We start from the raw sequence: 59,030 nt of genomic DNA, 5'->3' as shown, positions 1-59,030 counted from the left end.
AGGGGATTATTTATGATATAGAACAAACCTTTATAATGCGCTTTTGAATATACTGAAACAATTGCTTTCAGTTTTTTTACAGGGCTTTTTCTATCAATGTTGTTGATTTTATTTACAGATGTAAACATAATGTAAAAAAAAAATGTATCGTTACCAGCCTGATGGATCACGGGGCAGGTGAAGTAGAGTTAACCTCTTTCTGTGACCTTGGCATATAAAGGGTTAGTGTGGCCAGCACAGTGTCCAGCTGATTTTGCTCTTCCTGCCAATAGTCAGGTACCCATCAGAGCTAGGTGGACTCAGGACGCTATGCGGATTCGATAAACACGGTGTGCGAAAGACAAAGCTGTTACTAAAGTGTTAATTAGTCTATTTAGAGAAATAATCCGAATCAACATAACAATGAAAACGAAATTCAATCTACAACTTATACTTGTTTACTATACGTATTATTTAATTGAGTTGTTTACTTTTTAAATCATTGCTAGATTATTAATAAATCCTAATTTAATTTTTAAAATACACGGGCAACTATAGAAGGATTCATGTACGATAATACATGAGCAATCATACTCCAAAATCAAGTAATTTCGTTTTTTTCGATTGTTAATGTTACCTGTTATCGGTTTGCTTTTACGTAGTTGTTTCCCTTTAATATACATAGCTCTTCATGTTTCTTATATTGCATAGCATAACAATCTTATTAAATACGTTACAGATGTACAAAGAACAGATATATAGAGTTGACTACGATAAGGAAATGTAAAGACATTTAATGAAAAGTAGACTGACTGCAGTTGAACCACGTTTTACCTATGTTGATCACAGGTCCTCGGGCACTAGGATATCAGACAAGAAAGGATGGTGGAGGGTCAGTCACGCATAAAGTCTGCAACTCACTGTAATATAGGCTTTTTATGCAAGATGTCATATCATCACAGTTCTTCATCAAATTATTGTTAAAATAGTTTATGAGTTAATTTTCTATAAAAGATAAGAAGAAATAATGATATTTATTGAGACTTAAAATAAAACAAAAAATGTGCGTATAAGAGAATTTGGGTCATTCCCGAAATTTTTGCTTTCTAAAAACTGATTAAATCCAGTCGGACTTTTAACACAAAAAAATAATGATCACTGCTTAGGTTTAGCAGACTTAAGAAACTTTGAAAATTAAATAAAATCAAGAGTAGCTTTGTGATTATAGGTCCTTGTACTTTGAACTTGTGACTTCGAAATATGAACTCCTTGATACTTTGAACTATGATCTCCATGATACTCTGAACTATAATTTCCGTGATACATTAAACTATGACCTCTTTGAGCCTTTGAACTATGACCTCCGTCAAGACAGAAGGCGAGAAGAAGCTGTCCCCCTACCAGCAGGACCCCTACAAGACCAACTTCCGGCAGGATGTGATCATGAAACGGCGCGAGTTGACGCGCATTGCGCTCTTGAACAGGGAGAAAACTCAGGACAAGCGGCAACTCGGCCAGTCGAGATCCGCCACGAAAAATTTGGTTACTATAGACACGCACAAGGCGCGGAGTAATACGGATGTGGTCAGGTTGGCTCTACAGGACCTGGGTTGGAGGGAGGTCAGTAATGGTAGATGTGTGGCAACACACACATACACACGCACACACATATACACATACAAAGAAGCTAGCACATATAGGCCTACATATTGACACATATATACACACACTAACACACGCACGCATACACACTCAACCACATAAATTTATACACACATATACACTCACAATCACGCACACACATATACATATTCACTTATATACAGTCAGACACACACGCACATAAACACACTTCAAACACACACATATATACACATAAACTCTCAAACAAGCACACGCATACACATAAACAGAGTTTCTTCCAGGCATCTCTAAAAAATTTTACCACCCCCCGAACGAAATGAAATTTATATAATTTATATAGAAAATATATACTTTTAACAGTGTCCGCCCACCCGAAGAAAGTCTACCGCCCCCCCCCCCCGAAAATTTCAAGTGCCCCCCCCACCCCCCGGAGAAAAAAGTCTGGAAGAAACACTGCACATAAATATTCACAAATATACAGAAACACACACACATACACACACGCTAACAAACACACACACTTAGGCTGTATATCGTCTCACTTTACACACATTTACACACAAACACACTCACACAAAATATACACACATATACCCTCACACGCACATACATATTTACACCCACACACACACACACTCACGCCTACACACACAGTTTCGACTATTTATCTTACAATACTTATCTTAACCATTGACCATAACCTGCTACTACTAAACTTGTTTACACTTCTTCCAGTTTCCCTTTCAACGTCGTGACCGCAACTGTGACGTCACGTGGCACGCCATCTCCTTCCATGACCAAGGGGACATCTACTCCGGGCAGGTCAATAAATTCCCAGGTAAACATCCAGGTGTACCAATACACTTTGATCATTTTATTTTTGAGTAATACACACACAGAAGTTCTTCTATAACGTAGTAGAACATATACAAAAACACTACCCATGACTTACATACTTTTTTTTTGAAGTCATCGTTGAGATTATTGAATTCGGAGACTGCGTTCAAGTGCACGCTGAAAGCCAAGTAAAGATACCTTTTCAGAGCTGAGTGTCGGGTGAAATAAAGTTCATGTTTCCATAGAGCTGGTTGGACTGAGGTCTAACGTACTCGGGCCCATGATCCTAACTCGAGACATAAGTCTTTGTTGCCTTTGTAGCGTTCTGCCTAGCCTTGAGTATTACATTCGTTACATTTTTCTTAGAAGCCTTTCTCGAGATTACCGTCGTAGGAGACCTAGCATTAAGCGCAACTTGCTCACCTTAAAATCTCGAGTTCGATAACGAGATCAAAAGGGGATGGTATAAAAATATTAGTGGTTGTCATATAATTTGGTCAGTGCGGCTGTCAACACAGGCTCGGCGGGCTAACCCCAGTGGCGTAGGCAGGGGGGAGTGGTTAGGGGGTTATACCCCCCCCCCCATAGACCCCTCGGTATATATATATATATATATATATATATATATATATATATATATATATATATATATATATATATATATATATATATATATATATATATATAAGTATGAGGGGGTGCAAATCGAAAGTTTGAGAGGGTGGTGCAAATCGAAAGTTTGAGGGGGGTGTGCAAATCGAAAGTTTGAGGGGGGGTGCAAATCGAAAGTTTGAGGGTGGGGGGGGGGTGCAAATCGAAAGTTTGTCCCCGGGTAAAAATTGGACCCCCCCCCCCCCCCCTTGAGACGATCCTGGCTACGCCACTGCTAACCCCACACAAGTCCATGCAAGGATTTTGCTTGCTCATAAGTAACTTTGTTTTATCAACATATATTTCTTAAGAGGCTGGGTTTTTACCCTGTACATGAACATTGTGGGCGCGGGGGGGGGTGTATAGTATGGTTAGCATATATACCCATGCTGCCTTTACCTTCTCTATCATGAATTATGTCTCGAGACTTTTGGGTACGCAGTCGAATACTCTACCATTCGACATTGCCGTCCCTGCTACTTCCACGGTACCCACTAGTTTTTGGAGGGATTTGAAGCGATGCTGGCTAAAGAATATGTATTAAACCGGTTTTATAATGAGAAAGGGAGATGTACTCAATACTTGAGTTACTAACTCCTAATATTCAAAGCCACCACAACCATTCACTATCACCATCTACCAATATCACATTAGCTATCACCACCCACAACCACATCCACCACATCCACCACGATCCACTACCACCAGCCACTCCTACCATTCTCCCACATTCCTCGACCATCTCTTACCACCACCACCCTGTACACTACCCTCACTTGCAGGCTCCCTAGAGATCTTCCACAAAGTGAACCTCTTCCGTTGGCTCTTCCATCTACCACCACCATCTACCACCACCACCTACCACCAACATCTACCACCACCATATACCACCACTATCTGTCACCACCACCTACCACCACCATCAACCACCACCCTCAACCACCACCCTCAACCACCACCATCTACCACCACCATTTACCACCACCATACACCACCACCATCTACCACCAACATCTACCACCACCATCTACCACCACCATTTACCACCACCATACACCACCACCATCTACCACCAACATCTACCACCACCATCTACCACCACCATTTACCACCACCATACACCACCACCATCTACCACCAACATCTACCACCACCATCTACCACCACCATCTACCACCACCATCTACCACCACCATCTACCACCACCATCTACCACCACCATCTACCACCTTCTACCACCATCATCTATCACCATCTACAACCACCATCTACCACCACCATCTACCACCATCTACCACCATCATCTACCACCATCTACCACCACCATCTACCACCACCATCTACCACCACCACCTACCACCACCATCTACCACCACCACCTACCACCACCATCTACCACCACCACCTACCACCACCATCTACCACCACCACCTACCACCACCATCTACCACCACCACCTACCACCACCATCTACCACCACCACCTACCACCACCATCTACCACCACCATCTACCACAAACATCTACCACAACCATCTACCACCACCATCTACCACCATCTACCACCACCACCTACCACCACCATCTACCACCACCACCTACCACCACCATCTACCACCACCATCTACCACCACCATCTACCACCCCCATCTACCACCACCACCTACCACCACCATCTACCACCACCACCTACCACCACCATCTACCACCACCATCTACCACCACCATCTACCACCACCATCTACCACCACCATCTACCACCACCATCTACCACCACCATCTACCACCACCATCTACCACCACCATCTACCACCACCATCTACCACCACCATCTACCACCACCATCTACCACCACCATCTACCACCACCATCTACCACCACCATCTACCACCTTCTACCACCATCATCTATCACCATCTACAACCACCATCTACCACCACCATCTACCACCATCTACCACCATCATCTACCACCATCTACCACCACCACCTACCACCACCATCTACCACCACCACCTACCACCACCATCTACCACCACCACCTACCACCACCATCTACCACCACCACCTACCACCACCATCTACCACCACCACCTACCACCACCATCTACCACCCCCATCTACCACCACCACCATCTACCATCTACCACCACCATCTACCACCACCATCTACCACCACCACCTACCACCACCATCTACCACCACCATCTACCACCACCATCTACCACCACCATCTACCACCACCACCTACCACCACCACCTACCACCACCATCTACCACCACCATCTACAACCACCATCTACCACCACCATCTACCACCACCATCTACAACCACCATCTACCACCACCATCTACCACCACCACCTACCACCACCATCTACCACCACACTACCCTCACTTTCAGGCTCCCTAGAGATCTTCCACAAAGTGAACCTCTTCCGTTGGCTCTTCCATCTACCACCACCACCACCACCTACCACCAACCCCTACCACAAACCCCTACCACAAACCCCTACCACCAACCCCTACCACCACCATCTACCACCACCACCATCTACCACCACACCACCCTCACTTTCAGGCTCTCTAGAGATCTTCCACAAAGTGAACCTCTTCCGTTGGCTGGAGTTCATGAAGACTTTGTTCCCTGACGAGTACGATTTCTTCCCCCGTACATGGTTTCTGCCGCACCAGTTCAATGACTTTGTCAGCGATGTAAGTATGACTTTGTCAGTAATACAAACATGACTGTTGTGTTTGATTGCTAATGATGTTTGTATTGCTGTTGTATGACTTTATTAGCAAAAAAAAGGATGACTGTTCTATATGACTTTGTCAGTTATGGTTACTTTTGTTATGCGTTTATCAGAAGGCCTACTTCTACCATGACTTATGTCTATGGCTTTATAAGCGATGTAATTCTGACTTTAGTGTATGCCTTTGTTAGTGCTTTTACCATGACATGTTTATATTTGAATTTGCCTGTACTGTACACATGGGTCTGACTTTAACAACACTATATTGTTCATGTACGATTTGTTAAATATCATAACTGTGATTCTTTTTAAAAGATGAAAGCCTTATCTAATGTACTGTCTTAGTCACTAGTGGAATGACTTTTATTTAAGACCTAGCAAACAAATGTCACTTTTGAGTATGACTTGAAGGTCATATGTTTCTGTGACCTTGGTATATGCCCAGCCTCATTTACTTTCCTTTAAGTACCCATCAAAGCTGGGTGGACTTGTAGACATTCTACTCATAGTAAATGGATTCGAACTCGAGACATTTGGGTTAGCAGTCTTGTGCCCTACCGCTTTTGTCTATGTCTCTTCAACAATCATAACACGTCTATGTAAAATGTATCTATTTTCGAAATTTATTAAAAATAATAATTAAAAGAAAAAAAAAAATCACACCAATCACAGGTCCGCGCCATGAACGAAAAGAAGCCAAAGAACAAGCCCATGTTTATCGTCAAACCCAGCGAGGGGTCTCAGGGGGACGGCATCTACCTGCTCCGTGACCCCCAGCACTACAACCACAACAACGGCAGGTTCCATGTGGTGCAGGAGTACCTGAATAACGTCTTTCTTGTTGACAGGTGAGTAAACTCATGGTGGTGGTGCCAGATGTGTTTGGGGGGGGGGAGCTAATCACAGTTTTTGGTGTATTTATATCATGAAAAATTATATATAAACATATATATGATATTAATATACTAACAAGTAAATAAACAAACAAACAAACAAACAAATAAATAAATAAATAAATAAATAAATAAATAAAAAATGTATATATATATATATATATATTATTGTATATGTATAATTACATATAAATGCATATATATTAGTTTATGTGTATCTTATATATATATATATATAGTGATATATATATATAGTGATATATATATATATATATATATATATATATATATATATATATATATATATATATATATATATATATATATATATATATAGTGATATATATATATATATATATATATATATATATATATATATATATATATATATATATATATATATATATATATAAGATACACATAGACTAATATATACATATATATGTATACATACATATCAATGCATATATATTAGACTATGTGTATCTTATATATATATATATATATATATATATATATATATATATATATATATACATATATATATATATACGTATATATATATATATACATATATATATATATATATATATATATATATATATATATATATATATATATATATATATATATATATATAAAATGGTAATTTAACATCTAATAATAATATCAAGAAGAACTGATCACACATATATCTCAAGAGTACTCAAGACAAAATGTATGCTTACATTTATATAAACTTTCTTTCCCAGATTCAAGTTTGATCTCAGAGTGTATGTCGTGTTACGGTCTTTAGACCCACTCGAATTTCACATTTGTAATGAAGGACTGGCCAGATTTTCAACCATTCCTTACGAGCAGCCAACCAACAAAAATATGAACGAAACTTATATGCATTTGACGAATTATTCCCTGAACAAGAAAAGTTCAGAGTTTAAAATTTCAGACAAAGTAAGATCCTTTGTTGTTTACTACAATTTAATTTCTTCCAAACTTTCTTTGTTTTCAATTTTTAGTTATGGCTGTATACGTTGTTTTTTTTCATAAAACTCAAACATATTTCTGTCAGAGAAAACAAATGCTTCAGAAATAGGCTATATAAATATAAAAAAATTAGCAAAAAAAAACCTTTATAAAATATTATTTTCAATCGTCACAAATCTTCAATCGAAAGGAGTGAAAATGTTTTATCAATTCCATAAATTAAACAGCGCAAGTGATTTCTTACATTGAATTTATGTTTTATTGAATTTATTTTTATAATTTGTGTCTGTTATTTAAACTTTTACAATCAGTGGGACGAGGGAAGCTTTCTTAATTAATTAAGTTAAGTTTTATTTTCTAAACTTTTACAATTAGGATGACGAGGGCAGCAAGAGAAAAATGTCGGCTGTGTTCAAACAGATGGAGAAAATGGGTCATGACGTCACGGCCGTTTGGGAGAAAATTGAACGGCTGATCGCCAAAACGTTGATCGCTGTGAACGGGGAGCTGAAGGTGGAGTACCAGGCAGCCATCCCACCTGGGAAACCTGGACCCACCTGCTTCCAGGTAAGTCTACCTGCGTTAGTTGAACTGTTGCATTCGTTTATTCGGCGTGGCCTAGCGGTAGAGCGCTAGATTGCTAACCCGAAAGACTCGAGTTCAAATCCGGGTTTAAAGCAATAGAACGGTCCTTAATCTACCAAACTCTGATGGGTATCAAACTCACGCTAAGAAAAGTAAAGGTGGCTGGGAATAGAGCTGACCACATTATCTCTTAATATACCGAGGTCAAGAAATATATGAACTCTACTTTTTCTGCCCATCTTATTCACATCCCATCTTATTCACATCTCTACGTTAGAGGACTCTATGCACATTATAAAGATTATTCTTTCGACATAGTGGAGGGCGGGGGCACTTGAAACTTTAGTAGGGGGGGTACAAATTGTATATTTTCTAAATAAATTATGTATTCTTCTATTACGCTCGGAGGTGGGCATTGCCGAAGAAATGCCTGAAAGAAACTCTGATAGTATATAATAGAAAAACGTGATTGGCCGGTAGAGGACATACTACTAAACCTACATATATTCGAATCTCACACTCTAATAAATAGATAGTTGTATCTCGTTAAGGAAAGTGAAGGCAGATGGTTATAGAGTTAAATAAACTATCATCCATTCATATAATATACACAAGTGAAGTCTACATTGTCAGCCTAATAGACTCTCTGGTTCGAAAAAATAACTTAATGGCGTTTAATATTACTTTCGCATGAATTCCACGCCTAATATTATAATCATGTACGATTATTTAAATATTTATAGTAGAACGCCCCCTCCACAACTGGCTTTAAACTTAGCTTAAAATACCTGCGATACCATCACAGTTTAAAGTTCTAGAAAAATCAATATCCTTTGAATCAATCGAATTTAAACACACCAGAGCATCCAATTAGCGTTCTAAATTTGTTTTTATTTATCATGCTCTGCATTTTGGATTATAATGCTTTTCCAATTCTAGTATTATAGCTTTGTTCTGATTGCATCGCATTAATCCTACTTTGTTTTACTTCTTTGCCACGATATAAGAAATTGGCTTAATATTTCAGTCAATATATTTGATATTTTATCTTTTCAATACAAAGCCAAGTATCATCAATGAACCCATTTGCCATTTTATCTTTTGAATTGTATGTCATGCGCCAAATACCATTTTATTCGCCGTTGAAAAAATGTGTCTAATCCCCACCCCACAACATTTTTTTGTTTAACAGATCCTGGGCTTCGATATTCTTCTCCTTGACAACCTTGACCCCTACCTCCTAGAGGTCAACTCCAACCCCAGCCTCAGCATCACGGAGGAGCACGAGTCACCCTCGGGCAAGGTCGAGTACCGCATCTCGGCCAAGGACGAGAAAATCAAAAGGAAGCTCATCCGGGACACGTTGATCCTAATCGCCCCGAAGAACAAATACACCAGGAAAAGGTACGAGAGGTTCTCACACTGTACAGATTTGAGCTTGTGTATTAGTTTTACTACTAGATAGTTAAAGTATCAGATACACAAGATTTTAGAGGTTCAGTCCGAACTCCTTAAATAACTTAACAAGAATATCTACATACTTTGTTAGGATTTATTTTGTTCTGACTCCCCAAACCCCTACCTTCTAGACTTCCCAAGGTCGGCTGAATATATATATATATATATATATATATATATATATATATATATATATATATATATATATATATATATATATATAGGCCTATATATCTTTTAAAAAAATACAAACATATATATTTATATATAGATACACATATTATATCTATAAATTTATATATATATATATATATATATATATATATATATATATATATATATATATATATATATATATATTATATGCAGACGGCGTCGTCGTAAAGTAAGACGCAGAGATGAAGATGAGGAAGGTGAAGAAGAAAACATGGAAGTCGATGGTGAGGATGCCAAACCCAGACGGCGCCTCGATCGCCGGAAAGAGAAAGCAATATCCATACAGTATGCGGATGGTGAAGACGGCTCGGAGACAAACACGTCTATTTTTGACGACAGGAGACATAACTCTAAAAAATTTACACGAAACGAAACGTGTCGGGTGTTTATCGAAGGAGAAGGCGAGGTGGTGTTTACAGAAGAGGGTCCGTCTAATCCGAAATACTTCTCAGAACAGTCTCAAAAAGAGACGCCGCCTCAAAGTGGATCAACGAAAAATAAACGATCGAACTCTCGTGATAGGTTACCGTCCTTGTTTCCTAAAATAGAAGATCGGGAAAAGGAAGTGAATATGGATGAAGATGAAAACGAAAGTAGCCAGCAAAATGGGCGTCGGTCACCGGAAGCGAGTCTAACAGAAACCACAGACGATGAAGAGGAAGAGGCGTCGTGTCTAAAGGAGATTTTCCCGGCCGTCTACGGAGGCAGCTACAATAAGCAGAGGATTCTGGAGAAAATGGCGGACATTTTTATCAGCTGCCTGGGTGTCAAGGGTACCATGCGGTTAGGTCCAACAATGTTCAGGCTGTTTGCGAGGTAAACTTTGCTAATAATTACAGTACAGATAGTTTAGTATCCCCCTCAAGAACCGATGGTCCATAGTTTAGATGAAGTAGAGTGCTCGATTTTGTTGCATCTCAGCATATGAAGGTGTCTTGTGGTTAAAAACTAGGCAATTTATTTAATCCACTAATTTCAGATACTATAACACAGGAGCCAAACTCGAGACTTTCGGTTTAACGAGTGTGTGCACTACAACCCTACATACACAATTCCATCTGCCTTTTGTCTGTTTAATACGAAGTGAATAGACCATTATAATAATACGTTTTTAAATTAACTAAAAATACTAAAATTGTGAGATTTTGAAAAATAGAATTTCTATAATCTAAAGTTAAAATTTCTTTGGGGTCAGTATATATGTATATATATATGTATGTATATATATATATATATATATATATATATATATATATATATATATATATATATATATATATATATATATATATATATATATATAAATTAGTTAAAGTAAAAGTTAAAAGTGATTACTTTGGCAAATTATCACAATATCACCACCGATTTTTACCTAGGAAATGTCGGCTTAACCAGAAAGGCATCACAAACGCGGCTGTGGACATTTTGTACATCGACATGCAGCGGAAATGGGAGTATTTGAACCCTGACACGTCCGCTGGTGAGTTGACTCTAGACCACATTACAACAATTTCAATGTCGCTAAAGTGCCTTGTTTGTTTCCACCTAACATTGTTCTTTCCCTAACAACAGATATGCGAAATTTATTTTATATATATATATATATATATATATATATATATATATATATATATATATATATATATATATATATATATATATATATATATATATATATATATATATATATATATATATATATATATATATATATATATATATGTTGCTTCTATCTTAACCATACCCGCTTAGCTTAACTCAATTTCGCTTCTATATTTATAACCACTATTTCGTGTTATCATACCTGTTGCACACTTCAAAGGATACGCTGTTTAACGAGATAAAGTTAAATGACTTTATATATCTAGAAAAGCAAATGCGTCTAAAATTTATTGCTTAGGAGGTTAGCTAATATTTCTACGTAAACGTTTCAGTAGTTAAGATTTAAAAAAAAACATTATAAAACGAGGCTTTGGGCGTAAAAGCAGTTTGGAAAACACGGCCCGTCAAAATGGCCCTAACAAAAAGGCCCGTGACAAAACGGCCCCTAACAAAACTTCCCCGAAAAAAAATAGCCCCGTCGAATCATATAGGGTCCTGACAAATAGGTTCCCATTATTTAGGCTCCCGACAAATGGGCTCATAAAAAATAGGTTCACGACATATTAGCCTATATGTCGTGAGCCAATATGTCGTAAACCCATTTGACTGAAACCAATATATGGGGGCCATTTTGTCGGGGCTATTTTGTCTTGGTCGTTAGTAAAAATGCTAGCATGGTTATTATCCCTACGCTAACTCTATCCTTAGCCAATCCATAACCCATATTGCGCCCGTAGTCCATCATTTACCTATCAGAGGCACGGATATTAAAAAATAAAAAAAAACTTAGATTCGCAGTTTTTTAATTTTAATTTTTTTACAAGAGCCTTTGTTAAATATATACAAAATTTGAATGAATACTTCTGGAAACCATGGAAACAATCGTTTATTTCACTACACCAGGCCTGAGCTTCTACGCCTTCGTCGGAGGCTGCTGCCGCATCGCCAGGACAACCTTCAGCGGGAACTCGGAGACTGCCCAGCTGAAGAACTTCATCGCCCACTGCCAAACCTTCCTCAAGATCCCCACGGACCTGGAACTCGAGGCGGCGGCGAGGGCCAGAAACAGGTTCAACCCCAGGAGACAGAGGGAGGAGGAGGAGGCGCCCGGCTCGGGCAATGAGAACAGGGTGCAGGTCACGGATGAGTGGCCGTACCTGCTGGAAGCCAAATATCAGGATCGGACTTTCCCGAACCCACAGAAGAAATATACGAGTATTTTTAGCATGTTGCAGAGTATAAAAAAATATTAAAAAGACCTCATTGAACGATAAATAATATGACTTGATATATATATATAGTTCTTGATATTTAAAACTAAAGTCAAGATAAAAAATTCGCCTGAATATTTAAAGTCAGACGCTTATTTAGTTGAATAATATCCAACCTTAACCGCACAACTTATTGCCCTTGTAAAAAATGTTTGCAAAATATATTAAACACATGAAATCCTTTTGCAATTTCATTTCTCTCGATATAAGATATCATATTTTTCTTTCATCATTGAACATTTTACCAATTTCATTTGCAATCAAACGTTTTACAAAACGAAGAACAGACATAAAAGTGTTAAAAATAAATAATCAATTACATAAACTTTTCTGATATATATATATATATATATATATATATATATATATATATATATATATATATATACATATATATATATATATATATATATATATATATATACATATACATATACATATATATATATATATATATATATATATATATATATATATATATATATATATATATATATATATATATATATATATATATATATATAAATATATGATTAGCATGTAGTTCCAATTTTCAAAAACGTATTCCTTATGATCTCATCAATTAATCTTCTTTTCAATTTAAAAAAAATGTTTATTTGTTTTGTTAATGTCAAAAGATACACCTGTTGATTGTTATTTTATTTATAAAAAAAAATTCTAATTGCTCAACGATTGCAAGATATGTCTCTCAACTATTGCAATAAAAAAATTGTGTACACATAATTCTTCTTTATCATTCATCATCGTACATGGTGCTGAATTCGCAATAATTAATATAATTTAATTAATCTCATTACAAGTTATTGTATGTTTTTTTTTATGTTTTACGTTTGTGATTTTCTTTTACCTATGATTAATTTATTAATTTTTAACATATTTGAAAGTTTTCACTTTTTGTTTAAAAGCCAAATTTTGTTGTATATAACTTCTTTTTACGTTTATTAAACCCTTTTAAAGAAAAGTTAAATGTCGAATATTACATAAGCGACAGGGTAATTAGCCTTTGAAGTGTGCTGCTATGTTGCGTTACCTGTGATACTTATTTATTGGGATTTGGATGGAGTGTTGTGTTAATGGGTACATGTAGTGTCGTGCTGTATAACAAATATAACTTATTTGTATTTATTGGGCTGAAATCGTTGTGTACATGGGCATATGTATGTGTGGTATAATCTGTATGTTGTGATCTTCATTTATGTAGAAAATTCCTTTGCTCTGCTTCAATTTTCTTTTATATAATACAAAATTACAAACTGTTGAATTACCACTTAATAAAAAATAAAATAAAATATATTTCTAATAACTTATCCTTGTTTGAATATTAACTGTACTATGATTTATTCTCTCAGTCCTCTCTCTCTCACTCTATACCCACACCCATACCCACCCTGAGATACACGCGCACACACACACACATACACACACACACACACACACACACACACACACACACACACACACATATATATATATATATATATATATATATATATATATATATATATATATATATATATATATATATATATATATATATATATATATATATATATGTTTGATCTTCAATTAAAAAAATTAGCAATGTGAAAGTATAATAATAACTAGAGAGATCATTAAATTCTGAATTACATTTCTCGTATCTTTAAGCCCATATACGATCTATTCCATTTTAACAGTGGCTGATTAATTTTACAACAGAGTACATATATCCTACACACGCGATTTATACACACGTTTTATAAGTATAGTCTTTTAAAATTATTTTTGCTAATTATGTACGTTACCGCTATTTGATTCATAAAGCAAATGTAGCTTATCGTACTAAACGTAATCCTAATGGTATCTTTTGAGATTGACTGGAAACTCCCAATAACTATATTCTACAGGGTAAAACAAATTGTAACAATGCTTCATTTTATAAACCTATTAAAAATAAAGTTAAAATAAAATTGGATATTAATATTTGAAGTATTAATAATTGGAAAAAATTGGAAAACGAAAAGTAGGCCTACTTGAAAAAGATTAAGGATACCTTTCTTTTTATTAATCAAAGCACTAGTTTGTTTCGCTTTATTAAAACAAACTTGTATTAGCTAATTTAAAGGTCGTGGATTTCATTTACTTAAGCCCCAATTTTTATTCAAATGTTTCTGGTAAATATCTTTAATGAACGTATTCTTTTAAAGACAACATGAGATGGTTGTACTATGTTTGTTTTAATTTTCCGTGAAAAATATTTTTGGAAAACCAATAATATTAAAAGTACAACAATTATTTTTTTATGCCCACAATTATTAATCAACATACACAATTTAAAAGATGTTTAAAACACATCTCGTAAGTATTCCCTGTTTGGGGGTGGGGTGGGGGAGGAGGAGGGGTCTCACGGGGTGGCGGAATATTGGTAGGCCTACACTGATAACATTTACGCTCTAAATGGTTTTGGGGATTTGATTTAATATTCCTCAGGTCCAAAATCTTTTCCCGTTCGCACAGGTGAAGTAGAGTTCATCTATTTCAATGACATTGGCACACGAGGGATAGTTTGGTCAGCACCATGTCCAACCGTTTTGATTTACCTAACGTGAGCCAGGTACCCAATCAGAGCTGGGTCGACTCAGGGTTATCCTACAGACACAAGCTCGGGATCCGAACTCGTTTCTTTCGAGTCAAAGGTCGTGAGCATTCATTGAGTTACCCGTAAAATAGGCAAAGTAGGCCTTCTTTTTGACTAATACAATAAAAACAATGATAACATTTTATCTTACCCAGTAGGTCTGTGTTTTCTGGCCTTCGTGAGCGCATGCTACGAGTTGGCCAGACGTGAGTTCTACTCCCCCTGCAAACACACCATGCTGCAGAACTTTCTCGACTACTGCGAAGACAGCATGAAACAGGGGACACAACCCGTCAAGCCGCCCCGCCCGCGCCGAGGCAACAAGGGACATAACCCCACATCGGTGTCACTCTTCGCCCGCAATACAGTAACGTCCCTTGAAGATGAAGCCGTTCAGATGTTGACTGCGTACGCAGCTAATCGTCAGCCATCTTTTTTTGAAAATATTCTGAAGCAGCTAGAGGCCGCCGGGAAAACTCAGTCAAACTATGCAAGTAAAAAAGGCGGACATGACTTTATTTTTAACAGTTGATTTTTTTTTACAAATATTTTGTTGATTTGTGTATTTTATAAATATATGATTAATCAATAATGTTATTTTGTGTAGGCTATTTTAGAAATGATATGTTAACTTGTGTATTTTATAAATGTATTATTTATCTTAATGCTAATTTGTGTATTTTATAAATATATGATTTATCAATAACCTGTTAAAATCGCTTTTATGGTTTTAAGCGTAATATGTGTATAAATTCACAAGCAACATAGACACCACACATGAAGCGATATACAGTATTTGTTCTTGTCTGATATCCAAAAGCTTGGCCTACCGTATTTATATTACTGCAATATGTTATATATAACGGATAATGTGCACGATGCTATTGTTTGTGTTAAAATACAGAACAGAATGTGTGTGTGTGTGTGACACTGTGGAAGTGTGGGGAAGATGGGAGTTTGAGTCCCTTTGAAAATGTCTGACCAACAATTGATTAAATAACTTTAAAAAAATGAAATATGATATGCACAAAACGATAAAAATTCCAGAAAAATAAAATGATAAAAGACGGTTGCCTTAAGGTAGCTCTTCAATACTTCCAAAAAAGCGTTTTACTTTTTCAAAGTAACCGTTGTTAAAGGTTACAGACATAAATAAAACAGCAGTTATTGGCCTTGTTAAGGGTTGAAGACGTGAATATAAAAGCAGTTATTGGCCTTGTTAAGGGTTGAAGACGTGAATATAAAAGCAGTTATTGGCCTTGTTAAGGGTTGAAGACGTGAATATAACAGCAGTTATTGGCCTTGTTAAGGGTTGAAGACGTGAATATAACAGCAGTTATTGGCCTTGTTAAGGGTTGAAGACGTGAATATAAAAGCAGTTATTGGCCTTGTTAAGGGTTGAAGACGTGAATATAAAAGCAGTTATTGGCCTTGTTAAGGGTTGAAGACGTGAATATAACAGCAGTTATTGGCCTTGTTAAGGGTTGAAGACGTGAATATAAAAGCAGTTATTGGCCTTGTTAAGGGTTGAAGACGTGAATATAACAGCAGTTATTGGCCTTGTTAAGGGTTGAAGACGTGAATATAAAAGCAGTTATTGGCCTTGTTAAGGGTTGAAGACGTGAATATAACAGCAGTTATTGGCCTTGTTAAGGGTTGAAGACGTGAATATAAAAGCAGTTATTGGCCTTGTTAAGGGTTGAAGACGTGAATATAAAAGCAGTTATTGGCCTTGTTAAGGGTTGAAGACGTGAATATAACAGCAGTTATTGGCCTTGTTAAGGGTAGAAGACGTGAATATAAAAGCAGTTATTGGCCTTGTTAAGGGTTGAAGACGTGAATATAACAGCAGTTATTGGCCTTCGTAAGGGTTAAAGACGTGAATATAAAAGCAGTTATTGGCCTTGTTAAGGGTTGAAGACGTGAATATAAAAGCAGTTATTGGCCTTGTTAAGGGTTGAAGACGTGAATATAACAGCAGTTATTGGCCTTGTTAAGGGTTGAAGACGTGAATATAAAAGCAGTTATTGGCCTTGTTAAGGGTTGAAGACGTGAATATAACAGCAGTTATTGGCCTTGTTAAGGGTTGAAGACGTGAATATAACAGCAGTTATTGGCCTTGTTAAGGGTTTAAGAAGGCAATATAACAGCAGTTATTGGCCTTGTTAAGGGTTAAAGACGTGAATATAACAGCAGTTATTGGCCTTGTTAAGGGTTAAAGACATGAATATAACAGCAGTTATTGGCCTTGTTAAGGGTTGAAGACGTGAATATAAAAGCAGTTATTGGCCTTCTTAAGGGTTAAAGAAGGCAATATAACAGCAGTTATTGGAATTGTTAATATAGCAGCAGCTATACTGTCAACGATATAAAAATTTTCTAATGGATATATTCCAATAACTGCTAAAGGATATATTACAAATCAAATGACGTGCTCATAATTAACCTGCTTTAAGTGTGTTCACATTATGTTTTAAAAAAAAAATGTGTAATTATTTGTTGTGATTAAAACTAACGCTAAATTTAAATTGTTTTTAATTGTGTGTATAAATATAACGCTTAAAACAATAAACACTAACACTTTGTGCAAACAAATTGTGAGGGAAATATGATAGGTCGCTGTGTAATGCTGTCAACATCTCTTTAACAACTCCTACTTATATTTATATTCTTCTTCTTCGCCTTTTAAATCATAAGTAGCATGCGCCATTTACAATAAATGTATAGTAATATAGTAATATTCATAACACACGAAAAATTATTTAGTATGTAATATGTAGAATTTAAATCCGTTTTATTTATATTTAATTAAAATGTAATAGAATGTTCCAACCTTCGAGTTAAATAGTAACTTTACACCACACTATCATGATGTTCGGTCCTTTGCTATTTATTTCCGTTACATTCCTACTCTGTCAAGAGTTAGATGTATGGCTTTCATATTTTCTTTGCACCAGGTATTTTGGTCTCCGGTTTTTGTCTTGGTCCCCTAAGACATGTCTTGTCTTGTACTACTAGGTGTCGGTTTGCTTATCGAATGGCCTATACATCATCACCTTCTTCACCCGAATTCCATTCTTCAGTGAGAATTGTTTTCTTATTTTTCTCTACTGTATTAAACCATGTTCACAGTGCAGAAAATCAACTGTTTACTCAAATTAAATAACATTAGTTCGGTTTAAAACACATATAATAATTCAACTTTTTTAAAGTTGTAGAAATTACTTCCGATCAGTTTTGTTTACAATAACGACACAAATTAATTTGAAAATTTGATAGAAAACATTGATCAATTTAAAAAAAAATGAGCTTTATTTTATGAGACATCATTGAAAATATACAGCAATTATTTGCTCAATCTTAGCATACTAATCAAACATGCATACACATTTATAAGAACATCATATTCGGTCGCTATAAATATACCGATCGTTAATACGGGCTCATGCTTTTGTTCATAAGGCAAGCAAACTGGAACAGTATCTAGGTAAATTAAGTAGAGAAACCTCTTTAGACCGAGCGATGAATTCGCCAGATGAAGTAGAGTTCATGTTGCTTGACCTCGGCAGGTGTGGTCAGCACGTTGCCCAGCAGAGTTTACTCAGGTACTATAACAGCTGGGTGGACTCAGGGACGTTCTTTAGAATACATGGACCCGGATTCGAACTCGAGAATTTCGGGTTAGCAACCTAGCGCTCTACCTCTTAGGCCACGCCTTCCCACATCTACGCAGATTAAATCAGGGTTAGGAATCGCTCACCCATGTTTCCAGCCACTTGACGTTCACCCCCCCCTTGTGTATCTCAACCAGAGTTTCTTCCAGGCATCTTTTCTGGTGAGGGGGGATATACTTTTAACAGTATCCACCCCCCCCCCCCCCAATAAAATAAAAATAAATCTCAGGTGTCCCTCAGGAGAAAAAAGTCTGGAAGAAACACTGATCTCAACACCTAGTTTGGACAAGATGGACGTCTGGTCAGGGGTTCCACTTTCTGTTACTACTAAATGAACCAGTTCACTATCAAATCAATCAAGCAATAAATCAATTGAAGACACATTTTTTTAGCCAATCACAAACACATCTTGCAAAAAAAAAAATACCCCGCGAATCAGAAACTTAATAAGAATGAATAAAAATAAATAAATCTTAAAGCTTCTTAAATTTCCCTGTATTAAACCAGTAAATTCGCCAGATGGTAGGATATTCTTATCACAGCACTCTCCTTCACGTGAAACAACTAAAGTCGTCAAGGTTTTCCCCCCAGCAATTCCTTCAGTTCATTCCTCTGTCGACGTCCTCGCTTGATCTCCATCTGGGCTCGCTCTAGTGTCTCCTCGTACTGGTTCATTAGCGTGTACAACAGTATACTGCGACTCTCCGCTGTGGAGGTGTGCAAAAAATAGTGTGCAAGAAAAATAATGATACAGAGATGTACACAGTGGCGTTACTAGTTCGGGTGTTACCCGGTGCGGTAACTGGGGGTGTCAACCCCACCTCATGACAACAATTTTTCATTTTTAGTTTGATGTCACCCCTCTTACTTTTTTGTAATATTAACTTAATAAAATATTTTATTTTGACATAATGTTTTACAATTTTTCGCACTAAATGGTGTAACCCGGTGCGGACTGCACCCCCGCCCCTGCTTTGTGACGCCACTGGATACACACAAAAAATAAGCACATTATATAGGACACATATGTTCTACAACAGTTTGAGGATAAAAAAAGAAGTGAAAATATTACACGGATATAATGATTTGTTCAATGAGAGTTGATTGACAGAATAAATTCGACTTTTTAATCAGGAGCAGGTTCTGGACCTACATACTGTACACATTACGGCATTAAGTAGTAGTTGAAATATGTATTACGGGGAACCCCATCCCCTCTCTCATACCCTCCACACGTTAAAGTCGTCTGTTTTGTAACCTACCCGATAGCTCGTTATAAAATTTCTGCTTTTCGCTTTCAGGATTTTCGTTGAAATCACCGGCTGAAATTTTAAATAAAAATATTATTTAATGTTTTGATTATTTTTCATAGTAAGTGATAATACTCATTTTTAAATATCCTTAATTATAAGAAACACAAAAAAAATCGTTATTTTTTATATAACACATAATTTCAGTACCATAATGAAAAATATAAATATAAATAAATAAAACTCTTTCTGTTGTTATGATAAGAAATAGGCTTTTTAACAAAGCTCTCAGACATTATTTATTGACCGGATGCGGCCCGCAGTCCAACACCCAATTACAACACAGCTAGACTAGAGAATGAACGCAGACCAAACCTACCTAGACTACAGTCAACACCCCAGAAGTTGTCGGCACAACCCTTGAGGCAGTGGCCCGTCTCGGCGTGACATACAAGGCCCACACACTTAGGGGAGCACTTTTGTTTGCAGCCCAGGCCGTAGGTACCAATGCTGCAGTCTGTAGACAAGCAGGAGCAGACAATTGAAATGCATAATTATTTAAAACAACAATTAAGATGGTGGTCTATATACAGTCAAATGGTAAAAAAAAATACGATGGTACACAATATCTAAAAGAACAAGTAGTACATTACTCGTATTTGTTAACCCATTTTATTGTATTGATACTAACTGTCTGTTAAATGTATTGCTCTTCTATATGATAAACTTTATAAAAATCAATTGACTGGCGTAACATATAATTCGGTAAAAGTGAGAGGTTATTGTATTGTCGCAGTGGCGTAGCGAAGTCGGGTGTCACCCGGTGCGGCACTTAATGGTGTCACCCCCCCCCCCGAGGCGCAGCGACCCTCTCGGGGACATATTTTTGATTTGCACCTCCCCTCAAACTTTTGATTTGCACCCCCACATCAAACTTTCGATTTGCACCCCACTCCTCTCAAAGTTTTCTCTATATGTTTTGCTAAATTTTGCCTTGGTGTCACTCCCCTAAATTGTGTCACCCGGTGCGGCGGTCCGCCCCCCCCCACCCCCCATCTCCACGCCTTTGTATTGTCGTCAAAACTACACATGTAAGCTAGAAATTAATTTATCAATAGCAAAGTACCCTTTCAAAGCAGACGGTAAATTGCGAAGGTGAAGAAGAGTCCATCGGTTTCCGTCTGGCTTTTTGTGACGGAGGGGAGGGGGGGGGGAGGTAAAAATCGTCAAAAAAAGCGTGACGTCATTTATGGATGACCCCTTACTAAACCCCCTAAACTTGTAACTTTAACACCCCTGATCTCAACACAATCTCTTAACGTACACCCAAAAGAAAAATGTCTGAAAGAAACCTTGATCTATGTAAAGATAGTTAAATGATGACTAGATACCTTCTTCGCACTGGTCTCCTTGGTAACCAATGATACAGCCTCGCTTGCAGTATCCGGTAACGGAGTGGCAGAGGCCTTCAGTACACCTGGATGAGCAGGCCTGGGCACAGTTGGCACCGTATAGACCTATGACACACTCTGGAACAGAGGAAGTAGAGCTGATCAGTTTTTGTTTGCCGGTAAAAATGGTGATACTTTCTTAATAAATAATCCTTGATGAGACTTCGCAATAATAATAAATATTTTGTATAATAATTTTGTTCGTGTAATTTATAAGAATTTGATGTATTGTTCGGTTACTTATTTGATAAAAGGCCTGCTGAAATAAGGCTAAACAAAGAGACCCCGTTATGTTAAAGAAACACATCAAAACACAGCGTTTATACTTGCGACATATATACCATACACTTCTAGAAAAAGAACTCGGTCATTTTAGAACATGTATGGGGGGGGGGGGAACCTACTCACTTATTGTAAAGTAATTTTTCTAGACATGTATACTATACATGTATAGAAAAAAACTCGGTCATTTCAGAACATGTATAGGTGTGGGGGGAATCTACTCATTTATTGCGAAGTTGTTTTTGTTTTCTAGACATGTATAAAAACATGTCGTAAGTTGAACACACCTTTATGTTTGCATTACTTAGTTCGATCTCTCTTTTACTAGCTGTACAAGTTCATTGACTTTCATGAACTATGCGGGTAAACAAGTCAACCACTAGTTCAGGCTAAAGAATAGTGATTTACAGCTCCTGTAAACTACTAGTTCATGATAAGGAATAATGATTGACAGCTCCTACCCTGGTCACATACGTCGCCTTGGTAACCGGATGCGCAGCCGTACGGGCACTTGCCAGTGATGTAGTCGCACGTGGCGTTGACACAGTTCGGAGGGCACCGGATGTTACAGCCCGCCCCGTAGAAGCCGATCTTGCAACCTAGCAACGGGGTAATAAAAGACAGTCTTCAATCTTTATAAAGGATCGTATGTAAAGGACGTCACATTCGTAGATGATTAAGGAGTAGAGGGGGGGGGGCGGAAGTGGTTGTGACGATGTGTGACGAGTGGGGAAGGGGGGTAGAAAGTATGGCGACACTTTTTTTGTTTATTAAAAAGTAATGCTAGAAATTGAATTTCAGCATTTATTTCGGTTTTAAAACGACTGGTTGTGTGCATTGTTATAGAAATGTATTGGTATACTCACTGTTTCAAAGAGCTCAGTGAGTTTTCAAAGAAATTGATATTTTAAAAACCCTATTATGGTGAGGTTTGCTGTCATTTTAGGGAGGGTGTGTCTGTCCTTTTTGATGATGTTTGACAATGAAGAGTGGAAGGTAAATAACGTCAAAAAAAAAAACAACAAAACATAACGTCATTAATAGTTAACCCCTAACTAAAACTAAGAAGTTTTCTCGACTGAGTTGCACACTACTTGGTCTTTATTGATTCTTATTAACCCAAACACCAGCCTTACACACCAATATCTAGTTTTGTTAATTAAAAAAATTGGATAGGTAATTTATGATTGTCAAGGATACTAATTTTATGCCTAACCTTAGCTCCTTAGCTTTTATCAAGATGTTACCCATTACAAGACATTATAGATACACTAGTAAACCGACTTTATAGATAGAGTAATAGAAAGACTTGATAGGTACACGTGTAAACAGGGGCGGAACTACAGTGCCGCCAGACCCCGCAATGCGGGGGGGCCCACGCCATTTAGGGGCCCACGGCCGACCATAATAATTTTTTTATAGTTAAAAAAAAATTAATTTTCTTGCATTTTTGACTTGATGGTCGTTTTGTAAAAAGATTACTGTAGCTGCAGTTGGATTATCTTTATTATATAGACACCACCCCACGCTCTTGTATATTCTTTTTCCCTTTTTTTATAAACCGCTGTGAAAGCCGAGTCCTCTTTCTCCTACAATCGAACTTATCAAAGATAAGCAAACGTTCAAGCCACTTCCATGACTTATTTCCCTTTTTAAACAATCAAATAGGGGTGCTAACAAGCTCCTTTTAATAGATTTGTACTAAACAAATTAAAAAGCAATTACTTCTCTTAATTGTTATTTTTTTACTACTTACTAAAGAATGACATTGTATAAAAAGGAAAGGTATTTAAGATTAATAATATAAATACAAAAAAACATAAAAATAAACATAACACGAGACACCATTACTTATACAAAGCTTTCATGTTTTATATTCTGTTGACCGAACGAATGTTATATGTAAGAGGTCTTTTATCAGAGATAAAAGTTTAATTTTAAAACAGAGTAACGCACTTACATACATGACGAAATGTTGTAATTTGTATTAATTAAAAACCCGAACAGGCCAGTAATGAGTATCCTATGTACATATTTAGTGTTTGTATATATATATATATATATATATATATATATATATATATATATATATATATATATATATATATATATATATGTATATATATATATATATATATATATATATATATATATATATATATATAATATATATATATATATATATATATATGGGGGGGGGCCTAAAAAATGTTTTTGCGGGGTGGCCCTTTTTTTTCTAGTTCCGCCACTGCGTGTAAAAAGACTTTATTGATAGACTAGTAAAAGATATTTATAGATAGAGTAGTAAAAAGACTTTATATATTATACACTAGTACAAAAGCTTTATAGATAGAGTAGTAAAAAGTCATTATATAAACACAAGTAAAATGACTTTATCGATAGAGTAGTAAAAAGACATAAATACACTAGTAGAAAGACATTATATATAAATTAGTAAAAAAAGACATTATAGATACACAAGTAAAAGGCATTATAGATACACTTGTAAAAAGACTTTATAGATTGACTAGAAAAAAAGACAATAGATTGACTAGTAAAATTAGTTTTCCGCATGTAGCCTTGGTCAACAATAGGGATAAGTTAGAATATAATCTTCAAATATGGTATTGCATTAGCTCATTTTTTAATATTATGCTATACATCTATTTTTGTATAAATGCAAATTTAGTAGCGTTAATTATTAATTAATTTAAGACCGCCCACCTTTTTCACACCTGTCACCAAATAGACCGGAGACACACCCTTCGAGACAGTTTCCCGTCACGTGATGGCACGCCCTGTTGAGACAGTTCTTGGAGCAGTAGGACTGACAGCCCGGACCGTGGGTGCCTTTAGAACATTCTGGAAGGACGATTGGTTACATGGAAATAACTGGGCAATGTATGTATGTCTACTCACCTGTCGCACCTGTCTACTTAACTGTCTAACCTGTACCGCATGCCTACTCCTGTCACACTTGTCTATTCCCCTCACACACCTGTCTACTCACCTCTATCACACCTGTCTACTCACCTGTCTACTCACCTATCTACTCATCTGTCTACTCAAGTGTCACACATGTCTAAACACCTGCACAACCTGTCAACTCACCTGTCACACATGTGTACTCAACTGTCTGTTCACCCATCACACCTGACAACTGACCTAAAACACATGTCTACCTACCTGTCATACCTGTCTACTCACATGTCCCACCTGTCTACTCACCTGTCCAACTAATTTACTCACCTATCACACCTGTCTACTCACCAGTCCCACATGTCAACTCACCTATTACACCTGTTTAATCACTGTCACACCTGTCTACTGACCTATCACACCTGTCTACTCACCTATCACACCTGTCTACTCACCTATCACCTGTCTACTAACCTGTCGCATCTGTCTACTCATCTGTCACACCTGTCTACTCACCTGTCACACCTGTCTACTCACCTGTCCAACTAATTTACTCACCTGTCACACCTGTCTACTGACCTATCACAATTGTCTACTCACCTGTCACACCTGTCTACTGACCTGTCACACCTGTCTACTCACCTGTCACACCTGTCTACTGACCTATCACAATTGTCTACTCACCTGTCACACCTGTCTACTGACCTGTCACACATGTCTACTGACCTATCACAATTGTCTACTGACCTGTCACACCTGTCTACTGACCTGTCACACATGTCTACTGACCTATCACAATTGTCTACTCACCTGTCACACCTGTCTACTCACCTGTCACACCTGTCTACTCACCTGTCACACCTGTCTGCTCATCTGTCACACCTGTCTACTCACCTGTCCAACTAATTTACTCACCTGTCACACCTGTCTACTGACCTGTCACACATGTCCACTGACCTATCACAATTGTCTACTCACCTGTCACACCTGTCTACTCACCTGTCACACCTGTCTACTCACCTGTCACACCTGTCTGCTCATCTGTCACACCTGTCTACTCACCTGTCCAACTAATTTACTCACCTGTCACACCTGTCTACTGACCTGTCACACATGTCTACTGACCTATCACAATTGTCTACTCACCTGTCACACCTGTCTACTCGTCTGTCACACCTGTCTACCCACCTGTCACACCTGTCTACCCACCTGTCACACATGTCTACTCACCTGTCTACAAACCTGTATCACCTGTCTACACACCTGTCCCACCTGTCTACTCACCTCTTTCACACCTGTCTACCCACCTGTCACACCTGTCTACCCACCTGTCATACATGTCTACTCACCTGTCTACAAACCCGTATCACCTGTCTACACACCTGTCCCACCTATCCTCACACCTGTCCCACCTGTCTACACACCAGTCCCACCTGTCTACCCACCTGTACCACCTGTCTACTCACCTTTTACACCTGTCTACTCACCTGTCACCACGTCTACACACCTGACCCACCTGTCTACTCACCTCTATCACATCTGTCTACTCACCTCTATCACACCTGTCTACTCACCTCTATCACACCTGCTCCCCACGTACCCAGGAACACACCCCTCCAGACAGATGGCCGATACGTGATGACATGCACTATTAGTGCAGTTACTTGAACAGGCGGAGCTACAGTTTACTCCGTAAAAGCCTCGATCACAGTCTATAGACAGATACAATTAAAAACATCATTGTAAAAATCTTCCTTAATTCTTACATTATTTAATTTTAAATAAAACCCAATAAAGATAAATAGGTATAGTGTGTACGAATTGTTTCTGTCGTATGGCTGGGAAACAACTTATATACAGATATACGTATCTACATATATATATATATATATATATATATATATATATATATATATATATATATATATATATATATATACAAACATATATATATATACATAGATATATATATATATACATATATATATATATATATATATATATATATATATATATATATATATATATATATATATATATATATATATATATATATATATATATATATATATATATATATATATATACATATACATATATATCTACATATATATATATATATATATATATATATATATATATATATATATATATATATATATATATATATATATATATATTATATATATATATATATATATATATATATATATATATATATATATATATATATATATATATATATATGTAACTAGGGTAGTTACCATACTATGGTTAACAACGTATTACAGTCTGATGCAACTGATAACGATCATAAAGCCACGGCGTATTTTGGAAGGATACGACAAGCCGCTGTCAACTTTGACACGACTTGGCTGATGTAACAGTGCAGGTGTTCTATTGATCGGACTGATGAGACAACTGCGTAGTAATCGGAAGGCGAGATATTCGGATTGAACATAACTATGATAGAACCGAATACGATTACGAATACGAAGGGATATATAGGAAGGCGACGGCTGAGAACAGGAGAGTGGGGATGGATCAGTCAGTCAGTCAGTAAGAGGAGTATCAGAGACAGTGACAGGATCAGTATCAAGTTGGTTATTGAACGGGTTAGCCGTATTGTGTTAATAAGGACGATAGACATGTGCATTCAGTTATGAGACTAGTGAGGACTGTTGGGGGTCAGTTGATTCAGACTATTATTGTGAAGCATTTCTTTTGATTCATTATATTATTGTGAAGCATTTCTTTGATTCATGTAATAAAAGGATCAATAGTGAACCTGCATCTTCGAGTATCTATACTGTGGTCGATGTTGTGTAGAATGAGTGGTTAGACTCGTTAACATTTGGCACTACAGGCAAATAGACTCGTTACATTTGGCGTTGTCGAGCAGAAGATGCAACTACGCTCGGTCACATTTGGCGCTGCGGACAGGATGATTCAATTAGACCAGCCGCTTTGGGCACCCATTATCAACCTAGATTCAGTTCATAACTGTGTTTCGTGTGTGTGTGAATTCGGACATTCAGGAACAGTGAAAATTGAGGAACGAGGAAAATTTTTCATACACACACGGTAAGAAAGGTCTTTTCTTTTTTTACTCAAGGAATAAAAATTATAATGTCTACTCTGGACGAGAAGCAGACCCATATTGTGGTCCTGCCCAGAGAGTCCCACATTAACAAATTTTACGGGGACGGTGATCCAGCTTTAACCAACAGGTTCAGTGAAGAGGTCAAAGCGGCCTGGGCCTCGAGATACATGTCACCAGAGGAAAGATTAAGACTGCTGATGGGCAGTATAGGAGAGACGGTTAGGGCAGAGGTCAAATGCCACGATAAAACCATCCAATCAGATCCAGATAAGGTGCTGGATCTAATTATGGAGACCTTTGGGGAGAGACGGTCGGGATCGCAACTGCTATCGGGGTTCGTAGGCTTAAAGCAGAGAATGGCGGAGAGTGTGATGGAGTATTCACACCGAATGAACAGGGCCTTTGATTCGGTAAAGGGCAAAACACCTGACATTGATGTGCGCCTACTGAGGGACCATTTCATCGAGGGGCTAGCAACCCCGATCTTAAGGAGAGAGTTGAAAGAAGAGGTCTACAAAGACCCGCAGTTGACCTTCCTTCAGGTCAGGAACTCAGCAGGTCCGAGGATGAGGACCAATCGAACTGTTCGGTAGAGAAAGTCTCTGTGCCGGAACAGAAACAATCCCCACCCACAGGGACCGGCACGATGGAAACCATGATGGCTCAACTGTTGGCCCACCTGGATAAGGTTGACCAACGATTGGAGAGGTTAGAAAGCAGGGCAACAGCTGAGAATCAGGGCAAAAACGGGACAAAACAGGGACAGGTTGGACAGCCGCGACCTGCCGGTCCATCGCTCCGGTGGACGGCTGAAGGTCGACCAATTTGCTTGTCCTGCTCACAACCCGGACATATGGCACGGTACTGTCCGGTGAAACGATCGCCCTCTGTAAGGCAGGTCAAGGCTACAGAGCGGCGAGGTTATGGCGTAAGAAACAAAAGGAAACAAACAATGAAAGAGTCTCAAACAAGACTCGAAGAGAAATTATCAGATATTGAAAAAATGAACTGTGAAATGAACTTGAATGTTGAAAAGTTTCAAGTGAACAATTTGTTGGCTAAGAAGAAAAATGATGATAAGGAAGAAATTGGTAGACTCAATAATGAGATCTCAAGGTTAACCATGAAACTGGGTAGCGAAAGTTCATGCAAATTAAAAGCACAGGAGAAATGTTCATCTTTAGAGTGTCTGTTATCTGAAGAAGAAAATAGAAAATTTGTACCTGGTTTTGCAAAAATTGCCGCACCGTTGCATGACTTGGTAAACAAAATGACAAAGAAACACAGTAAGGAGAAAAAGAAAGGCAAAACACAACTGATAGGTGAATTATGGACTGAGGAATGCCTGAACTCGTTTAAGCTACTGAAAAATGCTTTGACAGAGGCGCCGATATTAGGATACGCAGACTTTGACAAACCATTTCGGCTAGAAATTGACGCCAGCTCTAAAGGTCTGGGAGCTGTGCTATCACAACAACAAGAGCAAGGTTTCAGGGTTATTGCGTATGCCAGTCGAGCTCTGAAGGAATCAGAGAAGAACATGACAAATTACAGCGCCATGAAACTAGAACTTTTGACATTAAAATGGGCTGTGACTGAAAAATTCAGGGACTATCTATTAGGTGCTAAATGTGTGGTATACACTGACAATAACCCCCTCAGTCACCTAAAGACAGCAAAGTTGGGATCCATCGAACAGCGATGGGCAGCAGAATTGGCACTCTTTGACCTGGAGATAAAATATCGCCCGGGGCGGTCCAATGGCAATGCGGACGCCTTATCAAGGAATCCTTACGAGAGACCGGGCGATGAGGAAGAAACGCTGACAGGAATATGTGAGGTCAGAGCGTCAACAGATATCCCTCACGGGGTGCAAGTGATGCAAAACTGGCAGACCGGGGTGGAGCACATATCCACAGAGCCCGGACATATGGACATTAGTGATTTTAATTGCCTTAATCACAAAGAGATAAGAGATGCCCAGAGAACGGATAGTGGCTTACAGCCGCTGTTGAAACACGTCCAGGAACAAAAATTCCCAATAAGAAGGGAAAGAGAACAGTTTGGTCGGGAAACAAAGAAACTACTGAGTCAGTGGGACCGTCTCAGTATAAAGGATGGTGTTCTCATGCGGAGAATTCATGACCAAATAGATGGGACAATACACCAGGTGGTGGTGCCTGGACAGTTACGAGAAGAAGTGCTAAGGTTGGCACATGACAGGGCAGGACACCAGGGTCAGGACAGGACGCACAAAATATTACGACGGAGGTGTTACTGGCCCAATATGGAGATGGAGGTCAAACGCCATTGTGAGGCTTGTGTGAGGTGTCAGCATGCGAAAATGCCAGTTGTTAAAATGAGACAGCCATCAGGACACTTACTGGCGACAAAACCACTAGAGATTGTGGCTATGGACTTTACGTCGTTGGAGCAATCATCGGATGGGACGGAACATGTGTTGGTAATGACTGATGTATTCACCAAATGGACTGTTGCGGTGCCCACACGAGATCAGACGGCCAAAACAGTGGCAAAGGTCTTAATAGAACATTGGTTCATCAAATATGGCATACCAAGACAATTACACTCTGACCAAGGAAGGGCCTTTGAGTCAGAAGTAATTAACCAACTGTGCAGCCACTACGGGATCAACAAATCTAGAACAACCACATTTAATCCGAAAGGAAACGGACAGTGCGAGCGGTTCAACCGCAGCATGCATGATTTGCTGCGTACTCTAGAACCTGAACAGAAAAAACGTTGGCCTGATTTTCTCCCAGAGTTGGTATATCTATACAACTGCACCCCCCATGCCACAACCGGCTTTTCGCCACACATGTTACTGTTCGGACGGGAGGCTCGACTCCCTCTTGACTTGTTCCTAGGGAAAAAGGAAAGTATGACTGGCTCATACACCGCACTAGAATATGTGAATGAACATATGAGACGAATTAGAGAAATGTACAGGGTAGTACAGGAAAGACTAGAACATGAAGCACGGCGAAGGGAACCGCCGGTACAGACAAAGGACCCGCCACTCAAACTGAACGACAGGGTATTACTGCGTAGCCACCCGTTAGGCAGAAACAAAATCCACGACCTCTGGGGACAGGAGATATGGCAAGTCGTGGAGATGCCTAAAGTAGCAGGTGGCCCCTTTAAGATAAGACCCATCAATCACACCAAACCGGATCGGTGGGCGAATATTGCTCAATTAAAGAAATATTGGCATAGTCAAGAAGAGCAGTTACACACAAGGAAACCTAAGACAATTAGGGAACCGGAAACTATAACGGAAATTCACATACCCATCCCGGAACCATGTCACCATCAACAGCACAACAGCGATACACAAGTGGAGGATAACGGCAACAAAGAGGATCCCGTTCCTCCCAGAAGCAGAGAGACAGTAGACCATCAGATAAGTGGTCCGCGGAGAAGTTTGAGAAACAGAAAGAATACGAAATTTTTCGTCAGCAACCATCAATTCTTTCATGGTCGCGCTGGTATGAGAACAGACTGTTCAAATAGTCATAAAAGTGAACTGGTGAAGGCACCAAACGAAAAAAGGTGGATGTGAATTCTAGAACTGCTTTGTGTCTGAGGAATATGATGAAGACACATTTGATATGTGAAATGGGGATAACTGTCAATCTTTTACGAATGTGACGACATTGACAGTGAGTGGAACAATAATTTTTAGCGCAATTTCCATTCTGGAGAATTGCGTTTATTAACGCGTCATTTCTGGATGGATGGATGGATGGATGAATGTATGGATGAATGTGTGTCCGGGCTTTAAGTCGTATCTCCTCCTCAACGAAGCAATATCGATGACTAGTTCCAAAAGCAATTATGTTAAGCAAGTTACAAGAATGAGCATAGGCCATAAAAATTCCGGGTTTCTTTCATGTATTTCCCGGAAAAGCCAAAAAACCTCGAAAAAAAGCAGTTTTTGGCCCATATCTCGTCAACCAGACCACTTAGCGACTTGAAACATGTACCAATCGATTCCTGCCATAATTTAGAGCAATATTGCCGAAGAAAGTTTTCAAAAATATCCTCTCGTTTGGTCACAAATTTTAAAATTACAAAAACACCTACAAACCGATTGTTCTTCTAGCTTGAACGCATCCCAGCATTATACGTCAGAGCTATTTTTAGATAACATAAGGAAATTGCGCATAAATGTCACTAGACTTTTTTAATTAACTTGTTTTTTTACGGCGGTGCTTTTGACTTTGAAGGAGTGCACCTGCCAAGCGTTGTTTGTGGTTGAAAACACACAAAAAAAAGGCGGGGGTGGATGTAACTAGGGTAGTTACCATACTATGGTTAACAACGTATTACAGTCTGATGCAACTGATAACGATCATAAAGCCACGGCGTATTTTGGAAGGATACGACCAGCCGCTGTCAACTTTGACACGACTTGGCTGATGTAACAGTGCAGGTGTTCTATTGATCGGACTGATGAGACAACTGCGTAGTAATCGGAAGGCGAGATATTCGGATTGAACATAACTATGATAGAACCGAATACGATTACGAATACGAAGGGATATATAGGAAGGCGACGGCTGAGAACAGGAGAGTGGGGATGGATCAGTCAGTCAGTCAGTAAGAGGAGTATCAGAGACAGTGACAGGATCAGTATCAAGTTGGTTATTGAACGGGTTAGCCGTATTGTGTTAATAAGGACGATAGACATGTGCATTCAGTTATGTGAAGACTAGTGAGGACTGTTGGGGGTCAGTTGATTCAGACTATTATTGTGAAGCATTTCTTTTGATTCATTATATTATTGTGAAGCATTTCTTTGATTCATGTAATAAAAGGATCAATAGTGAACCTGCATCTTCGAGTATCTATACTGTGGTCGATGTTGTGTAGAATGAGTGGTTAGACTCGTTAACATTTGGCACTACAGGCAAATAGACTCGTTACATTTGGCGTTGTCGAGCAGAAGATGCAACTACGCTCGGTCACATATATATATATATATATATATATATATATATATATATATATATATATATATATATATATATATATACATGTATATATACATGTACATATACATATATAGACCTACACACAAACATACATACATACAACTACCCCCTCCCCGCGCACATTCACAATTTCAAGATGTCATTAAGTTCTTATTATTTTTAGATTATTACGTCATATAACTTTAGTTTCTTTGAACTATTTTGATGCTTTAACATCAGAAACGTATATAATGTCTGACTGTTTCAGCATGTTCAGTTTCATTTGTAACACTTTGTTCACAACTTACTAGTTTCGCAGTTATCCCCCTTAAACCCAGGCGTGCAGCCTCGAGTACAGGCCCCTGTCACGTGATTACACTCGCGGTTCTCACACTTGACTGAGCAGAGGTACCCACACTGGGGTCCGTAGAAACCATCACTGCACGCTTTAATGAAAAATATATATGTATATATAAATTTGTTACATATTTATACACGTTTGGTCAATGAATAGAATAATTTTTTGTTCTTTTTACTTTCAGTTAGTTGCTGCGTATTTGACTATGCAGGTCTTTGATGGTAGTATATGAAACCTAAAGTACAATGTACTCAATTATGTTGGAGGGAAATTCAAAACTACAATTAAAAACGAAGAAGAAGAACCAATAGATCAAGGTACTCATTAGCGCTGAGGGGGCTCAGTCTAAACGGGAAACGAACTCCAGTGTCCTGAATCAATGTACCATGACGTGCTACTTGAAAAAAAAATCTTGAAATTAAATTAAAAAATATTCTTGAGGTATTAAAAAGACTCTTGATTTTTCATAGCTAAATAATAAAAAAAAAAATGAATTGTTTTCAAAACGTTTGTTTTTGTTATTTAGTATCACTATATTTACTATAGTGCAAAAAAGTGAAAATGCTTCATAACTCTGCTATAAAGAAGGTATAGGGTAATCATGGTATACATTAATTATAACATTTTAAAAAAAAATGATCTTACTCATATCACAGTTGTCCCCCCTGTAACCATCGACGCAGCCCTCGTTACATTTCCCTGACAACGGGTCGCAGTGTTGGTTAGCACAGGCTGTAGAGCAGGGCGTGGTGCACCCAGCACCGTAGTACCCGGTCGGACAGCCTGTGGGGGCGGGGGGGGGGGACACACAATTTAGGAAAAAATAGTATTAGTGCAAGAGCTTGGCGCATACATAAAGGTTAGGGCAAATATAGTTTTGTTGAAACATGTTATGGACGTAGACAATAAGGGTTGGACAGCTACATCAATGAATTAGCAACATATGGGAACAATTTAAATCTGTGAAACAAAAAATAAATTAGCAACCAAAGAGCCCTTGTTGCAATGAATCTGCAAGAAATAAATCAGATATCGCTCAAGACCCCCCCCCCTCCCATATATTATAATCTGAACTAATGAAATCATACCTTAGTCAAAGGTACCCTACTTATTTTAATATGCATTAATAAAATTACACAGATTTCTACGGCCCTCTATTTCGTTTAATCTACAACACTGAAATCACACAGCAGTTAAGGGCTCAGATGTCAATATGGCTGTTAAGTAGGTCACCAACAGTTCTATGGCTCATGCAGATTTATTGAGCCGTAGAGCTGGTTGGTGACCTACTTACCAGCCCTATTGTAAATCTAAACCTACACCAAACAAGGTACGTAACACTTACTGTTCGTGCACAGGTCGCCTTGAAATCCGGCCGTGCAGCCGTGAGTACAATGTCCAGTCACGCGATCACACTCGAGTTCCACACACTGAGGTGAGCACGTGCTGTTGCAGTTTGGTCCGTACGTTCCTTGAGCACATTCTACAGTGCGTGTGAGTAAACACAGTTTTTACAAAATACATCATCTGTTGTTATCTTACAAGATATAAACCCTAAACGAAATCAAACATGCAGTGTGGACACAAAAAGGAGAAAACAAGTGAATCAGAAGCAGATGGAATGTCGTGGATCAACTTGGAAGAATCACCCAGAACAGAGTAAGGTGGAATGGTGTGGTTGCGTACCTATGCTACACAAGGGATACACAGGAATGATGATGATGATTATGACGTAAAGAAAATAACTAATGCTGAAGCTATATATATAACTTTACATTAATCATTTATAGAATTAATAAACTAAAATAGTTAAAATATGTCTATACATGCTTGCAAAAAATAGAGTGCTGAATGCTACACCATTATACTAGTTCTTATACTAAAACCACATTTTTTACAACTACAATTCACATATTTCTGGTAAAATAAAAATTCAAACCTTCTCTACAGTGGTCTCCCTTGTAGCCGGAAATACACCCATCCAGGCACTGTTTCGTCACAGAATTACATTTCCCGTGAGCACATTGGTCAGGGCATGCTGGTACATCAACACAATTTTAAATTATACATTTTTATTCAAACTACTAACATTTATTTTATGCTAATCCATGTAAATTGTTCACGATATAAATCTATGTTATGATTTTCAACTTAATTATTTAATTTTTTTTCAAGACATTTCATGCGTTCCTCTTAAACATAATTACGTAATTATCATTGAAACAATATTTCTATCATTCTACTTTCGTTCTGATAATATCTAATAATAATGTTAACTTTTACAAGGTTGAATTAAATTAATTATTATATACTTCATGTTATTGTCTTCAGTTATTTTTTTTTCTTATCAATGAATCAATCAAGGAATATTTTTCCTTAAGTCCTAAATTTAAAGTACGTTTTGAGCAATGCATAGGCTATGTTATACAATAGAGACTAAACAAGGCGAGGGTATCCAATCACCATACAATAAACACTAAATAAGGGGAGTGTATTCACTCACTAAATAATTGGATGGCATCCACTCACTAAATAAGGGGAGGTTATCCACTCACCGTTGTCACACTGGTCGCCACGGAAACCTGGCAGACACCCTTCCTGGCATGTTCCGTTGACCGGATAACATCTGTTGTTGACGCAATTGGCCGGACATTTTTCCTGGCAGTTGGTGCCGTAATATCCGCTCTGGCAGTCTGCGTAGGAATATATTTTTGATCTTTTAAATTGAAAAGTCTCACTCAAATTGAAGAACTTTTGGTCTCGGTATTTTCTATGTAGACCTATATCTTCATTTAAGGACGGCGTGGTTGAATAGTCGAGTGCTCTGAGAGTTCGACTGCTAGCCCGCAACTCTCGAGTTCACGATCCAGACTCAAGATTACAAGAGGTTGGGGAAAAAAATGTGGCTGGGCATAATGCTGTCTACACTGTGCTATGGTCAAGCAACATAAAGACTCAACCTTATATGCCTCATTAGTTCTGTAAAGGGTACTCTACTTTTTGAAATAACTTTGTTAATGAGATAAATAGGACTACTATTGACAAGAATGGACTAAAAGCGCGTTCGACAATCTCTGGCTCTAGCGCTGTTTTAGGCTATTTGAGCCCTACAGCATCTATCTCACTATCAGTGTTTCTTCCAGACCATTTCCTCCGGGGCGGGAGGGGGGGGGGGGAGGGGGCACTTCAAATTTCGGGGGGGGGGCGGATTACATTTTCCGGGGGGGGGGGGGGGAGGGGGGAACACTGTAAAAAGTAAACATTCTCTATATAAATTCCATTTCGTATAGGGGGGAGGGCGTTAAACGTTTTTCGGGGGGGGGGGGGTGGCTCCGAATCCCCCAAGAGATGCCTGGAAGAAACTCTGTTTACTATTAGCTCCAAATGCACCACAAACATTAAGCACCCCATATCAAATCTAATCTATATTGCTTAATATCAAATATGCATTAACATATAGAAACTCTAAATATCCCATAATAAATCCTCAATAACTCATTTCAAAGTCTGCATTAACCCATATCAAGGATACATTAAAACTAATATTACATCTGTATTAACCAGGTACAAAACTACCTTTGCTTTCGTTGCAATGTTTTCCAATAAATCCAGGCACACATCCATTTTTACAACTTCCTGTCACGTGGTCACACCCACCGACGTTGCAATTGGCTGGACATGGTGTAGAACATTTTCCGCCATAGAACATATCCTCGCAAACTGGCCAGATTAATTTCATTCATTAAAAATATGGTGTAAGTATTTAAATGTATGATTTTATATTTTGTGGGGGTGGTTTAGTCAATAAAACTTGTGTTATGTAAGACTTGATATCGTAGTTCGCATTTTCCGATACGATTCATTTGGCAGGTGAAGTAGAGTACACCTTAAAAAATTTAAGCTAATGCAGTGATTGTTCTATAACTATTATGTTGATTAATTTTTCAAGTTGTTGACGATTACTGCTCTACTTATTGACAATACTGTGTGTACTTAGTTGACTAAATGGTAAATATTTAACATGTGTTTTAAAAAATTGATCTTACTCATATCACAGTTGTCCCCCCTGTAACCATCGACGCAGCCCTCGTTACATTTCCCTGACAACGGGTCGCAGTGTTGGTTAGCACAGGCAGTAGAGCAGGGCGTGGTGCACCCAGCACCGTAGTACCCGGGCGGACAGCCTGTGGGGAGGGGGTGGGGGGGGGGGGGCAGGGCGAAGGGAGAGAAAATAAAAATATTAATATCACACACAAATAATTTCATTTGAGCATACTTTAGACGGGTAGGCCTATATCAAGATTAGACCAGATAAATTAGAGTCCCCAACACATGAGTTTGATTGTTGAATTTTCCATTGAAATAAAATCTTACATACGGTTCGTCTTTAGATGTAGCTATGATGTGCGTTGATATTTTTAAAGCACACCCCATCCCACCGTTTCCAACACATCCCAACATCTCTCATATTGTCAATGAATGCCAGCCCCCCCCCCCTCCCCTTCTAAAAGCAAGAAAATCTTTGCTTAAATAAGCCTACGAAATATAATTTTTCTATTGATATATTCATAATCGTGATAGCTAATGTAAGAAAGTCAAGACAACTTACTTTCATTACAGTACTCTCCCTTGTACCCGTCTATACAGCCAGTATTGCAGGTGCCAGTCACGTGGTCACAGCCGCCATTGTTACAGTTCGAGGAGCAAGCGGAAGTACAGTTGTCACCATAGAAACCTACGTCACACGCTGACGACAAGAGAAGCAAATTGTATCAGATAAGATGTCAATTAGATATTTAATTAGTAATTTTTAAACGATAATTGAATTTGAACCAAACATTTTTAAATAGAATTTTTAAAATGCTAATTCAGCTGCGTAGCAACGGATTAAAAAAAATTATGAAAATAATGTCACATAATTGTATGAAAACGCAGTCAAATGAAACTATAATTAAACAATAAATTGTATAGTATTGAACAAGAGTTGCCACGATTTGTTGAGAGTCATGACATAGATAAAACTAAGCTGATATTTTCATTACCATCAGTGTTTCTTCCAGACTTTTTTTTCCGGGATGGCACTTGAAATTTTCGGGGGAGGGGCGGTAGACTTTCTTTAGGTGGGGGGGGGGGGGGGCGGTCACTGTTAAAAGTATATATTTTCTATATAAATTATATAAATTTCATTTCGTTGGGGGGGGGCGGTAGAATTTTTTCGGGGGGTTCGGGGGGGGGGCGAACCTAAGAGATGCCTGGAAGAAACTCCGATTACCATAGCGAGCTTCATTGCACTATAGATAGGATTGTAGTTGGGAGAACAAATGTCCCTTACTTTCATTGCAGTGATCTCCCTTGAACCCGCCTATACATCCATCGTGGCACGCGCCAGTCACGTGGTCACAGCGGCCATTGTTACAGTTCAAAGGGCAAGCGGAAGTAGTACTCGTGTTACACCCCTCTCCCTCAAAGCCCATCACACAGCCGTTTATACAACTTCCGTTCACGTGATCACAGACGCCATCTTGGCAGTTTAATGAGCAGTTCATCAAGCAGTTGGATCCATAGAATCCTCTATCACATGCTTAAAAACAATTATAATAAATTATTCTTTTTTCTTCGTATATACCATTCTTCTGAGACGGCGTGACTGTGGTAGAGCGCACAAGTGCTAACTCGAAAGTCTCAAGTTCGGATCTTGGTCGGCTCCGAGCCCACCCAGCGCTATAGGGTACCCAACGCATGTTAGGGAAAGTTAAGGCTGCTGGACATAATGCTGACCATTCTATCACTTCTTATTTCGTGGTCACGGACACAGATGAACTCTACTTCATCTACCCTAGTGACAATCAGGTTTGAAAAGGTAACTCACGTTGTTATATCCTGATATACTATAGGCTCATTTTTCTTCTAGGCTTGCATTGAAAGCTATCCATTTAAACGTCAGACAAGTATGCCGTATCCACAATATTTATATAACTACATCTTAACCCCCCCCCCTACCTAACTCGAGAACATTTACGCGTTATAAGTATAAACTGTTATTTCAGGATTGAATTAAATGCTATCCATTAAAACAACAGTTGATTTTGGCATGTCCTCAAATTTTGTATTCACGACGTAAACACTTGTAACCATTCTCTTTCAAAACCTAAAGCTGCACTCCAAAATCAAACAACTGCTGTCTTGTAGTTTGCTCTTGGTTGAACAAAGGCTATCAGTGTTTCTTCCAGACTTTTTTCTCCGGGGGGGGGGGGGCACTTGAAATTTTCGGGGGGTGGGGAGGGGGAAGGCGGTAGACGTTCTTCGGGGGGGGGGGGGGGGCGGACACTGTTAAAAGTATATATTTTCTATATAAATTATATAAATTTCATTTCGTTCGGGGGGGGGGGGGGGCGGTAAAACTTTTCGTTGGGGCTTTGCCCCCCCCCCCCCCCCCCGAAGAGATGCCTGGAAGAAACTCTGTAGGCTATGGAAGCAAATCCAAAAAGTAAAGCAGGCTGAAATCGGAGTCAGCCGCTTATGTTGAGCATAACAAGTTGACACGTATACTTAATTGTGTTGGAGGGGGATCCCTTCCAACACTAAAATTAAGAACAAAGAAGAAGAAACCCTACAGCTTACAATGCACTTAACTATGACGTCACGCTTCTCCAATACACATTTCTTATCTACGTACATTAGCGGCGCCTGCACTCGCTCGTAATGTTAAGAATAATACAGTGCAATGACCTGCAGTTCTGAGGCGATCCAAGAGTTTACTCAGCTAAAATAAGTACTCATCATTAATTGGAGGAGTCTAGATTGCAACTGGGTATGTTTTGGAGAAAAATCTTTATCGCCTCCTTTAGATCATTAAATCGGATTAGGTAGAATTCTCTGACCTCGGTATTTGAAGGGATAGTATGGTCATTTCTTTGTCCAGCAGCTTTAAATATCTTTGACTAGGAGTCAGAAAGTTGTTTCAGCAGAGCACTCTCATGCACATCCTACTGACTCCAGTTCGGGGAACTGAACGTGAGCAGTCGTAAGGTCTATGGCACAAACACACGGTCTATGGCACAAACACACGGTCTATGGCACAAACACACGGTCTATAACACAAACACATGGTCTATGGCACAAACACACGGTCTATGGCACAAACACATGGTCTATGGCACAAACATACGGTCTATGACACAAACACATGGTCTATGGCACAAACACACGGTCTATGGCACAAACACACGGTCTATGGCACAAACACACCGTCCAAGACAACATTTAATTCAATGTTAACACAAAATGTGCATTCTAAACAATCTATTGACAAAAATAATGAAATTTGTTTACGTTTTTTTAAATTAGTTTTGGAGATGTTGTTGGTGTTTTTGGCATTTATCAGACAAGCCATGCTCATCACTTAGGCAAAAGTTAAAAAAGAAACTGGTAATTTTTAACATTATACGTGCAGTTTTCAATTTCTTATTGTTGTCTGTTGCTGTAGATACCGTATTGTAACTTTTCAAAATGTTGTCTCTCTGTTGCTTTACAAGATTCCTTCATCTCTGATTGTATTATTCTTCTTCTTCTTCTTCGTTCTTAATTTTTGAATCCGACAATTTTAGGGCAGAAAAAGAAGCTTTAGAACACGCAGCAAACCTCCTGTCAGAACACCCTGAATCACCGAATAGTCAGATTGTATTTCTTACAGATGCCAAATCAGTCCTGCAATCCCTACAAAATCCAGAGTCCTATATTCAAACACTTATGACAGCACTAGAGAAGCTAAAAAATACCTGATTGTATTATGACATAGATGAATATTCCTCAAGGGTTTGTTTCTTCTGGAGAGGGGGGTGGGGTGGAATAGACACTTGAAACTTTAGGTGTGTCGTCGGACAATAATTAAATTATGTGTGTGTGTGAGGGGAGGGGGAAGTGCAATGATTCCCCAGACAAACGCCTGAAAGAAACACTATCTCCCCTAACCCTAACCTTATTCAACAAGACGCCGTCGTCTTGAATCATCCCATAACCAAACATCACAGTGTATCATCACATTCAGAAACAAGGTTGAAAGCCATTGGACCGTGACTTACTCTCGTTACAAAGTTGACCGAGGTAGCCGTCTTGACAGCCCAGCAGACACGCGCCACTGGTGACGTCACAAGCGGAAGTGATACAACCCACACTGCACTCCGTCGTGCAGTTAGTGCCGTAAAAACCCACGGGGCGTGCTGAGAAAAAAAAATATTACAAAACTCGTAATTTTTCGTAATGTACATTCATTGACATTTAATAATTGGTTCTGTACCTGACGTTAGAAGGTGATGTCGCCTTTGAGCAATAAGTACGAACATCTTAATATATATTTGAACCTGGCCGTATGCTTAAAGGAGATGTTACTAAGTACAAATAACCGAATTCGCATTTTCTTTAGGGCGGTTCAATTATCATATTTATAATCGGCGTCCCTTATGAAGTTAAATTTATAAACCAAAGGTTATATCTAAATATTTCTAAATATTTCGCATGTATTAGCATTAACATTTTATAAATTCTTAACATTGATAACTTCATGGGGTTGGGGGGGGGGTGGGCGAACACTGGTAAAAGTATTTTTTTCTATAGAAATTCCATTTCGTTCGGGGGAAGGGGGGGGAGGGGTTGAGCCCCCCACCCCCCCGAAGAGATGTCCGGAAGGAAATTTGTGTATGGGGTTGATTAGGCTAAAGAGCGAGTTCACACAAGTAGTGGGCCTTCACTAGATGGAGAAATACTTGAGGAGTTTTGTTAATAATATAAAATGCACTGTTCTGATCGTCGACTTCAGTGCAAAAATATCTGGCGAGGTAATTAGTTATCACACGAAACGTGAAGACTGCTGGTTAATGAAATGCACGTGAGGAAGCCGTGGTGAATGAATGAGATCACGTGATGCGTCAGGTAAAACCACAGGTGAGTCAGATAGACAGTCATAGAACTGTTGAGTTGCATTAACCTAATTAATTCCTCAGCAACTACCTAAAGTCGACCTGCGTTGGGTTGGTGTGGTCGGGTCGTTAAAGCTCATGGCTACCAAACCGAAAAATCTCGAGTTCAAGCCCCTGGGAGATGAGGCTCGATAGTTGTGGGACACCAACCCGTCTAGGAGAGATGTCATGTAGTTTGTTCTTGGTTGGCCATAGGATTCGGAAGCAACTCCACCAAAAACGCAGGCTGACATCGGAGTCAACGGTCTGTATGACGCATAACATGTTGACACGTAAATCTTCTACTATTTTGTTTGAAGAAATCTGATGCAATATTACAATTAAGAACAAAGAAGAAAAACCCGCCTTATAATGGAGAAAACAAAACAAAATTTGATTATACATTTGACAGAGAGTGGGATGGTCAAGAGATTATTCATTTTGCATCGTGTTCAAAGGATTAACCTATAATGGTTAGGAAATTGACCTGTTTACTATCATGGCCAAGTGATGAATCTGTAAGAATTTTACACTTTTATTTGACATTATCAAAGGTAAATTAACAGTCAAACTTACTTGTTTTCAACTTGAAGCCGTTAACATGTATTTCATTATAAAAATAAATTAGTAATTGAAGAGTATATTGAAGACCGACAACTTGTTCGTATTTTTTCTTCTACTTCTTCGTACTTAATTTTAGTGTTGGAAGGGATCCCCACCAGCATACTTGACAACTGGTTATGCGCCATTGAGGCCACTGAGTTTGATTTCAGTCTGTTTTTCTTTTCTTTTTGGATTTGCTTCCATAGCCTTTGTCCAACCAAGAACAAGCTTCAAGGCAGCAGTTGTTTGATTTTGGAGTTGTCTCTCCTATAAGAGTATCTGTCCCCGGCTAACGAGCCTCACCTGCCCGAGGGTTCGAACTCGTGTGAATTTTCGGTTTAAAAGGTTTACAAAAAAAAAAAGGAAATAAAAAATGCTCAAGTAATGAGATTTAACGAATTCCAATTCTTTATTAAGCAATATTTAAGCATAAGATTACAACACAGACGTTACAAGCCCTAAAAAATTATATTTTAGTCACATATCATTCCAAATGCTAGGTTAATTAATTCAACCAGCAATCGCTTTCAATTTGGTTATTTTATTTTACTCTAACAAATGAGGGTGTTAATAAAAATGTGAAGAAATCGACATCATAGCATAATCAGACAAACTAACTGCGCATTTCAATCATTAGCAAGAATAAGGACACACTTTTTTTATCCGTTGCCAAAATGCGCCGTTATATTCCATGTCTTTCTCTTCTGCCCTCGTTCCATTCAAACGATCCGGATCATAATTAGCCAAGACAAGCAGACGATTATAGCGGATATATGCGGGAATTCCCACTTTTGTTTACTGTACAGAAAACAATCAACTCACCTGGCTCCTGAGACGTTGTCATGGAAACCATACACAGAAATATACACAAAGTTCGGATGGAGATGGCTATGTTTGTAGTCCTCCATGTGTCCGAGAAATAATATAAACTTTCCATGTTGTGCATAGTTTGTAAAACAACAAAATATTTTTTTTTTTAAATAGGAATGTTGAGTCAGAAATGTTGATGCCTTGAATAAATAATGAAAATGAGTAATTTTTGTGATTAAAATAAAACAACCCCCAAAAAAGCTTTTGTTTTTATTATCAGTTAACCGTATCCAATTTACAAACCTATATGACACCTTGATTAACGTAACTTTATTCCAATAATACATCTATAATTGTCAATTAAATACACACAATCTTAATTTAGCTAATAACGTTAATTAATCAAACTCTGGTGGACAGTCTCATGGATTAGAGAGAGGTCAAGACACACATCCGACTCATATGATTCGGGATCTGATTTTGCTAGTGCGGACGATAAAACTATTAAAAAGAGTTCGATGAATGCACAAATGAAACTGGTGGTGTTCTTTCTCTCCAATAAGAGTAAGATTTACTGCACAAGAACTGCATTTAATCTGAATTAAGCGAGTATAATAAAATCTATTGGTGATTCTAAAATGACCAACCTTTTGCTTTGGTTAATCTATAGTCATAGAACCTCATTTATTTTTAAACAATGTGAAAAGTTTCAGTTAAATAATGACGGAGGATAAACATAAATATTAAAATGTAAATATGAACGTTTCAAAAAAATATTTTAAAAAATCATAAAGTATATCAATATCTTACATATTGTTCATCATTTGTTTATCAATATATAATACATTTTTTTCTATTTAAAAAAAAAAAATCATAAAATATATCAAAATCTTACCTATTGTTTATTAATAACCTAATACTTACTACTTTAAAACTTATTTACTTTTTAATCACTGCGAAGTTTAAGAAATAGTAATTCTTAAAAGCCAATCTATCACGGCACTTAATTAATGTTTCGTACTTTGAAACAGGAAAATAAATTAATAACGAATGGCTAAGTGTTAACTGATTCTGTACATAATATATTGTTAACACACATCAAATCGTCTTAAATAGCCACTCGTCGCGAAGTAAGCACCGAAGATTTAGTGCAACAACACTTTTCTATGTCTAAGTAAAGCTAAGAAACAATAAAAGTAAGAAAATAAACCGGGAACACCTTTCTGATGTTCAGAATATTACTATGGAACACCATTCGTGTCAAAAAGACAATTTATAAATTATTCATCCGCCTATATACATTAGATGTATATGGAATAATTTAACTACTTATACTGTTTTTTATAATAAATTTCAATGACCAGTCAAAGAATAATTAATTTCTTTATTTATATCAAACAAAAAAACAATTACACGTGAAAAAGTGATGAAGTAACATGTATACCATTAAGCATTCATTTAACATGCTGCAATTATTAGGCAATGCTTACAAACTATTACTTATCTACTAATTTAAGTGAATCATTTCAAAAGGGAAAAATTTAGAAACCATTGGTAAACAATTGTTTAGTATGTGATTATAAACTATACTAATTCCTTACCTTATCTGTGCTCTAAATACATATTAAACATATTAAACACATTAACAATAAAAACGAATATGCACATTTTATAAAGTCTCTCTCCCTCTCTCTCTGTCTCTCTTTCTCTCTCTCTCTCTCTGTCTCTCTTTCTCTCTCTCTCTCTCTCTCTCTATATATATATATATATATATATGTATATATTTATATATACACGCACTAAATTTGATTAAACAGCAATAACTATAAAAAAATTAAACTATTATATTACCAAAACGGAGCACCATCCTTAGGTAAACAATGTTCACGTAAGAGTGAAACTATTCTCAGCAAATCAAACCAAAATTAGCCGCTAATTAGTATAATGATCACCCTTTTTAAACCATCCCACTGAATTACAGTTGTAAAAAATGCTAGAGTGAAACTATATTTTTAGAAAATCTTTAAAAAAACCACACTTTAAAGCCACTTATTTTTTTGTGTTATGTAAACTATGACCTCCTTTTTTTACCCTCTGTTCAATGCAGGAGTAATCGCCCATGAAATTACTTTTGTCTATGAAGACAAAACCATGGAAATACAGATACACTTTTAAGTTTTTAACTATTTTAAAACGCTTAAAAATTAAAGGACAAGAATAACTTTCATGCTAAATCTGGAACAGAAATCTCAGAAGTAGTTTTTGCTGTTGCGTGATGTACAATTCTTTTTTTTTTATACCCTGCATCTTCTGCGCATTCAGGATTTTGTGCTAAGTGGTGTGAATCTAATGTATACCTGGAGGGGGGGGGGGGGGTTAAAGGGGAGGTTTGAGATGGAGGGTCAGCGTGACACACATAAAAGCCAGACGTTTCTAGAATCTGCTAACAGTAGATCTATAATACACGGTGGCTTTCTGACAATTTTCTGGGTGGGGTGGACATTGGTTTTTATATGTCAATTTGTATATTTTCCCCTCTTTTTTTTTAATCTGGAGAGGGGTGGGGGTTGAAATGGGGGGGGGGGGGGGAAAGGCTGGCAGTAGACGTCATCCGGGATGGGAAGGGGGGCAGTGTCTACCGAAAAGTTGCTACATAAATTTGATGCAGTAGCTAACAAAATCTGTGTAGTGCTTTTTTTTTCTTTTCTTTTTTTTTCGCTTAGAGCTGCATGGTTGACTAATTCCTGTTACGTTTCTAAAGGTTTTGTTAAACTCAGCGTAACAGCAGGATACAATTAGAAAAAAAAAAACATTTTTACAAAACTTTAAAATATCTTTTAAAAAATGTGTTTATCAATGCTTCAAACTTGTTTTTAACATTTTTGCACTGAAAGAAAGTTAATTATGCGAAAAAAAAAAAGAACCGAGCTAGCTATTTTGTTAAACACATTTCATGGAAGATCTGCTCTATATATGTTGGCTGTTTATTTAATTTGCACATTTCGACTAGATTCTCGCTTGTATTTTTCTCTTAGGAAATAAAAACAGCAACACTTTCTTCATCACGATGAACTTTAATTATATAAGTTTTTGATCAAAGAATATTTTAATAGTGTCTAGCAAGCATTCATTATAAAGTAATTGTTATAGGTAAAGAACTCAATGAAAAACTGTATTAGACACCTGCAGATCTGGAGACCACAGTCCAGTTCATCCACGAAGATGGACTTGTTGTTTAAATCCTCCACCATAAACTAAATTAAGAACGCAGAAGAAGAAGGTAAAGAAAATATTGTCAATTTAACTTATACGAGTGCAGTTAAAAGCTTTTCGTAATGAATGTAAACAAACATGTTGTATTCAATCTTAGAATGTAACCTGTTGACGCAGTTAATTAAGTACATCGACTTAACCACGTGTTGTATTAACCGTGACGCTTATTTTAAGATCGATCTAATGGTTATGCTCCCGTAGCAATGGCATCTACTGCCACTCTACATGTCTTTGTAAAATACAGTTTTGGATACTCCATAGTGTTTTTTTTTAGATTAAATCTTCATACTGATAGGGGTGAAAGATTGTAATGACAATGTAAGACGAAAAGTAGTAATTACAATGCGATGTATTAGGTTGTGGTAATGGGGTAAGGCAGAAGATGGGTGGGGTGATATAAGGGAAGAAAAGGCAAATAGTCATTGGCATTTTTTTTTCTAAAGAATAAGTTATAAAATAGTGAAACAAACTTAATTTAATTGCCTTACTTGTTTTTACATCAAGCACAATAAAGATAGTTTATTAATGATTGCATGCGATAGTATTTTCTGCTCGCCAATTGGTTGTGTATCAGTAGAAGCCTGTAGCCAGTGCCCTGACTCTACTCTAGATCCTCGAAACTCTACCCTGACACTAGCCCACTTTTCTCCCCACTCCAGCAAACTCCTCCCCTGACACTATCCCACACCTCCACTCCCCTGCCACTAGCCCACACCTCTCCCCCCTGACACTAGCCCACACCTCTCCTCCCCTGCCACTAGCCCACACCTCTCCCCCCTGACACTAGCCCACACCTCCACTCCCCTGCCACTAGCCCACACCTCTCCCCCCTGACACTAGCCCACACCTCTCCTCCCCTGCCACTAGCCCACACCTCCACTCCCCTAACACTAGCCCACACCTCCACTCCCCTGCCACTAGCCCACACCTCTCCTCCCCTGCCACTAGCCCACACCTCCACTCCCCTGCCACTAGCCCACACCTCTCCTCCCCTGCCACTAGCCCACACCTCCACTCCCCTAACACTAGCCCACACCTCTCCTCCCCTAACACTATCCCACACCTCCACTCCCCTAACACTAGCCCACACCTCTCCCCGTTCTAGCAAACGCCACTCCTGCCACTAGCCCACACCTCCACTCCCCTGAAACTAGCCCACACCTCTCCCCACTCTAACCAACGCCTCCCCTGACTCTATTCCACAACCCCCTACCTCTAGTTCGCCTCTCCGCCTTACTCTAGTACTCCCCCACCACTCAGACTTTAATCCAAGACTGCTCAGGGAGACGCACCTATTACTAAGAAACCACTAGACTAGTGCTAGAAGGGTACAACCCCGCGCAAAATGAGCTGCGCAGTATGAAACGTAGCTGACGGTTGTTAATAAGTTCCAGAGCTGAGACGTACTACGTCTAGAGTCTAGAGCAGGGGTCTCCAAACTTTTCAGCCCGAGGGCCGCATTAACTATCAAATTTCAGTTCGGGGGCCAGTTTCTTCCAGGCATGGCTTTGATTTTTCTGGGCAAACTTCCTCAGCCATCACCAACAAGCATTTTTTCCTTGGACAAAAAGATCTCCGCGGGCCGGATGAGAGGACTTCGCGGGCCGCATCCGGCCCGCGGGCCGTAGTTTGGAGACCCCTGCTAGAGGATGGGAAAATCCCAGGAAAAAATCGTGAGAAGGTTAATTAATTGATTGAATGACGTACGCCGGGTTTGGTTGTACTGTAGGAAGCGAATTTTTTTGTATCAGGTATGAGTTTATCCTAAGTTATTTGAGGATGGTAGTGAGTGGTTTAAAAGCCCATGTATGTTTTGGAACAACTTAAATCTACTAGAGGTTTTGAATAACAGAAATGTAATAAAACGCTATAGACGATATTTAAAAAAATATATTTTCTGATAACATCAACTACGATCAGTATGGGTGTATTTAATATAATTTTTGATCCATCGTAATATCTTCATAAAACACACTTTGATCATAGTTCCTTTACTTCTCTTATATTAATTAAGAATATTCATTTAATCTATAATACATTAAAACTTGCGGAAAATCATTGCTGTTGTTAGATGGAGAGGATTCAGTTCGATTTAGCTGGGGCTTAAACTTACATCTTAACCAAAGTTTTAATGTAATCAAGGTCAATAATGACCTAAAGGCTCCTTACATCAAATAAATATAATCAATTACTGCTCTAGTTTGTTGTATTTGTTTTGTTGGTTTTGATCATATGGGCTGTCCTATAGCAGATTTTATATTTACATCTATTTACATCTATATATATATATATATATGAATATATATATATATATATGAATATAAATATATATATATATATATATATATATATAAATATATATATATATATATATATATATATATATATATATATATATATATATATATATATATATAGGAGATAACCTTTTTATTTCTTATCTATTTTACTACCAGCTTTTTAGTCTCCCTTTTCTATAACCAATGCAAATTTTGAAATACTTTAAGACATCATATTAACGACCTTTATTTACGGAATCAACAACGCAATATGTGATGATTTACCTGACATTGATTTCTGGACACGTGTACGTAGTTTCAGATACCTTCAAATCAACGATTGAACATGAACATAAGCTGACGTTCTAGCTATTTTTAACTTTAATTTTCATTTTGATAAAGACTAATGTAGATTTAAAATAAATAGATAAACCCAATAAACATATTTTCTTCAACATAATGTTAAAATATTTTCATCCAAGATTAAAATACAACTTTTAGAGCTGCAAAAACATTTGACATCTTAAAATCACATGATACAATATTTTAAACTATTTTTCCAATAATACATTTTATTATTCAATTAAGCATGAAATACATTTTTTATTTGTAATTCGTTTTAAAATAAAAGCGATTATAATGTAATCAGATTTTAAAATTATTAATCATTTGAGAAACAGCAAATAATCAACTACATGGAAATTTGAGCATTAAATGGTAAATTCTTACGCATCATATACATGTGGTCATCAAAATATGTAAATCTTATAAATTTAAATATAAAAATATTTAATCACTTTACATTTAATCATCAAATGGAAAGGTCTTGTACATTTTGTCCTTGACACACTTTGGCGTAGGGCAAGGTTGGGTCAGGTCGTCCCGGAACCAGTCGTCAAACACCTGATTCGACAGTCGGTATAGGGCCCTGGGGAGATATGGATTGGACAGTTTATATCACGTGATGGTCATATATACAAGACAGTCGGTATAGGGCCCTGTAGTGATGACAGAATGGTCAGTTTATATCACGTGATGGTCAAATATACACGACATTCTGTATAGGGCCCTGGGGAGACGAGAGAATGGACAGTTTACATCACGTGATGGTCAAATTACAGTAGAGAATGGATAGTTTACATCACGTGATGGTCAAATTACAGTAGAGAATGGATAGTTTACATCACGTGATGGTCAAATTACAGTAGAGAATGGATAGTTTACATCACGTGATGGTCAAATTACAGTAGAGAATGGATAGTTTACATCACGTGATGGTCAAATTACAGTAGAGAATGGATAGTTTACATCACGTGATGGTCAAATTACAGTAGAGAATGGATAGTTTACATCACGTGATGGTCAAATTACAGTAGAGAATGGATAGTTTACATCACGTGATGGTCAAATTACAGTAGAGAATGGATAGTTTACATCACGTGATGGTCAAATTACAGTAGAGAATGGATAGTTTACATCACGTGATGGTCAAATATAAAAAACAGTCGGTATAGGGTCCTGTGGAGATGATGGAACGGACAGTTTAGTTCACGTGATGGTCACACTACATTAGAGAATGGACAGTTTATATCACATGATGGCCATACTACAGAAGACAGTCCGTACAGGGCCCAGGGAGATGAGAGAATGGACAGATTATATTACTTTAGAAGATAACTGGCAGCTTATCTCATTAAAAAGCACCTTTCTTGGAAAATATTCTCTCTCTCTGTTCGTGCCAAAAACATATAGGGCATATGTAAGGCATTCAAGACGAAAGAGTGGTCAGCGCTATGTCCAGTCGCCTTTGTTTTCATCAGAGCTAAGTGGAATGATTGGTCGTTCTACTGACACGAACACGGGATTCGAACTCAAGACATTCGGATTAGCAGTCTAGCGCTCTATTGCTAGGCCACGACGTTCTGTTTTAATAGAAAATATCTATAAAAAAACTCCAAAAAAAGAAACTTAAGAAAAAAAATCGAGAACTCACTTTTTGCTGATGCTATACACAGGTCCAAATTCCTCTCTTCTAGAGAGCAGATAAAATTTGTTCAAACTTTTTGACTGGACGACTTTCCACTTCGATAAACATTTATCAAGTTCAAGGCCGCTTGTTGTGTCTTTCAGACAGGAAATGAACCGGTCGCAATGTTTACACTTCCGGTTGGTGATCTCCTGAGAAGGTTTCTCGTAGGTGAGCACTACGCTGTTGTCGTCGGCCCTAAACAAGGTGAGCTGTGTTTGGGTGGTTTTCTTCTTCTTTGTAACAGGTGTATCCGAGGTTTCACCTTTGAACCGGCTTTGGCGTTTTGTTGTTTTTTGTAGTGTTGGAGTTGAAGATGAGGGGTCAAGTCTTAGAGAGATCAAGGTCTTCTGTAGGCTGGGGGTCGACGCCGAGGGGTCAGGACGAAGGGAGGAGGATGTCTCGGGGTCAGGGTTGGACGTTGAGGTTGATGGAGGGTTGTGAAAATATCTGTCCATGATTTAACTTGAAGTCTCTGAGTTGAGATGTTACTGTGGATTATCTGATCAACATTATTGATGCCGGTCTAGTGGAAGTAAACATAGAAAAATACTTTATGGTTTATTAAAATAGACGTCAATGTATTATTAAAGTTGTTTATGTCAGTTTTTTTAATAACACATCGATTCAAGGGGAAAGAAATTAATAACATCTACATCATTTCAAATTAAACACAGGTAAACACAGGTGTTTAAACATATATATATATATATATATATATATATATATATATATATATATATATATATATATAGGCCCTACATATACTCTATATAATATATATAATGTATAATTATATATATATATATATATATATATATATATATATATATATATATATATATAAACTTATTTATGTGTACATAAATATATATTTGTATTTACACACACACACACACACACACACACACACAGACACACACACACACACACACATATATATATATATATATATATATATATATATATATATAGGCCTATATATACATATATATAGGCCTATATGTATATCAATATATACATCAACAAGTAATATAAGTTTTGTAATATAAGTTATAGTAAACGAATACACATGTCTGTTACTTATTTTGTATCAAATGATACAAATAGCAGAACAATCTTAAACAATAACAACCTGAGAGAGTTGTGGAAAGACCTGTATTGCTTGCCACGTTTCATTAACAATGTTACCGGTAGTCTATTAAAGCACCGGAAATCCCCCGATCTATTTATAGAGCTCTTCTATGTTTTCAGCATTATTTTTGTTTCCTTTACTTCTCTTCGCTCTAGTAACCTCCACCCCCCCCCACCATCCAGCCGCACTATGTACACTTTGTTATTAACTATGGCTCAAAAGCGCCTCCCCCCCCCCATCAACCAATCTAGGAAATCAGGCCAAGTTTTAGTCATTTTACTTAAAATTTGACTGTGCATAATGCAGCTTAAAACTAACTTTATATTTTATATTTTCTAACCCGTTTGGCGCCCTCTTTATGTCGGCGCCCCGGGCAGCCACCCCACCCATTCTCCCCTAGTTACGCCTCTGCCGCTACAACTCAGTGCCATTATCCTCCATTATTTCTGTCACTGACTACACATACAATACACTTCATAACGGGTAGTTTTATTTTGAGAGTTCTAAAACTTGCTAAAGTTGTATCAGCAGTATTTGTAGATAGCAGTGCAAATCGATTGTCGTTGGTTTCCTGGAAAAATAACCCACAGCAAAGCTGAAGACATACTGCGCTGGTTGTGTTGTGGCTATAAATATATTGTATTGATTTTTACGTCTGTATATCTGTCAGCCCTGGTGTCACAACTATCGATTATCGATATATAAGATCGATATTGACGTGTTGCGGCCTGTTGCTTTGCTGTAAAAGATTATTTGTATTTTGATTTATTTTTTGTTGCTTTGTTATTATCTTTCCCCGTATTTTTGAATACAATTTTTTTTATAGGCCAATTTTTTTTTACTCATTAATTTTTATTTCTCTTTAAATATTGTTTTTATAATTTATTTATCAATTAAAATTATAATTTTTTTTTAATTTTGATTCTTTAAGTTTCATTTTATTCGCTTTACTCTTTTTTTTTATAGTATTAATAATACTCTTATAATTTTTATTACCATTTTTTTTATCTTTTCTTATGGTTATCGCCCTTAGTTTAGCTGCTTTGTACGCCTAGTTGTGTAAGATGCAAGATAGGCTAGAGATTACATACAATCCCCTCTCCTCCCACCAAGGAAGAACGCATTACAGTAATATAAAATCAAGTTTTAAAAGACTATCATAAAAGAATAATACTCATAACAAATATATTTTTAAATTGGTATATTTGTGTTTAAAACATGTGAAAAATATATCATTTTAAAAATTACAAATAACGTGCACAAATGGTGACAGTAATTATTTCACAATATATTCGCATTATGTGCTTATTTAAATTCAACAGCAGTTTTTCACATTTAAAAAAAAGCAACATTTTGTACATACTTTTTTTTTTACAGGTTTACAAAAATATTAGTAAGGAAGTAAATGGTTTGGGGGGGGGGGAGGTTCTATGGCAATCAACAATGATTTAATAATATTATTAATGAAGATTTCTACAAGAGTTTGGTGAAATGTAATGCAAGCAAGTTCATTTCATTGAGCTTGCTTGTAAAAAAAAATCAACAAACCAGTTTACTTGTAAAATAAAAATAAAAACATTCTAAAATCTAAATACATTTTGTATATAAGATGTTAAATTAAAATATACAATGTCAAAAAAGTACAGATACATAACTACAAAACTTTGTACTAATATGATTTTTAATGTAGACGCAAGCAATGATTGTGAACGTTTTATTTCGAAAGGCATACCGTTGTTTTTTAAAATATGTACTTTTAAAAATATTGTTGAACTTATATACTCTTAACAGACTATATGAAATGAAATAAACTGAATAAATTGACTACATTCAAATCTTTCTGATTTTAGTCTTTTTTTCTGTGTATAAATACGAAATTTTAAATACTGTACTTTATGCTTTTAGTTTTCTAAGTAAAAAACTGCTAATTTAGTTTATTTGATACATATCACAGTTGTATGTAGTTACACTCATTATAAAAAATAAATGACGTAAAATTTAAAAATGTTATTTTGGGCTGTTTCTCCTACGGTACCACAGCTCCTGAAGGCACTTCAATTTTCTCAGAGAGTCGGACTCAGCGAAATTCGGGATGTACTTTTTCCCCAGGACCGTGTTGGCCATGTACTCAAGGTGGTGGTTGTCAAGGTGACGGTAGTAATTTTTCTTGAAGGTGGATCTGGAATCCAAGGTTTTGCACAGGGAGTGGAAAATTCTTTCGAAATTTCTGGCCGGGAATCTCCGGAACCCACGGGTCAGGCGACCCAGGTGGAAGGGCATGTGGTGGGCGATGACTGTAAGGTAAGGTCTGGACGGGTCGTTCGGGGTCGGGGTTGGAGTCTTGGGGTCAGGGGTCATGTCACATTTTTTAGGGTTTTTCATTATGTCTATGATTGGTTTTGAATCAGGGAATACTTTTAGATGACCTTGACGCAGGAATTCCAGGAAATCTTCCAGCGCGTGTTCAAGGTCACGGACGTTTGCCTTGTCGACAGGCGTGCCTTGGAAGAGCATGACCCCGTTTTCGACCGTCAGGTGATTCACTTTTGTCGCTCCAGGGTCCGATGGCGCGAGAGTGCCGTCTTCTGTCAGAGGTATGACGTAACGCTCGAAGGTGTCAAGGTCACGAATGGCCGTGATTTGCATGATTTCACTTTCCGGTTTTAGGCCCGTGGTCTCCACCTTGAGAAAGACGCACTCAGCGTTTCTCTCGCCGAGCGTAGGACTTGGGGGTTCTTTAAAAACATGGACGAAAAGATAAACAGTTTAAATACGGAAATTTAAATAGGGAGTTTGATAGAAATATTTTAAAATGTTAAATTATCAAACCTATCTAAATTTACTTTTTTCCTAAACTAGTAAAAAAAAGTATTTTTATAGTTTTCATTTTCCGCTGGAAATTTTCCGTACTTGTTTACAATATTTATCGTTATGTAGCTTATATTTGTTAATATAACATTTTTAAATTCTCTAAATTAATTAAAAGAAAAGTCGGTATTCTACATCAAAATTAAACTTCTCACAATACACAGCTACCTACTTTGTGTTTTATCATCCAGTTTTAGCTCCCCCAAGCTTTTTTCAATACTTTCTTCCATTGCTCTGTCGTCAGTTGATCTGATTTTTAAAATAAACTCTTACGATCTAAAACGAAATAAGTCAAGATGGCGGATATGCTCTGTAATCGTTTAAAATCAAATAGATAACTCCGCAAAAATCATATCATAGCGGCAAGTGGAATGGTATTTATATATATACTATATACACACACACATATATATATATATATATATATATATATATATATATATATATATATATATATATATATATATATATATATATATATATATATATATATATATATACATATATAAAGGGAGGGGCCATCGAGACCGCTGTTTAGACCGTAAGATAAGATCCCGGTAAATAGTTGGTAAACTGTAGGGTGTAACCTTTCTGTAGCTGACGTACACCTTTTGGAACAGTGCCAGCAGACGGCACTTGTCTGGAACTATGAAGAAGCGCTACTACTGTGTTGTTTTCAGTGTGGCGTTAAGTAGGGGGGGGGGGGGAAGGGGGATTTTATACAATGTAGACCATGCAAAGTTATACAATAAACATTTAACGATTTGTCTTTTTACCATTGTTAAGTTTGTTAATCGCAGTTTAGCTATGCGAAGTTTTAAAAACAAAAAAGAAGCTTTTTTTTTTACTGACATGCTATGTAAACAAAATAAGTCAATCAACCTATTTTACCAACAACAGATAAGAAGAGTCGAGGGTGTCACTAAAAGCCCCATTAACCAATATGCAATAGGGGATACGAATGTAGGGGTCGGTGAAGTGAAACATTCGTATCAGTTGGTTACTAGTCCCGCTTTGCCTAAAAAATTAGTGGTAAGAACTATTCAATCATTTAGTATGGTTTAACACCACGCCTTGAAATCAAAGGGTTTCACAGCAGATTTAGTTCATATATAGGAATTCATGAGAATAAAGGTGACAAAAAATAATGGGAAACTCAGATTTAAAACAGTTCAATATTTCCATATACATGTTATTTTCTTAGATTCAAGTGATTCAACATCTCTCATTCTGACAAAATTACGTTTCATTGTCTGCACTTGGTGTTTACTTCAGTAAACAACAAAGTATGGATCATTAGCAGCAGATTATCAAAGTTAGTACCAGCTGAAACTGTACTCTTAGATGCAGCACCAATGATATAATAGCCACTACACATGACTATTGAATGGATTCCGTTCATGCTCATACAACTCACACGATATATATATATATACATATATATATATATATATATATATATATATATATATATATATATATATATATATATATATATATAATGTTAATTGAGTTAGAGTTTAAAATTTGAAATTAATAAACAGAAACAAAATAACCAATAAAAACAAAACCAATGTATTACTTACAAATTTAAATATGTTGTTTGTCTGCAATACTTGGCATATCAGTCCTGACGTCACCAGAAGAGACATGACCTAATATATATACCCAGATCGGGAATGCCCGCTTTGTATCTGTAACTTCAAGGCTACGTTTCTTAGAAAATCCCTGCGTTAAGTTACCGAAGTAGACATCGATACAGTAATTTACATTTGAGGTAATCCCTTTTTAACGTCAGCCCTATAATTAGTCTAAAATCGTTAGTGTAAATATTTTAACCGTTGGCTTTTTGCCAACCTTGTGTTTCTCAGTTCTATATTTAGCACTTCTGTTCAAATCCCTAAAGTTTTATCGTCTTTGCTACTATTAAACTAAGGGGTAGTCCACACTATTCGACTCTCATCCACCGTCGTCACAGTGGATCAAATCCCCCCTCCCCCTAAGGGGTTCGACGTGGATTATAGATGGCCTCTTATGAAAGGGACCTAACTAACTTCATTCATACAGAGCATATATATAAGGGTAGGGGTTTACATTGGTTATAATGTGAGATAAATGCTGTTGTTAGGAGTTAATAACAAAACTGAGACGTATCCAAGGGTGGACTGGCTTTGTCCAAGAGGGCCCGGGAAATTTTAAATAGGGCCCCTAACCCCAGATTAAAATTTTTAATTTTCATTTAGTTTCCATCAAAGTCTGACTTTTACACTTCGGCATGAAGCAAAGGTAAAAAAAAATCGACAATTTAAAAAATAAAACTTAAAGAACTAATACAGTACCGGAGGCCCACAGAGATTTTGTTTCAGGGGCCCACAATGATATTTCTCGGTAGAACGGCGGGCCAGTCCACCTCTGGACGTAACCTCTGTTCTGGTTTTTCTTACTGAGAAAAACAAATTTATGAACAACGAGAGATTCGTAACTTAAGTATTTTTTTATAAGGTGGTCTTCTTAAGCTGTGAAAGTGAAGGGACTGGCTGTTTGTTATTCTATTTGGATGATTAAAGATACATATGTCCGATAAAAGACTACTGAAAATAGGAGTGTTAGGTTGTTAGTGGTGTTGTAGTAACGACTAAATTTTATGGTTAGAAATTATGATTAGGCGTCTGGTGAAACTAGGGTTAGGATTAGTGTTAGAAAAGTAGTTATAAAATAATCGAAAACACTGATAACAAAAGATATTGTATAGTATTTCTGTGTTCGTTAATATATCGGGAATTACCAACATTCGTATATAGCATATCTATCGATTGTTTTTTTTTTTGGGTTCTGTTTGTCTCAGGATTTAAAAAAAAACGTTCACATTTATCAATATACAGCAAAAAATTGCTCAATGGTTGAAATAAACAACAGATGAAGTTCAACTCGTGTATTTGAGATAGACGTAAACATTGAAGTGAAGAGTCACTGAAGGATTTGGAAAAACTGGTTAAATTTCCTCAGATTCTTTTATTTAACGGTTTTAATTTTGCCTGTGTTTTGGTCTTTTCGTATTTGCAATATATGTAATTAACAATGGGATTACAGATAAGTGTTTTTTTCTGAACATTTTCTCTGTAGACTCACAGAAGAGAAATGGGGGGCATTACACTTCAGGGCTCAGAAACCGATTTAAGAAACTATAATTATGTCAATTATATACTTCTTCTGTTTTCTCGCAGAGTGGGGGTAGTGCCCCACCCTCAAATTGGACAAAAGAAACACGTCTAAAGAACATTTTTAAAGATTTGTTTACAACACACAAAGAGTGGCTCACAGAAAAAAAAAAACAACTAAAACAGACACATTTATTTATTACCAGTTCACTATGCTAAATTTTTAGGCACATTTTTCCAAAATGAATAGCAAGATAAATAATAAATTAAAACCATATTTTTTTTCTCCATAATTACTTATCAGTTTTGATCAACTGATTAACTGTATAAACTATAAGCTTTACGTTAGTTTAAAACCATTTCTGTAGGATAAAACAC

The 59,030-nt window shown here is 37.3% G+C and overlaps 4 protein-coding genes across 4 annotated transcripts; 1 reads left to right on the top strand and 3 right to left on the bottom strand.

Annotated features, from left to right (window-relative positions):
- The first annotated feature begins 707 nt into the window (after positions 1-707).
- Positions 708-16,755, top strand: LOC131943875 (tubulin polyglutamylase TTLL11). The gene is made up of 11 exons (XM_059304176.1): positions 708-1,599; positions 2,359-2,461; positions 5,691-5,824; positions 6,538-6,713; positions 7,511-7,709; positions 8,118-8,309; positions 9,520-9,731; positions 10,155-10,817; positions 11,378-11,481; positions 12,507-12,839; positions 15,671-16,755. The coding sequence occupies exons 1-11, from the start codon at positions 1,336-1,338 to the stop codon at positions 16,042-16,044; spliced, it is 2,754 nt and encodes a 917-aa protein (XP_059160159.1). The 5' UTR covers positions 708-1,335; the 3' UTR covers positions 16,045-16,755.
- Positions 16,756-19,716: 2,961 nt separating this feature from the next.
- On the bottom strand, positions 19,717-34,303 carry LOC131943874 (multiple epidermal growth factor-like domains protein 6). Its single transcript, XM_059304175.1, has 9 exons — positions 34,192-34,303; positions 33,497-33,634; positions 26,663-26,800; positions 24,894-25,031; positions 22,631-22,768; positions 21,828-21,965; positions 20,816-20,953; positions 20,449-20,508; positions 19,717-19,893 (listed from the first exon to the last, which is right to left on the bottom strand). Exons 1-9 carry the CDS (start codon positions 34,193-34,195, stop codon positions 19,760-19,762), a joined length of 1,026 nt encoding a protein of 341 aa, XP_059160158.1. The 5' UTR covers positions 34,196-34,303; the 3' UTR covers positions 19,717-19,759.
- Positions 34,304-34,714: 411 nt separating this feature from the next.
- LOC131943873 (multiple epidermal growth factor-like domains protein 11) lies at positions 34,715-37,709 on the bottom strand. Its single transcript, XM_059304174.1, has 6 exons — positions 37,593-37,709; positions 37,123-37,266; positions 36,102-36,239; positions 35,486-35,584; positions 34,892-35,029; positions 34,715-34,722 (listed from the first exon to the last, which is right to left on the bottom strand). Exons 1-6 carry the CDS (start codon positions 37,594-37,596, stop codon positions 34,715-34,717), a joined length of 531 nt encoding a protein of 176 aa, XP_059160157.1. The 5' UTR covers positions 37,597-37,709.
- Positions 37,710-49,901: 12,192 nt separating this feature from the next.
- LOC131943876 (uncharacterized) lies at positions 49,902-57,172 on the bottom strand. Its single transcript, XM_059304177.1, has 3 exons — positions 57,081-57,172; positions 51,459-52,017; positions 49,902-50,393 (listed from the first exon to the last, which is right to left on the bottom strand). The coding sequence occupies exons 2-3, from the start codon at positions 51,947-51,949 to the stop codon at positions 50,270-50,272; spliced, it is 615 nt and encodes a 204-aa protein (XP_059160160.1). The 5' UTR covers positions 51,950-52,017; positions 57,081-57,172; the 3' UTR covers positions 49,902-50,269.
- Between the last annotated feature and the right edge of the window lie 1,858 nt (positions 57,173-59,030).

Source organism: Physella acuta, unplaced genomic scaffold (genome assembly GCF_028476545.2).
Source record: "Physella acuta isolate Inbredline_101_S28 unplaced genomic scaffold, ASM2847654v3 ptg000471l, whole genome shotgun sequence".
Taxonomy (NCBI): domain Eukaryota; kingdom Metazoa; phylum Mollusca; class Gastropoda; family Physidae; genus Physella; species Physella acuta.
The sequence above is the reverse complement of the archived record's forward strand: the minus strand, read 5'-3'. Positions and strand labels throughout refer to the sequence as shown.

What these genes read in the sequence shown, in the direction of transcription:
- LOC131943875 (XM_059304176.1), top strand. Translation starts at nt 1,336, where the DNA reads ATGACCTCCGTCAAGACAGAAGGCGAGAAGAAGCTGTCCCCCTACCAG. An exon ending in TCAATGACTTTGTCAGCGAT is followed by an intron (nt 5,825 to 6,537) that starts GTAAGTATGACT and finishes CACCAATCACAG; the next exon opens with GTCCGCGCCATGAACGAAAA. An exon ending in TATTTTTAGCATGTTGCAGA is followed by an intron (nt 12,840 to 15,670) that starts GTATAAAAAAAT and finishes CTTACCCAGTAG; the next exon opens with GTCTGTGTTTTCTGGCCTTC.
- LOC131943874 (XM_059304175.1), bottom strand. An exon ending in GGGGAGCAGGTGTGATAGAG is followed by an intron (nt 25,032 to 26,662) that starts GTGAGTAGACAG and finishes TCGTCCTTCCAG; the next exon opens with AATGTTCTAAAGGCACCCAC. An exon ending in AGGAGACCAGTGCGAAGAAG is followed by an intron (nt 20,954 to 21,827) that starts GTATCTAGTCAT and finishes GCTTGTCTACAG; the next exon opens with ACTGCAGCATTGGTACCTAC.
- LOC131943873 (XM_059304174.1), bottom strand. An exon ending in ACATTGCAACGAAAGCAAAG is followed by an intron (nt 36,240 to 37,122) that starts GTAGTTTTGTAC and finishes ATTCCTACGCAG; the next exon opens with ACTGCCAGAGCGGATATTAC. An exon ending in GGGAGACCACTGTAGAGAAG is followed by an intron (nt 35,030 to 35,485) that starts GTTTGAATTTTT and finishes CACGCACTGTAG; the next exon opens with AATGTGCTCAAGGAACGTAC.
- LOC131943876 (XM_059304177.1), bottom strand. Translation starts at nt 51,949, where the DNA reads ATGGACAGATATTTTCACAACCCTCCATCAACCTCAACGTCCAACCCT. An exon ending in GTGTATAGCATCAGCAAAAA is followed by an intron (nt 50,394 to 51,458) that starts GTGAGTTCTCGA and finishes ATATCTCCCCAG; the next exon opens with GGCCCTATACCGACTGTCGA.